Here is a 60948-nt window from a genome sequence, read left to right as displayed (position 1 = left end):
TTGCTATCTACAGAGACCAGACCAATGTCTCGATAATTACCAGACTCTTATCACCTTTCTTATACAGTTGTTTAATAAAGGTTTTTCTAAAGTCGTTGGCTATTTCCCTTTTTTGAAAATCGGATTCATGATATTCAGTAACTTTTTCTAACCTTAGAGCCACACTATCAGCACCAGGGGTCTTATTATTTTTTCATTCTTTTAGTACTGTCGCTAGTTCTTCCTCACAAAATAAATCTACCTTCACATCCAATTTATCACGAACTTTTTCATTTTCATCTATATCTTTTCCAGCAGATGTATCTCGGTTTAACACATTCTCAAAATGATCCACCCATCTCTCTTTAACTCCTTCCTTATCGCTAATTGTGGCCCCGTTCCTATCTGTAACTGGGACAAGTCTGGATTGACTAGTATCCCTTAATTTACTAACCTACCAGTACAATATTTTACTATTATACCGTCTAGCTACATCTTCCAGATCCTTGACAATTTTATCCATGGTCTTTTTATGAAGCAAATGCTTTATATATTAAGAGTTATATATTTAATGTTTACTTGACCTTTTCATAGCCCCCCCTCCTACAGCCCATGGAGGCATTGTGGAGATATGTGAATTGTTGTGTCATTATTTTACTGCTATATAAACATATAAACTATATAAACACCATCAGGAACTTCACAAATCGTTTTTCTAAAACTATTCCAACGATCTTCCACATTGTCAAATTTTGTCTGACACTGCTTTTAGATTTGACACCAACGGTATTGAAATCAGTTTTGACAACAATGACTCATAAAAGCTTCTTGTCTCGTTTGATGAAGTTTTCATATCATTCGCAGTGAGGACACATCCTAAATTAATTCTAGTCTAGATTACAGTTTAGTATATTAAAACTAGTTAGATCTACTTAATAGCTGCAATCCAGGCAATATGATGCTAAGACAAGTGAAACAGTGCCAATGATGACCAATTTCAAACTCCATAGCTGAACTATCACCCATGACAGTACATAGGGGAGGCCAGAAGGATTTCCGTTCTTTTATTGAAATTTTTCACCTTGGTGTAGCTATAATAATAATAATAATAATAATTTATTCCAGAAAAAGCCCGTGGGCGATAGTAAAATTACATAACAACAAACAAACAACAAATTCACTACATTAAATTAATACTATTTAAAGAAAACGCTCCCGATGTGCCGCTGAAATCTTTACAAATCCTGCTCTCCTTTTAATACTCAGGAAATTTGTCTCTTTCATTCTATCTAGGATCCATATCTCATTCAATTTTTCTTTACCATACATCTCTCGCTTCCAGTCATTCAATTCGACACATTCACACAAAAAATGTAATAAACTTTCATCCTGAGATCCACACATAGGACAAGCAGTAGATTCTACCTTCTCCCCTTTTCTCCCTTGATACTTTCTTTTTTTTTCAATCAAAAAATCATTTCCCCTCCAATCCAAATAAGCCTTCAAATCCTCTCTACTTAACCCAACCTTCTAAAATACCTCCTCCCCCCAAATACCCTTTATCTGTCTATACAATCTTAACGACCCTGAACGATCCAGACTTGCCCACCATATCTGTATTTCTTAGTTCTTCAACCTCTCTTGTACCTCCCTTATTACTATTTCCTCCATACCCATAATCCCCTTTCCTTCATTCCACCATTCCCCTAATCCACACTTATCTAAGATATCCTTAATCTCCGCCGGCCACCCTGTTTTACTATTCTGTCTCAACGCCTTTAAGTATGCTGCCTTCGCTACCGTAAATCTCTGCATACCCAGTATCCTAACCCAATATTTCACCATGGTCACTAGCCTCATAGATCGCAGCGATACTAGCCCTAAATCCCCCTGGATTACCAAATTACTAAACGAATCCCATAGTCCTAACATCCTCTTATAATATCTCATCATAACCACCTCAAGTTTTGGACGTTTCCGATAGCCCCAGATCTCTGCTCCATAATGCATCGCCGGTACTATCTTACTTGTCCAAATCCTCTTATGTACTCTAATATCTCTCACCCGTCTAAGACTACTCCTCGCTATTTCACCGCTAATATACCTCCCCCTTGCATTCGCTAGATCCAGATGCCCACTGAGTTTCCCATTACTAGTAAACTTTACCCCAAGATAAACAAATTCATTATTCACTGGTATAGTTTCACCTTTAAAGAAAAAATTCACATCTTCACTTTCCATGGCTTTACGACCAAATACCATCACCACTGACTTCGATGTGTTCAGGATTAACTTTTTCTCTTCCAAATAAACCTCCGTAATCTCTAATAATTGTTGCAGTTTCTCCTTTGTTTCAGCCAGTAATACTATGTCGTCAGCAAATAGTAGTAAGCACAGTTTAAGCAAATCTATCGATAACATTGGTACATTATTCTTAACGAAAAATTCATTGGCATCATTTAAATAAAGGCTAAACAATTTCGTTGACAGCACGCATCCCTGCTTTAGTCCCAATAAAGATTGCACCGGAGTTGAGCACTTTCCCGCCACTTTCACTAATAACTTCACGTACTTATGCATTTCGCACAGCAACAATACGAAATAGTGAGGCAGTCCTAAAGATAACAGGTTTAACATTAACAGGTTCCTATCCACATTATCATAAATGGCATTGTGGAGATATGTGAATTTTTGTGTCATTATTTTACTGCTATATCGAAAATGTATCTATCTATCTATTTAAAAGTTCATATTTTAATGCTTTCTCCACTTTCTTTACATTCCTTTTGTTTTATATGAACTATCATTCAGATATTCCTTGTACAAGCCCCTTCTCCTCTCTATTAAACATAAAGCTTTCCACTAACATCCCTCTCTGCAGTCCTAATTTTTGTTTCTAAAATACCATCAGCAACTTCTCAAATTGTTTTTCTAAACCTATTCCAACAATCTCCCACATTGTCAAATTTTAAACTCTCGAGATTAGTAGTCAACCATTCCTGGAAAGTTTCTCTCAAATTTTCATCCTGGAGTCTACCAACGTCATGACTTCCTGTGAGGTAGTTACCCTTCCGACTTCCAAATTCAGCTTTAAATTAACCCTAAACACTACTAGATTATGAACTTTACTGCAACCTTCCAGACTACTGTAGCAAATGACAAACGCAATTCAGCTTTCTCCAACTATCGACGAAGTGGCAATCGTTATGGTCAGTGATTAGTTTTTACCTCGAGATATTATTCTTCATAAGCGAAACGCTCAGTTGGTAAGAATTTTTGAAACTCATCGATGCTATGATGCCCTACAATGTCCTATCATTTTTTGGGATGGGGCCGATGGCTATCACTTTAATAGTAAATTGATAGAACTTAAAATATTTGGGTCAGTGCGATGCTGGATATATTCAGTGGAATGGCAAAAACGAGGATTGCCACACGCACATATACTAATCTGGCTTCTAATGAAATTACTTCTAATGAAATTGACGATGTGATTTCCGCTGAATTACCTGATGAAAATGTCGATAAGGACTTATATGGTATTGTGGTGAAAATATGATACATGGACCTTGCCATGCACAGAATGAAAAATCACTGTGCATGGCCAAAGGAAGGTGCACAAAGCAATATACTCGACTTTTAGTACCCAGCCCAATTACTGGCAATTATGGTTACCCACAATATAGAAGAAGATCTACTGAAGATGGTGGTAAAACAGCAATAATAAAGAAGCGTAACGGTACCACCATCGAAGTAGATAACCAGTGGGTTGTTCCATATTCCCCTTTTTATCAAAACATTTAATGCACACATAAACGTGGAATACTGTAACTCCGTGAAGGCAATCAAATACCTATGTAATTTCTTCAACAAAGGCAGTGACATAGCAGTTTTTGGCTTGCAGTCCGATATCAGTGATATCGATGAAATCGTACAATATCAGGCTGGAAGATACATAAGCAGTAATGAAGCTGTTTGGCGAGTTCTTTCATTTCCGATACATGAACGAAGTCCAGCTGTTGTTCACTTAGTGGTACATTTACAGAATGGTCAACGTGTTTATTTTTCGGAATCCAACGTGCAACAAAGAGCCCTGAATCCACCGGATACAACGTCAACTGCTTTCTTTTCGTTATGCCAAAATTATTCTTTTGCAAAAAAAACTGCTGTATACTGAAGTGCCTTCGTATTACACGTGGAATGCTAAAAATAAATCATTTGAACGTCGAAAACAGGGCAAGTCAGTCGAAGGCCGACCTACTATCTTCAAAGATACAACGATAGGAAGACTACATAATTCACCCAATCAACATGAATGCTTCTTTCTCCACCTGCTTTTGGTGAATGTACCCGGTCCGAAGTCCTTTGAGTATTTGAGAACTGTAAACGATACTATACATGACACTTACCGTAGTGCATGACAAGCTCTGAATTTATTGGAGAATGACCAATACTGGGATAATTGCATCAATGACGCGTGCGAAACTTCAACTCCAAGTCAAATTCGTGTATTGTTTGGAATCATACTAAAAACTTGCTCTCCTTCAGCTCCAAAGAGTTACGGGAGAAATATGAATCGAAAATTGCCGAGGATATATTCCATCGAAAACAGTTAGAGACTTCAGATATGACTTTTAATTTTACGTCAGAAATTTATAACTACACTTTAGTTATTATGGAAGATTTGTGCTTATGAATGGCAAACAAACCTTTTTCAATAATAGGGAATGCCTTCACCTAATCGTGCCGCTGCTGTTTCGACATGTGTAGAATTGGATCGTGAACAAAGTTACAACACGAGTGATCGATTGTCGCATGTACAAAATAATATTTCTAAGTTAACGTCTGAGCTAAAAGACATTTATGATACGATAATGCATTGTGTCGACTACAACGTTGGAGAAATCTTCTTTTTGGATGCACCAGGTGGTACTGGTAAAATGTTTGTGATAAAACTGATTCTGGCATCAATTCGATCAAAAAATGATACAGCGTTGGCAATTGTGTCTTCCGGAATAGCCGTAACGTTGCTACCTGGTGGAAGAACTGCTCATTCCGCTTTGAAATTGCCTCTGAATTTTGGGAATGCCCTCACCTAATGGTAACGCTGTTGTTTCGACATGTATAGAATTGGATTGTGAAGAAAGTTACAGCACTAGTGATCTATTGTTGTATGTAAAAAATAATATTTCTAAGTTAAAGTCTGAGCAAAAAGACATTTATGATACGATAATGCATTGTGCCGATAACAACGTTGGAGAAATCTTCTTTTTGGATGCACCAGGTGGTACTGGTAAAATGTTTGTGATAAAACTGATTCTGGCATCAATTGGATCAAAAATGACATAGCGTTCTAAAATTGCGTCGTCCAGAATAGCCGCAACGTTGCTGCCTAGTGAAAGAACTGCTCATTCTGCTTTGAAATTGCCTCTGAATTTACATTCTACAGAAACTCCCACGTGCAATATTTCCAAATCATCTGGGATGGGTAAAGTATTGCAGCAATGCAAACTTATTATTTGGAACAAGTGAACAATGGCAGACAAAAAATCGCTCGAGGCTATGGAGTAATCATTGCGAGATTTGCGAGGAAATTCGAAACCCATTGGCAGCACATTAATATTGCTTGCGGGAGATTTCAGGCAAACATTACCTATAAATACCTAGATCAACCCCTGCAGACGAAATGAATGCTTGCCTGAAAAATTCTAATTTATGGGCACACGTAAAGACATTAAAATTAACTATAAATTTGTGTGTCCTATTGCAAAACGATGACTCTGGTGAAATATTTTCTGATCAATTGCTGGCAATTGGAAACGGAAAGCTCCCAGTAAACTCACTTTCAGGACGTATGCAACTGCCTGCTGAATTATGTAATTTAGTGACTTCCGAAAATGAATTGGTGGAAAAAGTATTTCCACATATTCTGACCAATTATAAAAATCATACATGGCTAAGTGAACGAACGATTCTGGCAGCCAAGAATAAAGACGTCTACGAAATCAACAATATTATTTTGACCAAGATTCGCGACCAGGCAGTCATTTACAAGTCAGTCGACACAGTTCTGAAACCAAATGAAGCTGTTAATTATACATCTGAATTTTTAAATTCCCTGGATCTCCCAGGGTTTTCACCAGACGTGCTACAACTAAAAATAAGGTTACCAATAATACTGCTACGAAATATTAACCTACCAAAGCTTTGCAATGGCATGCGACTTGCCGTAAAAAAACAATGGAAAACTTAATAGAGGCAACAATCTTGACAGGGCGTTTTGAGGGGGAGGCTGTTCCAATTCCTCGCATTCCAATGATTCCAACGGATCTGCCTTTTCAATTTAAAAGGTTACAATTCCCAATTCGATTAGCATTTGCAATCACCATCAACAAAGCTCAAGGGCAATCATTAGAAAATGCGGTATAGATCTTAATACAGAATGTTTTTCCCATGGAAAATTGTATGTTGCATGTTCGAGGGTCGGTAAACCTGACAATCTATTTATATGCGCAGACCATGGGACAGCAAAGAATGTTGTATATTCGCAAGTTTTATGTTGTTAATTTATATTGTATATGTATATCTATCTATCTATCTATCTATATAAAAATAAGTTGTATATATGCATGTTTGTTTGTTTGTAAAAAGAGTATTTGCATATGACGTTATTATAATTATATAAGGCTTTGTATATGCGCAGACAATGGGACAGTGAAGAATGTTGTATATTCGCAGGTTTTACGTAGTTAAAAACATATATATATATATATATATATATATATATATATATACTAGCTGTTGGGGTGGCGCTTCGCGCCACCCCAACACCTAGTTGGTGGGGGCGCTTCGCGCCTACCCCAAGCCCCCCCGCGCGCGTAAGTCGTTACGCGCCATAATAGTTACGCGCCATTGTAGTTGTGTCCCTATGTCCCACCTGTGAATATAGATAGATATATATATATATATATATATATATATATATATATATATATATATATATATATATATATATATATATATATATATATGGTTTTAACTACGTAAAACTTGCGAATATACAACATTCTTTGCTGTCCCATTGTCTTTGCATATAAATAGATTGTCAGGTTTACCAACTCTTGAACATGCAACATATAATGGTCCATGGGAAAACAATCTGTATTCAGATCTATACCTCATGATTCTAATGATTGCCCTTGAGCTTTGTTGATGGTGATTGGTAATCGACCATTCCCTGTCCTGGTGTCCCGGTCGTCATTTACATCCCCCTGTTTCCCCCGGTGTCCCCGTTGTAGTTGTGTCCCTGTGTCCCGGTCGTCATTTATATTCCCTGTGTCCCGGTCGTCATTTGTATCCCGGTCTGTATATACATTCGTTTTTTAGTTTTGTTTTTCTCCTTTGTTTTTTTCCTTTTTTTTTCTTTTTTAGCTTATTTAGATTTTTAGATTTATTTTAGCTTATTTTTCAGTTTTTTCCTTTTTTTAGTTTTTTTTAGTTTTTAGTTTTTTTAGTTTTTTACTTTTTTTAGTTTTTTTAGTTTTTTAGTTTTTTAGCTTTTTTATTTTTTTTATTAGTTTTTAGTTTTTTTTGTAGTTTTTGCCTTTTTTTTTTAGTTTTTTTAGTTTTTTAGCTTTTTTATTAGTTTTTAGTTTTTTTTGTAGTTTTTGCCTTTTTTTAGTTTTTTCAGTTTTGACGTCACCTGATCCAGTTTTTTCAGGTGACGTCACCTGATCCACAGATCCACAGACAACTTATTTTTATATATATAGATAGTTTTTTTTTTTTACTTATGTCCTGGTCGTCATTTATACTCCCTGTGTCCCGGTGCTTTGTTGATTGCTAATCGAACATTCCTTTTGTCCTGGTCGCTTTCTCTTTGAGTTTCGTCATTTATTTTTTTCTTTTTTAGTTCTTTTAGTTTTTACCTTTTTTAGTTTTTTTTAGTTTTTTAGATGAAAATTTTTTTTAGTTTTTTTCTTTTTTTCTTTTTAGTTTTTTATTGGTTTTTACCTTTATTTTAGCTTATTTTTCAGTTTTTTCCTTTTTTTAGTTTTTTTTTATTTTTTATTTTTTTTAGTTTTTTACCTTTTTTTAGTTTTTTTAGTTTTTTTAGTTTTTTAGCTTTTTTACTTTTTTTATTAGTTTTTAGTTTTTTTTGTAGTTTTTGCCTTTTTTTAGTTTTTTCAGTTTTTTTTTAATTTTTTATTGGTTTTTACCTTTATTTTAGCTTATTTTTCAGTTTTTTCCTTTTTTTTAGTTTTTTTTAGTTTTTAGTTTTTTTAGTTTTTTACCTTTTTTTAGTTTTTTTAGTTTTTTAGCTTTTTTATTTTTTTTATTAGTTTTTAGTTTTTTTTGTAGTTTTTGCCTTTTTTTAGTTTTTTTAGTTTTTTAGCTTTTTTATTAGTTTTTAGTTTTTTTTGTAGTTTTTGCCTTTTTTTAGTTTTTTCAGTTTTGACGTCACCTGATCCAGTATATATATATATATATATTATATATATATATATATATATATATATATATATATATATATATATATATATATATATATATATATATATATATATATATATATATATATATATATATATATATATATATATATATATATATATATATATATATATATATATATATTTATATATATATTTATCTATATATATAAAAATAAGTTGTCTGTATGTGTGTCTGTCTGTCAGGTGACGTCATATTTCTGTGTCGACTGACGTCATGAAGTTAGTTGTCGTAATTTTTGCTATGACGGTGACGTCATTAAAGATATTTAATCATGAAGTTAGTTGTCGTCATTTTTGCTATGACGGTGACGTCATTAAAGATATTTAAGACATATATGTTCACGTAGAAATCTATTAATGTTTAAGTTTAAAATGACTGATGAACTTACAATGACAAAAACGAGGTTTGCCACACGCACATATACTAATCTGGCTACATAAAAAAAATTACTTCGAACGAAATTGATGATGTGATTTCCGCTGATATACCTGATAAAAATTTCGATAAGGGGTTACATGATATTATTGTAGAGAATATGATACATGGACCTTGCGGTGCACTGAACGAAAATTCACCATGCATGGCCAAAGGAAGGTGCACAAAGCAATATCCTCGACTTTTAGTATCAAACACAATTACTGGCAATGATGGTTACCCACAATATAGAAGAAGATCTACTGAAGATGGCGGTAAAACATCAATAATAAAGAAGCGTAACGGTACCACCATCGAAGTAGATAACCAGTGGGTTGTTCCATATTCCCCATTATTATCAAAAACATTTAATGCACACATAAACGTTGAATACTGTAACTCCGTAAAGGCAATCAAATACTTATGTAAATATGTCAACAAAGGCAGTGACATGGCAGTTTTTGGCTGGCAGTCCGAAATCAAAGATTTCGACGAAATCGTACAATATCAGGCTGGAAGATACATAAGCAGTAATGAAGCTGTTTGGCGAATTCTTTCATTTCCGATACATGAACGTAGTCCAGCTGTTGTTCACTTAGCGGTACATTTACAGAATGGTCAACGTGTTTATTTTACGGAAACCAACGTGCAACAAAGAGCCCTGAATCCACCGGATACAACATTAACAGCTTTTTTTCGCTTTGCAAAAATGATTCTTTTGCAAAAAAACTGCTGTATACTGAAGTGCCTTCGTATTACACGTGGAATACTAAAAATAAAGTATTTGAACGTTGTAAACAGGGTAAGTCAGTCGACGGCCAACCTACCATCTTCAAAGATTCACCCCAATCAACATGAATGCTTCTTTCTACGCCTGCTTTTGGTGAATGTACCCGGTCCGACATCCTTTGAGTATTTGAGAACTGTAAACGGTACTATACATGACACTTACCGTAGTGCATGCCAAGCTCTGAATTTATTGGAGAATGACCAACACTGGGATAACTGAATCAATGACGCGTGCGAAACGTCAACCCCAAGTCAAATTCGTGCATTGTTTGGCATCATTTTAACAACTTGCTCTCCATCAGCTCCTACAGAGTTATGGGAAAAATATAAGTCAAAAATATCCGAAGACATGCTCCATCAAAAACAGTTAGAGACGTCAGATATGACTTTTGATTTTACATCAGAAATTTATAACTACACTTTAGTTATTATAGAAGATTTGTGCGTACGTATGGCAAAAAAACATCTTCAGGATTTGGGAATGCCTTCACCTAACCGTATCGCTGCTGTTTCGACATGTGTAGAATTGGATCGTGAACAAAGTTACAGTACGAGTGATCTATTGTCGTATATACAGAATAACATTTACAAGTTAACGTCGGAACAAAAAGACATTTATGATACGATAATGCATTGTGTCGATAACAACGTTGGAGAAGTTTTCTTTTTGGATGCGCCAGGAGGTACTGATAAGACGTTTGTGATAAAACTGATTCTGGCATCAATTCGATCAAAAAATGATATGGCGTTGGCAATTGCGTCGTCCGGAATAGCCGCAACATTGCTGCATGGTGGAAGAACTGCTCATTCCGCTTTGAAATTGCCTCTGAATTTGCATTCTACAGAAACTCCCACGTGCAATATTTCCAAATCATCTGGGATGGGTAAAGTATTGCAGCAATGCAAACTTATTATTTGGGATGAGTGCACAATGACACACAAGAAATCGCTCGAGGCTCTGGATCAATGCTTGAAAGATTTGAGAGGGAAGTCGAAACCCTTTGGCAGCACATTAATATTGCTTGCGGGAGATTTCAGGCAAACATTACCTATAATACCTAGATCAACTCCTGCAGACGAAATGAATGCTTGCCTGAAAAATTCTAATTTATGGGCACACGTAAAAATATTAAAATTAACTACAAATATGCTTGTCCCATTGCAAAACGATGACTCTGGTCATACATTTTCAGATCAATTGCTGGCAATTGGAAACGGAGAGCTCCCAGTAGACTCAATTTCAGGACGTATACAACTACCTGCTGATTTCTGTAATTTAGTGACGTCCAAAAATGAATTGATTGAAAAAGTATTTCTGAATATTCTAAGAAATTATAAAAATAATAAATGGCTAAGTGAAAGAGCGATTCTCGCACTCAAAAATATAGACGTCCACGAAATCAACAATATTGTTTTGACCAAGATTCGAGACCAGGCAGTCCTTTACAAGTCAGTCGACACAGTTTTGGAACCAAATGAAGCGGTTAATTATCCATCTGAATTTTTAAATTCCATAGATCTTTCAGGGTTTCCACCACACGTGCTACAACTAAAAATAGGCGTACCAATGATACTTTTAAGAAATATCAACCCACCAAAGCTTTGCAATGGCACGCGACTTGCGGTAAAAAAAAACCAATGGAAAACCTAATAGAGGCCACAATCTTGACAGGGCCTTTTGAGGGTGAGGCTGTTGTTATTCCTCGCATTCCCATGACTCCAACGGATCTGCCTTTTCAATTTAAAAGATTGCAATTCCCAATTCGTTTAGCATTTGCAATCACCATTAACAAAGCTCAAGGTCAATCATTAGAAAAATGTAGTATAGATCTTAATACTGATTGTTTTTCCTATGGAAAGTTGTACGTTGCATGTTCGAGGGTCGGTAAACCTGACAATCTATTTATATGCAGCGACAATTGGACAGCGAAGAATGTTGTATATTCGCAAGTTTTACGCAGTTAATTTGTATTGTATCTATCTATCTATCTATCTATATAAAAACGAGTTGTGTGTATGCATGTTTGTTTGTTTGTAAGAAGAGCGTTTGCATATGACGTCATTATTAGTACATACGGCTTTGTATATGCACAGACAATGGGAAAGCCAAGAATGTTGTATATTCGCAATTTTTACGTAGTTTGAAACACATATATAAATCTATCTATATTCACAGGTGGGACACTAGTATATATATAAATAAGTTGTGTGTGTGTGTGTGTGTGTGTGTCGAGTGACTTCATGTTTGTGTGTCGACTGACGTCATGTTTTCGACTGATGAAATTACAGGCTGGGACATCGGGACACAAATGACGACCGGGACACCGGGACATAGGGAATATAAATGACGACCGGGACACTCATAGAGAAAGTGACCGGGACACAAGGAATGTTCGATTAGCAATCACCATCAACAAAGCATCAGGACACAAATAACGACCGGGACACAGGTAGTATAAATGACGACCAGGACATAAGTAAAAAAAAAAAAAACTAAAAAAAAGGTAAAAACTACAAAATATAAAAAGAAAAGTTAAAACATTTGTATTATAAATTGACTTTCAAAGTTTGACAAGAAATCCTTTCTCACTTTCTGTGTAAAATTTGCCATAGATATTTCCCCTGAATCTGCTTATCATGGTTATTATTCCCACGGAAAGTCTTCATACCACCCAAAGACACCCTTCCCACAAAAATCCTTCTCATAATAAAATGTTGTATATTCTGCGATAAGAAATGCTATATGTGAATGATGAGGAAACTGCGTAACTTGAAGTTCCCTCTCCCGGGACTATAAGGGATCGAATCATCTCCAAAGATAAAGTTATTCGATTTTTCTACTATTTGAATCCAACTAATATCGCCAAATTTTGATCTGTTATTATATGGGTAAAAAGAGGCGTGTAACAGGAGCTAGCCGTGCTACAATCTTTTTGGTTACTCTCAAATATAACACAATTTGTGATTCCCGATCATGCCAGCGCTCTTTTGATCTTCTAGGCTGGGTTTGGTGCGATTATGCCTGGGGAAAAAAATACATAAGCCAGTGTCTCTTCTAGCAAAAAGTATAAAATACTATATTTTACATTGAAATAGAAGTTTGAAACTTCTACAGCTGGTCTCTCTAATATGCTAAATATTAAAGTGCTTGACATTTCAAAGGTGTTTCCTCCTTTGTCAAAAATTAGGTGAATTTCCTCACACCCGTAGCTTTTGACGAATAAATTTCGTTTTTAAATTTATATTGCTATTGGGCTGAGTCACTCTTTCTTGATAATGGATTACATAAATTTTGGAGATGAATATTCAACTGAACCACAAATGTTTCCTGAAACTTAAATGCTCTATATAAGCTTTAGATAATTTTCAACTGATTGTATATCTCAAAATACCCTCGATAACAATTTGGACCTATTTGTTTGAAATTTTAATCCAATTTTTTTTTTTTTGTGGGAGTAAAAAGCTCAAAAAATAACAAATTTGATGTGACGTTTTGTTATTTAAAAATGACTAAATCTTAAGTTTTTGCTGGAATGAGCTCTATCTTGACATCCTAAAACAAATATTACCATTATGATCACTCGAAGAAACAGCTAAAAAACGGTTGCATATCTTTAAGCATCTTTGTTGGGAAGAATAAACAATTTATATCGTAAGTGTGCATTATATGCAAGGCCTTTTCTAACAAACCGATCGCTTATCAACAAAATACGATTTGAAATACTAAAATATTTTTCTAGTCCCTTGTTTTCCAAAGTTATCTGATCAAAATTTGGAGAGAGCCTATATAATTACTGTGGGGAGTAAAAATAACCCCCACAAGCCACGGGGAGACGCAGGTAAGCTATGAAATTTGTTCAGTCTGTACGCATGGTATTTGTTATAGGAAAGTATACAGACACTTTTTGAGAGGGGGGAATTTTGTGCCTAGGGTGGGATTCTTTGGTGGAATTTTTAATGGAGAGGGAAATTTCTGGGGGAGGGGTTTTTCCATGGAAAATTCTACATGGGGCGATCTGAAAGAATTACTGTTCGAAATTGTTTTTAATTGTCATACTCTCTTTCCCAAGTCTGATTTTTACTGAAGATGGTTCAGGAAAAATTATCCTGAGGCTATTTTCAGTTTGGATTTCCAGAAAAAACATTTTACGGAAAGAGAAGATTTCCGAAGCGATTGAAGAAATAATTGGAAATTAGTCTTTTTCAAATGACAGCATGCTAAGGAGAATTTTTCAAGCTGAATCGACCGCAAGAAAATTTACGGGGGCGAGTTTTTTACTGTCTGGAGGGGGTTTTACGGAAATTGGTTTACGTGGTAGAAATTTCTACGTATGAGTTTCCTGCGAGAAGGGAATATTTAAGAACCATGAACCAAATCTACGGGCGTTATTTAAAAAATGATCAGAATAAAAAAAAAAAGATTTTTTAACTGAAAATAAACATCACTGAAACTCAAATGAACAGAATTTACTTTGTATATGAAGGGAATACCCCCTTCCTAAATACTGTTATTTACGCTGAAGTTTGACTGTTTGTCCCAATTTTTTAAGAACAGCTACATAAACATTGGTCGTTTGAATAGAAAAGGAAGCATTTCGTAAAGTCCTTAAAGCTTTAGCTTAAAGAGCAAGGCATTGAGGAGGGAAGCGTCTCATTCATAAGCAATTTCTGTTTGTTTTGAATTTTGACTTTGCTTTTTACTTTCCAAAAAAAAAATTCTTCAGTTAATATCCGTTACAATTATTGTTTTGTTGGAGTAAAAAGTGCAAAAAATTACCAATTTGTTATTTAAAATGTAAAAATTACTAAATCTTAAGATTTTGATGGAATGAATTCCATCTTGACATTCTAAAACAAATATGTTTTACCGTTATGATCACTCAAGGAAACGCGTAAAAAATGGTTGCATATCCCTAAGTATCTTTGCAGGGAAGAATATACAATCTGCATCTTAACTACGTATTATATTTAAGGCCTTTCAGACACCTTTAAGCTATGAAATTTGTAAAATTTACGTATATCATTTGTTTTTTGAAGCATAGACAATTTTGGAGCGGGAGATTTTGTGATTGGGGTAAGTTTTTGTGGTAGAGTTTTTCATGGAGAGTGAAATTTCTGGGGGAAAATTTTGTAGGAATTTCTAACTGGGGCGATTTGAAAGAATTAAAAAATACGATTTTTTAACTATACGTAAAGATCATTAAAACAAATGAACAGAATTTATTTTGTATATGAAGGGGCTGCCCCCCCCCAAATACGTTGCTATGTACGCTAGTTTGACTGTTTGTCACAATTTCTTAAGAACAGCTACTGAAACACGGGTCGCTTAATTAGAAAAGGAAGTTTTTTTAAAGCACTTAAAAGCTTTAGCGTAAAGAGCAAGGTATTGAGGAGGGGAATAACCCCTTCATAAACAATAATTTCTGTTCATTTCAAGTTTTAATGATGCTCCTTAATTTCAGAAAAGAAAACCTTCATTTAATATCCATTACATTAATGCTTAGCTTAGTGTTTTTACACTTTAAGTGCCGTTTTTCATGCGTGATCAACATCCACAGGTTTGAATTCTTTCAAGAAAAAATATCTCAAGTGCCATGTGGAGAGCAGAAGGGTATATAATCTCAGAAAATAAAACCCTTCTTGCCTCTCATTTTAGTCAAGATATCCATGTAATAATAAAGGTAATAAGAATTTTTTGCAAAGTAACTGTTTTAGATTTTTTTTTATAAGAAATCTTCTTTTGGAATTTTGACAAGTCACTACAGACAGAGCATCATATTAGATATGATCTAAATCAAATTTGAAACTCATAAATTTAGTCTTCATCTAACAAATCAAATGACTAAATTGTAATTGAAAACATATCTTTTATTTTATGAAACCAGCTTTTAAGCCTCCTAGAGGGTTTCTAAATTATTTCTGGCCTCTATTATTATAATTACATAGATCATTTCATAAATTAGGTGTCATATACTTGGTTGTATGTTTTGCTTCGTTTAATATTTCCATATTTTATCTTTTTTTATCAAAAACTGCAGAATAGGGTTGGTTTTCAAGTGAGCATTAATTTTTTAGCCGAAGTATGACCCTCGAGGTTTTACGATTTCATAAATAAACACCTAATTCATAAATTAGGTGTCATATACTTGGTTGTAAGTTTTGCTTCGTTTATTATTTCCATATTTTATCTTTTTCTTATCAAAAACTGCAGAATAGGGTTGGCTTTCAAGTGAGCATTAATTTTTTAGCCGAAGTATGACCCTCGAGGTTTTACGATTATTTCTTAAATGTCCGTTAAGTATAGATATTATAGGGCTATAAATCTTTAATTTTCTTTAAGGCTACAAAATGTTTGCAGCTGCAACGAATCCAAGGACCAAAGATAACTAGGAAGTATTCTCTGTACCAGATCAGAAAATTTAAGTTGAGAGTGGAAGAAGAAAAGACCGTGTATTTTATAAAATAGTCTCTTGTTTCTAATAAAGTTTATCGATTCAATGCTTCTTTTAATTTTTTTCAATGCCAACGAGTACAAGATAGGTATGAAAGAAAGGCTAGGCGAAGTAGAGTTGACCGAATAGAGTGAATGGATATGAGGATAAGACAATAAATCCCGATAGGATATAATCGCCCCTTTTCAAGAAATATGGCCATTTAAATCCGTTTCAATAAGAGTCCCACTAGATATAAAACAAGCAAAAATCAAAAATTTCCTATTTGAACGAAAACCATCTACAAAATTTAACTAAATTTTCTGCACAATCTCTTCCAAAAACATAATTTGTACATAAATGAACAAATATATTTTTAAATAAAATATCTACATTTATTTTTGTAGATCCTACACCTCAGAAGAAGGCATTTATAAATCCTAAATTAAAAAAGACATCCTTTTTCTAGACATTAATTTATCTCTCAACTGCCATCTTTTGATCAAAGTACTTATTGTACCAAAAAATTCCAGTAGACCCACAATTATTAAGTGAAAATACATTTGCCATTGGGGTTTCATATTAGCTTATGGAACAAAAACCAGTCTTTTGACGTAGCGCCTAAGCGTGCCACTTTTCGAAAGGGTCCTTTTTGGTTTAGAACCGGCATGTCATCACCTTCCTATTAGCCTATGAAGCAAAACAAGTTTTGTGACGTCAGGTCTTAAATGTGCCCGGATTCCATATTTGTATCTTTTTTAATCAAATTGGCATGGCCGCGAGAAACCTGTTTTGAAGCATGCCATGAACGGCTAGGCCTGTTGTCGAGAGAACCATAATCACTTATCACTTGATAATACATATTTGTGTCATTATTTTTGAAGTTTTTTGCTTAACGATGTAATTAATTAATTAAAGATTAATTAATTAAAAATGTAACAATGTATTGCTTAACAAGTATATCAAGTTTGTGAAAGCATGTAAAGTGTGTGTGATGATTTTTGTTTACATTCACCCCCAGAAAAACAGCCGGAGATATTCATTTGATTTTATCCCTTGTTATATATCCCTTGCTGATTTTATTATTTAAGTAGGTTTTAGTTTTTACCTTTTTTTTTACTCCCTTTAGTTTTCCCAGTATATAGTCAGTCCTGCCAAACCTTAAAGTAGGAGTGATGTTGACTTTTTGTTATGATTTACTTTGGTTTTCAGTAATAAATATATTTCTTTATAATTTAGATTTTACAAAATGGAATTAGGGGAAAGGGCAAAATAAAAATGGTTCAGACTTGTGTTATAAGTTAAACAATAACTTTTTGCTATGCCCTTGGTCAAATTAGAGGTATTGAGCAGCTTGAGGAGCGACAGAGTGACTAGGCAATTTGACGAGCGTGGCAATAACGGTAAAAACCAATATTTTGGGCAAAACTAGGGGAAGGGGTGACGTTTTCAGTTAGTGAAAAAAAACAGGGCCAATTGGGCTCAGCCATATTCAGCGCTAAGTGTATATTATGAGAGTAAAACCCTTGATAATAAAACAACCAATATCGAAACACAGGAAATGAAAAGTTGAAACAATGGCGAAAAAATGAAGATCTTGCACGAAAATCAAAAAGATTGACTGAATAGAACAAACAAACAAGCTTGATCAGTGCTATTAATACACTAAAGAAAGAAACAAATACCTTGATAACAAACATTAAAGTATTAAACAACGAAAATAGGAAAATAAAAAACCCAACAATGACAACAGATATTCAAGAGTCACCCTCTTATATGGAAAGCGAAAAGGTGACGGAATTAAAAAAAAACTTGTTATGAGTGATTACAATTGTGGAAGTGGACTGCATGAATCGAGATGTCTTTCAAGTCTTCTGGACGCTGGATGGGGCGCCTATGTCTAGTCTTTATAGCAGATAAATAAGTGACTGCTTAGACAGTTTATTAGCAAATGCTATTAATTATTAATAAGAGTAAAAATTATGGTCTTTTATTTGAATTAGCACCAGAAACCCAAGTAACCTAGAATAGAAAAGTGAGTTAGAATCTTATATCCTTCCTCTTTTCCAAACTAGATAACTGGTACAAAACTTCCATAAAATTTGACCATATACATTAAACTAACTAAACAAAGGTTCTTCCATATGAGTTCCAATTTTTATATTAAACTAACTAAATAAAGGTTCTTTCATATGGCACTACACTTATAACTTCACCACTTATGCACAACTTATTTGTAACTTAATGCACATAGTTCACGGAATTTCTCACATGTGAAATCTCTGTATTGGCTTCACAGACTGGCCACTACGGGTTACTTATGGGGAGATCTGGGGTTCTTCTTAGGTTGAGCGTATGGTTCTTGGTGCTGGAAGGAGTGTGCGGAGCGCTAAGTTACACTCAAGATAAATGGGCTGGGGAAGGATCTCTATCAGTGTTACAGGTGGGAAAGGGGTTATTAATGATGGACGTATAGGTGCCGGTGAAGTTTCGGCTTAGGGGCTGTCCTCCTCATGGTCAGCGAGGTCTGGTGATTGAGGATGTTGGTTAAACGTTTTTATGTGTCGCCTGTTGCGTTGGTAAGTTCCAACTTCGGTTGTTTAAATTATGTACGATCTTTTGTTTTCATCTATCCGGCTTGCCAAAGTTTCTGGCTTGCCAAAGTTTCCCACAAATTTGAGCTCAAACTGGTTGACTGATTTGCAAAAGTTTTAGTTACTTTGACTGTCTGTCTTGGTATTTGCTTTGGCGTGACTGTTGTTTTATAAGATTCCGTCGAAATTGTTTATGGCAAACGGTTTTTGGTATGGGAAGCTGTTTAGTGCAGGAAACGACTACCTCAGGTTTCTGCTCATCAAGAGTTGTGATTGGTATGCTAGATCGTCAACCGGGGCGTTACTGTACTCCAGCAGCGCTAAGTTGAAATCATGTCCCGCAGTATCTGTTTTGATAAGAATATCTTTGACTGTTTGCACTTTTTTTTTGCTAGTCCATTTGACTAGCTAGGGGACGATGTGGTTTAAGACGTTTCCCAATTATCAATGAACTTCCGGAATAGTGTGGATGTGAACTGGGGGGTTTTGTCGATTATTACGGTACGAGGGGTTCCGTAGCGGGCGAAATTTTTTACTTAAGACAGGATATTATGTGATGTGCATTGGTATTTCCCCCCAATTTATCGACTTAAAAAAAGCGACTGTTCCTACTTAAATTGTCACTGTTTTGGTAAGTCACGGAGTAGCTGATTTAGTGATTATAGATTGTGGATATGCCTTGCAAGATAGTTCATCATTCCTAATAGTATCTGATCTAATAATAGTTCGTCTTTTGTAGAAGGGGCTTCTTATGTCACGCAGCGCTCAGACCTTTTCTGGGTCTGGGTTTATTCCGTTTTCTGATATGACGTGCCTGAAATACGGTATGCTATTGTACTTGAATACGCATTTTTAAAGGTTTAGTTTGACTCCTTTTTCACGGGCTCTTATGAGAGCACTGCGAACATTCGCGTCATGTTCCTTAATGGTTTTTCCTTAGATGATAATGTCGTCAATAATAATAGAGATGCCTTGGATGCCTTCAAACACATTCTTTTGAACTTATAACGGCCGTATGATGTGTTGAAGGTCGCCAGCTGAGATGATTCTTCGTTTAGGACCAAAGACCAATAACCATGACAAGCGTCTAGTTTTTTGAAGAACTCTGCCTCAGCAAGTCTAAGTATTGCTTCATCGAATGTTGGTATGAGGTGGTGTGGCCTTTTGATAGCCCTGTTTAGGTCATGTGGGTTGATGCACACTGGGAGGCTTTTTCCGGGCTTTTCAATTACAACCATGACGTTTACCCAATCTGTGGGCTGGAGTACCTTTTCGATTACTCCAAGCTCTTCCATCCTATTGATATTTAAAAAAAAAATGGGGATGGGTCTTGTTTTTTTTTTGAAAATGGGGATGGGTCTAGCTGGTACAGCTTTGAAATCAGCTCCTCTTTTAAGCTTGATGTGGCATTCTCCTTTGAGTTGTACGATACCGAGGAATATATCTTAGAATTCTTCTGTGAATAGGTCTGGTTTCAGGACTTTTGAATTTTCTACTTTCAGGATCAGTTTTATTAGTTTAAACTTGCGACTTGATTCAGAGCCTAGGATTGGTATGGGGTGTCCCGGTATGTAATTTCATCAGTTGACAAACATGACGTCAGTCGAAAAACAACTTCATGACGCATACAGCTCAATTTTTAAAATGACGTCTGTCGACACACATGACGTCAGTTGACAAACAAAAATGACGTCGCTCGGCACACACACACACACACACACAAACAGCTTATTTTTGTATATATTGATAGATATACATGCCGGTACTTCGGTTGAGACCTCCACTTGAGTGTTATCAGTGAACAAACTGTGACCAATCAGTGAACAAAGAATAAAATGAGTTAGCAGCCAGTTGAACTTTATCCTTTTCAATCGTAGACATCGTGACGGATGGAAACTTGGAAAAATATCTTATATAATCTTGGTATTATAAAGCTATCTGTAACTTTTCAGGATCAAAAGACCGTAGATGTGTACCAATTTACACAAATTTGTAGCCTCCTTTAGCAACCGATTCTCACTTACAAGTCCCTCTCCCGTGATATACATCAAGTTTACCGGAAACAAATAATGGGTACACCAACTAGCAAAAGTTGCAAACCTCTCGTCGCTGAAGATCATTGTAGCGTTACAGCTGATTATTGCTTACAACTCCCCTACATGTCTTACAATCGGGAACCAAGTTGTTCTTAACATCAATTACACCAGAAACAGACAATAGGCACACCAATCAGCGAAATTTGCAAACCCCTCATTGTCAAAGATGATTATAAGCTAATAGTCGACTGTTGCTTGAAAGTCCCCTACATATCTCACAATTGGTATCGGCCTATTTTTGGTTTAAGTGTGTACCTTACCACTGAAGTTGTCAACCCCTTGAAACTTTCAAACTGATGTATCTCATGAAAGAATTTTTGTACCAAAAAATGGATGACATATACTTTGATCAGCTCATCAAGGCCTATCGATTGCCGTTGAAAAAAAAAATCTGTCTGTCTTAGTTCTAAAGTTGAATTTTTTGCCGGAGGCCAACTTTCTAACCTTACCTTAGACCTTAGATCCTCTTGAGCCATCGGTGCCACATAGGGCGTCGACGAAGTCTCTCCATTCATCACGAAGCTGTGCGGCTGCAGTGATATCTTCCCGTTGCGGAGTGAGGGAAATTTTTGCCTTTTTCAGGTCCCGATCATACTGCCTCCGCAGTGTGTGTTTTGGTCGGCCTCGTCTTTGTCTTCCTTCAGGCTGCCATTGATACACTCTTGAGGGCAGTCTGTCTTCGGGTATGCATAGAAAATGACCCAAATATAACCATGTTCGTTTCTTCAAAACTTCGGTCACTATGGGCTGGTTTGTTTTCAGCCGGATTTCCCTATTGCTAATTTTCTGATGCCAACTGATTTTGAGGATCCTTCGAAGGCAAATGTTTTCGAATCCAAGGATACGTTTCTCAAGTTGTTGGTTGAGTATCCAACATTCACTGGCGTACATCAATATAGACAACACATTGCTGTTGAACAGGCGAAATTTTAAACGAAGTGAGTATTTGTTGCTTCTCCAAATTGGTGTTAGTCTGTTGAAGGCGCCTGATACTTGTCCAATCCTTCTCTTGATTACAAATGTTCCATCGCCAGTATTTTTTATCCAGCTTCCTAAGCATTTAAATTCTTGGACCTGTTCAACAGATTTATCGGAGCATTGAAGAGTTAGGGGGAGCCAGATGTGGACATACTTTTGATTTATCGACGTTTATCGACAATCCGACCTCTCGGGCTTTTTCTGAAATTTCATCAAATAGCAGATGTAATCGATCTTTGGCGTCTTCAAGTAGTACTATATCATCTGCAAAGTCACGATCTGCGAGTTGTTTGTTGTTGACGTTTACTCCGTAGCCCTTAGACTGTCTGAGTACGTAGTCCATAACTATTGTAAATAAAAGTGGTGATAATACACATCCTTGCTTGACACTAGTCATGATTTTGAAGTATCTTGTAACTCCGTTTTCTGTTCGAACACAGCATTCTCTTTCTTTGTACAGGGCGATAATTAGTTTTACTATCTTGGGGGGTATTCCATAGTATTTGAGGATTTTCCATAAGGTTTCTCGGTCAACCAAGTCAAAGATCTTTTCTAGGTCAATGAAAAGAAGATATAGCTTTTTTTCCATTCCTTTGAGTCGTCAACCAGCATTCTCAGCGTGAAAATTAAGCCTGCACATGATCTTCCAGGTCGGTAGCCGTGTTGTTCATCATGAAGATATTGGTCCAGTTTCTGCTGTAGGCATTGTAGTATAATAATTTACAAAAGTTTAATAGGTATCAACATTATGTTAATACCTCTCCAGTTGCCACAAACAAGCGCATCGCCTTTTTTGAAGAGCCTAATAATGGTTCCTTTGGTCCAATCACTGGGCACTTTCTGGTCACTCCATATCTGAGTTAGTAGCTCAACCCAAACTGTCATGTATTTGCGGACTGAAGTTTTCAGCATCTCAGATGTAATACCATCTACTCCAAGCATTCTTCCGTTCCTTAGCTTTCTGAAAGTGGCTATGATTTCTTCTGGAGACGGTGGTTCTTCATTTACATTAAGAATCATAAATGGAGTGTCAGGAATTATATCTTGGTCATTTATTCTCGGTCTATTTAGTAGGTTCTCGAGGTGGGCTGCCCACCTCTCGTCAATCATCAAAGGGTCTGTCAAAAGGGCTCCATTCTCATCTCTTACTAGGTTAGTCCTGTTAGGTTTGACTCCAATCATCTCATTGGTTAATCTATAGACTGTTTTCAAATCTCCCTTCTTTGCTGCTTCTTCCGCCAAAGCTGCTTTCTGTTCAATAAATTGCCTCTTGTCGGTCTGGACACTCTTCTTTACTTGTTTGTCTATTTCTCTATATGAGACTTGCAGAACAATTAATTCAGACGCGTCCAAGGCCGACAGAATGGAGAGTTTGGCTGATTTTCTTGAATCAATTAGTTTCCAGGTTCGTTCGAAAATCCATCTTTCTTTTTTTTTCTTCTTATAGCCTAATTTCTCTTCTGCAACTTCTCTGTACGTAGTTTTAAGTTTCTCCCATATGCGTCCGACATCTGCCCTTTGTTATAATTCCGATTGCCGGGCTTCAAATCTATTTGAAAGTTATAATTGGAACATTCGTGCTGTTTCCTTGTCGTTCAGTTTTTCAACATTGAAGGGTTTGTGTGTTGTCGGTTTATTGTTTTTCTGTGTCGCTTTTAACTTTAGATGGATCTTAGCAACCATGAGGTTATGGTCTGATTGTATATCAGCGCCTCTGTAGCCTCTCACGTCGATTAGACTCTTCCACCATTTGCTTGAAAAGATGAGGTGATCAATTTGATTGCACATGCGGCCATCTGGTGAAGTCCAGGTATATTTGTGAATGGTCTTGTGTTGAAACAAAGTACCTCCTATGACAAGGTCGTTGTTCAGGGCGAAGTCGACAAGTAGCGCTCCGTTTTCGTTCATATCACCTATTTCATGTTGTCCCATGACTTCAGGAGAGTAATTGCGACAAGATCCTACTTTCGCATTGACATCACCTACGACACATATGATATTGTGTCTAGGAATTTCTGCAACAATACTTTGTAGTGTTTCATAAAAGTTGTCTTTCTCTATTTCATCCGCTTCGTTAGTTGGTGCATAGCAGGCAACGATTGAGAGTTTTCCATGAGCTGACCAAAATCATGCGTAAATAATTCTTTCGTTTACAGGTGTCCATTTTAGCATAGCTCGCCTAGCTGCGGGTGACATCAGAACACCCACACCTGCTTGGCGTCTGTTTTCATGTCTGCTGTATGCGAGGACGTGACCATCTTGTAGGGGTTCCATCCCGCTACCGAGCCATCTAGTTTCACTAATGCCTGTTATGTCTATATTTTACTGTATCACTTCTTTCAGTATCTGTTCCGTTTATTGAGATCTGACTCATTGTTCTCACATTCCAAAATCCGAGCTTCAGTTGTTGCTTTGTAGTCAAAAATTGGGTCCAGGGGCATGCTGAGGTTGTTAGGGAAGTAGTAGTCATATCCGAGGCTAAAGTCGACGATTCAGTTGCTGGTTTCTTTTTTAAAGGGACAGGTAGCAAGCCTTTTGCCCAACCCTCTTCCTTTCGCAACCGGACTTGGGACCGGCTTTGGTGGAACTTTCTAACACTACCACTTAAAAAGGAGCAAAGGATAAGCTCTAATTTCATTAGCAATGAGAGAACTTCTAAAGTTTAAGAGGCATATCTGATACCATTTCTCTATTGTAATCCCAAGTAGAACAAAAGGAATGGTAAAGTCAACTGAAATCACAAACAGAAATGGGTAGAAACAATAGATGGCAGCACTTTCGGATCAGTGGGATAATAGCACTTTTTGTTTCTGTAAATTTTTCTATTTATCACTCAAAGAAGATATATTGGCTGTGGGGCCGGGAAACTGCCGCATATATTTAACACTTATAGATTTTAGTCCATCTTCAATTTGAAATTGGTGCCTGCCTGCTTGCCTGCTAGGACGGACCTTTCCACTCGAAAGCAGAAACGTGATTTGATGAAACGAAAGCTTGGCCGCACAACTTCAGATACTCCTTTCTGACATAGGCTATACAAATCGACTTCACTTCGCACACCATAGGCTCTGGCTCGAGGACAAGCAAAAACCTTCCTATTTGGCCCCAGGCAAGAGTTCCACGGAGCTTTCCAAATATAATGTCATATTTATCAATCCGGCCTGAGGTCCACACTTTCCGTAAAAACTGCAAAGGTTAGACCCTTACCAGTTTCCAGGAATAAGCTGAGATCGACGGCATAGGAAAAAAAACAAAAAAAACGGGACAAAACCAAAGTGTTGCTCTCGCAACAAAATTAAATAAGCAATCATGGCAAATAAACATACAGCAGGCACCATACAAATGAATAAATGAATTAATAAAACGAGTAAAACTTGAATTAAATATGCAAATCAAGCTTAAAACGAACAAAATTACAACAAACAAGAGTTTAGCTGCTGCTCCCGTCCCACACTGTAAAAGTCTAAAACCTACTGCATCATTGGCACTTTACTGAAAACTATTAGAGTCTTGGAAAGAAATAATAAAATTACATTGAATTTTTGTGAATAATCATATTAATTGCTAAAAACTCACCAGTTCAAGATTGGACTTCATAGTAATTTTCACATTTTTTTTTCAATATTTAATTGTGTGCAAAAGAAAATATTTGTAACATAATTTGTTTTCAGTAAGCGCAAATGAAACAAATTACTTACACTTTTACAATTAGAGAATGGGACTGTAGCCAAACTCTTAGTTCTAGTGATTTTTGTTCGTTTTAAGCTTGATTTATATGTTCAATTTAAGATTTATTTATATTAGTATGTGTTGTATGTTTGGTTCATATGATTTTTCATTTTATTTCTGTTCGTTTTGGGTTTCATTAATTCTATATTAGTTCAAAAAAGTTCCAATTTCCGGCCCTTTTGAGTTTGAATTATATTGAGTTTGAAAATATTTTGAAAAAATAGAAAATTTTAATCGGATACTTTTGGGGAAACAAGTGTATCAAGGGGGAGGGGTGTCTGGTTACATTATGATTACTGTTGACTCCTAAAAAGGGCAGAGGAAATTTAAATTTCTAATCAAATGAGCCACCTCCAAAGTTTATACGACCACGCCTCCCATTAACACTTCATATGTTAACGATGGGTAACTAGCATAATTTATAGCCCTTTCCCCGAGGGCTGGAGGCGGCGGGAGTTTCAAACCCGAAACCATAATTATTTGATATTTGGACTATTTTGAACGGAATCGCTATATAAAAATTTTGATCTGATATAATATGAGAAAAGAGAGGAGAGAGGGGGTTGGGGTGCTAGTGGCCAATTGATCACTTTTGACTCTTAAAATAGATCTGAACTTTCAATTTTCAATCAAATAAGCTTAATCCAAAATTTATATGACCCCCACTTCCTGTCACAGAACGTATTGTATTTTTTCCCAACAACACGAATAGTTGCGCAATACCAGCTCACGCATCATTCTTGAAATTTTTGGAGACATACCAAGGAATTCTCGAAAACCAGTTTGCACATTCTTGAAATGATGAAAAAAGGTGTTAGCAACTCCAATATTACATCGGGATAGGGTTCTGCTTGTATGGATTAGAGGATACTACTTTCAGCTTAATTCCCATAGGCATTTCTAGGATACTGCAGAAACAGTTTTGACTTTAAACGCACAGAGTGTCTTTCGATTTAGCTCAACATTCTTTCGTACGTTTTGAAAGTCTTAAATTAACTCATTTAGCGATTCCTGAGATATTAAAGATACTCTTACGACCATCCGAATGCACAAAGAGTCTTTTGATTTACATTGATATCACCCTAAACATGCCCTGAAAATTTCAACTAAACACGTTTAGACAGTTTCTGCCTATCTGCAGGACATTGCAGATAAGCCCCTTTCGTAATCTGGATGCACATACTTCATATTTTAATTTAATTCCACATTCCCCCCAACAAGCCTTGAAATTTTCTAATTAGCTCAATTAGCAGTTTCTTATATATAACAGCTACGCTCCATGACAACCTTGGATCCAGGCATTGTGAGGACGAACTCCTCAAAATTCCATGGAAGTTTCATACAATCTTAGGCCTAGTAATAATAGCAATACTAATAGCATGCACATAGCGCCTTTTGGCTATTTCATCATCCCCTCAACATTCCTCAAAAGAAAAAAAAAGAAAAAAGTAAAGTCCAGTGGGTCTGCATGCCTATGTGTTATGTACAATTACTTTGCATATAATGTAGTAGGAATTGTTTTGTAATTTTACACTGCCCAAATACTTTACTCTTCCCCCCACCCATAATGTGCAAATATATACCCCGAATTATATATTTTCCGTCTCTTCTGTCTGTTTTTTTTTTGTCTTGTATCACGCTAGGCTGAAAGAAACCAACAATATTCTCTCAAGTTTTCACCTTCACAGACTTACAACTAATGGTACTAGTATCACATAAGTAGTAGTGGTAGTAGGAGAAGTAGTAATTGTGAATTATTAGTAGTAGTAACAGAAACAGCAGCAGTATTAATAACAGCTGTAGAATGGACATGTTGCCTTTTAACACCCCCCTAATGATACCTCTGAAGTTTCATCTTGATACGGTAACCCGTTCCAGAAATATTGCTGATGTGCCCCTTTGACCCCTTCTTGCGACCCTTTACATCTTAATTCTCTTAGCCTTACAAGTAGTCACAATGGAAGTTATAGTTGTAGTACTTTAGCAGCAGAAGCGGTGGTAGTAATGCTAGAAGTAGCATGCAAATATTATATAGTTCGTTACCATGAATTGCTTGATATAGACCCAAATGCCTTCACCAAGCTTTCAACTATAATGACAAATGAAACTTACGAGAAGTATTGTTCCGTGTATTTATCAGCTAAATTAAGTAGTTCAACGCATCCATGAACATCAGCAAATGCTCTAATTCCAAGGCAGTTAGAAGGATGAAGCTGGGGAGCAAGGAATTCACAACACTCGTCTTTTACACCGTTCAACTGCAGTAAATTGGCAGCTGGCAGTAGTGTCAGAAAAAGTAAATAAAAAATTGTTTTGTTAATAATCATTATCAAACAGTTCGTGGTAACGAACTGTAGTAAGGAGCGACCCGGCTCAATAGTAACCAAAACTAAAAAAAATTGAATTTTGATATCAATAGCTACATCAAAAGAATTGCATTTTAATGTTGATTTCAAATATATAGGTTTCATCAAGTTTAGTTCTACACATAAAAAGTTACGATCCTGAGAAAATTTTGTTCAGCATAGCCATTTTGTTCAGCATAGTCGAAAACCATAATAACTATGTCTTTGGGGATGTCTTACTCCCCCACAATTCCCTGGGGGAGGGGCTGCAAGTTACAAACTTTGACCAGTGTTTACATATAGTAATGGTTATTGGGAAGTGTACAGACGTTCAGGGGGATTTTATTTTGTTTGGGGGTGGGGCTGAGGAGAGGGGGCTATGTTGGAGGATATTTCCTTGGAGAAATCTGTCATGGGGGATGAAAATTTCAATGAAAAGGGCGCAGGATTCTTTTGCATTACTATAAGAAAACAATGAAAAAAAAACATGAAAACTTTTTTTCAAATGAAAGGAAGAAGTAGAGGAATCTGTCATGGGGGAAGAAAAATTCAAAGAAAAGGGCGCAGGGTTCTCTAGCATTACTATAAGAAAACAATGAAAAATAAACATGAAAACGTTTTTTCAAATGAAGGGAAGAAGTAGCATTGAAACTTAAAACGAACAGAGATTATTACGCATATGAGGGGTTCTAAAAATACTTTAGCATAAAGAGCGAGGTATTTAGGAGGAGATAAATACCTTGCTCTCTTTGCTAAAGTATTTTTAGTAATTTCAACTATTCATTCTACGGCCTTTCTGATTCAGGGGTCATTCTTAAAGAATTGGGAGAAAAGTTAAGATTTAGTGTAAATAGCGAGGTATTAACGAGGGTACAAACCCCCTCGTATACATAATAAAAATATAATGTTATGAAAGTTTGTTACGTAAGTTAATTCTTAAGTTACGTATATTTTTTACTAATAAAAACATTCGTTAAAAATTAAAAGTTCTAGTAGCCTTTTTAAGTAACCGAAAAATTGGAGGGCAACTAGGCCTCCTTCTCCACCCCTTATTTCTCAAAATCGTCTGATCAAAACTAAGAGAAAGCCATTTAGCCAAAAAAGAATTAATATACAAATTTCATTTTAATAATTTATGTGCGGAGAGCCAAAACCAAACATGCATTAATTAAAAAACGTTCAGAAATTAAATAAAAAAAAAACTGATTTTTTTTAGCTGAAAGTAAGGAGCGACATTAAAACTTAAAACGAACAGAAATTACTCCGTATATGAAATGAGTTGTCCCCTCTGCAATCCCTCGCTCTTTACGCTAAAGTTTGACTCTTTGCCACAATTCTACTTTTTAAAACAATTAAAAGCTTTAGCGTAAAGAGCGAGGGATTGCAGAGGGGACAACCCATTTCATATACGGAGTAATTTCTGTTCGTTTTAAGTTTTAATGTCGCTCCTTACTTTCAGCTAAAAAAAAATCAGTTATTTACTCTTGAAATATGTCCACAGCGTTGTCTTTGCAAGCAATTAAAAAAAAAAGAAGTTTTTTTAACTGAAAGTAAGGAGCGATATTAAAACTTAAAACGAACAGAAATTACTCCGTATATGAAAGGGACTGTTCCCTCCTCAACACCCCGCTCTTTACGCTAAAGTTTGACTCTTTCTCTCAACTCTACTTTTTAAAACAGTAAACCTTTAGCATAAAGACCGGGGCGTTGAGGGGGGAAGACACCCTTTCATATAAGAAGTAATTTCTATTCATTTTAAGTTTTAATATCGCTCCTTACTTTCAGTTAAAAAAACTTTTTTTTATCTAATTTTTGAACGTTTTTGAATTAATGCATGTTTAGATTTTAGCTCTCTGCACATGAATAATTAAAACGTAATTTGCACATAAAATAATTTTTTTTGCCTAAATGGCTTCCTCATAATTTTGATGGGACGATTTTGGGAAAAGAAAGCAGGGAATAGGCCTAGTTATCCTCCAATTCTTTGGTTATTTGAAAAAAGCAACTACAACTTTTAACTTTTTACGAACGTTTTTATTAGTAAAAACATACATAACTTACGAATTAATTTACATAACGAATTTCTATATTCGTATGTTTTTATTACGTTTATGAGGGGGTTCATTCCCTCGTCAATACCTCGCTCTTCACACTAAAGTTTAAATTTCGTCCCAATTCCTTAAGAATGACCGCTAAATCACAAAGGGCGTAGAATAAAGAGCTGAAATTGATAAAATTACTTTAGCGTAAAGAGCGAGGTACTAGGAGGGGTTGACCTCCTGAAATTGCCCAGAAATTACCAGAAATCCCAGAAATTACTCCGTATATGAAATGGGTTGTCCCCTCCGCAATCCCTCGCTCTTTACGCTAAAGCTTTTAATTGTTTTAAAAAGTAGAATTGTGGCAAAGAGTCAAACTTCAGCGTAAAGAGCGAGGGATTGCGGAGGGGACAACCCATTTCATATACGGAATAATTTCTGTTCGTTTTAAGTTTTAATGTCGCTCCTTACTTTCAGCTAAAAAAATTAGTTTTTTTTTATTTAATTTCTGAACGTTTTTGAATTAATGCATGTTTGGTTTTGGCTCTCCGCACATAAATTATTAAAATGAAACTTGTATATTAATTCTTTTTTTGGCTAAATGGCTTTCTCTTAGTTTTGATCAGACGATTTTTAGAAATAAGTGGTGGAGAAGGAGGCCTAGTTACCCTCCAATTTTTCGGTTACTTAAAAAGGCAACTAGAACTTTTAATTTTTAATGAACGTTTTTATTAGTAAAAAATACACGTAACTTAAGAATTAACTTACGTAACAAACTTTCATAACCTTATATTTTTATTATATGTACGAGGGGATTTGTACCCTCGTTAATACCTCACTCTTTACATTAAATCGTAAGTTTTGTCCCAATTCTTTAAGAGAGACCCCTGAATCAGAAAGGCCATAGAATAAATAGTTGAAATTACTAAAAATACTTTAGCATAAAGAGCAAGGTATTTATCTCCTCCTAAATACCTCGCTCTTTATGCTAAAGTATTTTTAGAACCCCTCATATGCGTTATTATCTCTGTTCGTTTTAAGTTTCAATGCTACTTCTTCCTTTCATTTGAAAAAACGTTTTCATGTTTATTTTTCATTGTTTTCTTATAGTAATGCTAGAGAACCCTGCGCCCTTTTCATTGAATTTTTCTTCCCCCATGACAGATTCCTCCAAGGAAAGATCCTCCAACATATCCCCCTCTCCTCAGCCCCACCCCCAAAAAAAATAAAATCCCCCTGAAAACGTCTGCACACTTCCCAATAACCATTATTATATGTAAACACTGGTCAAAGTTTTTAACTTGCAGCCCCTCCCCCAGGGATTGTGGGGGAGTAAGTCATCCCCAAAGACATAGTTATTATGGTTTTCGACTATGCTGAACAAAATGGCTGTCTCAAAATTTTGATCCGTTGACTTTTGGGAAAAAATGAGCGTGGGAGGGGGCCTAGATGTCCTCCAATTTTTTTGATCACTTAAAAAGGGCACTAGAACTTTTCATTTCCGTTAGAATGAGACATTCTAGGACCACTTGGTCGATACGATGACCCCTGGGAAAAAAAACAAAAAAAACAAATAAACACGCACCCGTGATTTGTCTTCTGGCAAAAAATACAAAACTCCACATTTTTGTAGATAGGAGATTGAAACTTCTATAGTAGGGTTCTCTGATACGCTGAATCTGATGGTGTCATTTTTGTTAAGATCCTATGACTTTTAGGGGGTGTTTCTCCCTATTTTCTTAAATAAGGCAAATTTTCTCAGGCTCTTAACTTTTGATGGGTAAGACTAAACTTGATGAAACTTATATATTTAAAATCAGCATTAAAATGCGATTCTTTTGATGTAGCTATTGATATTAAAATTCAGTTTTTTAGAGTTTTGGTTACTATTGAGCCGGGTCGCTCCTTACTACAGTTTGTTACCACGAACTGTTTGATAATAATTTCTGTTCATTTTAATTTTTAATGGTGCTTCTTACTTTCAGTTGAAAAAACTTTTTCATATTCTATTTTTCATTGTTCTTTAAAAAAAGCTACAAAATCCTGCGCCTCCTTCATGTAAATTTTTTCTCCCTTGACAAATTCCTCCATAGAAAGTTCCCCCGTGTAACCCTTTCCCCTCAACCCCTCTCCCAACCAAAAAAAATCCAACTGAAAGCGTATATACACTTCCCAATAACCATTACTATATGGAAACACTGGTCAAAGTTTGTAACTTTCTGCCCCTCCCACGGGGACTGTGGGGGAATAGGTCGTACCCAAAGAAGTGTTATTAAGTTTTTCGACTATATTGAATAAAATAGCTATCTAAGAATTTTGATCCGGGGACTTTGGGAAAAAGATGACTGTGGGAGGGGGCCTAGGTGCCCTCCAACTTTTTCGGTCACTTAAAAAGGATATTGATACTTTTAATTTCCGTTAGAATTAGCCCTCTCGCGATATTCTAGGACAACTGGGTCATTACGATTACCCCTGTGAAAAAAAAAAGAAGAAAAAAACAACAACAAAAACAAACAAGAAAACAAACAAATAAACACGCACCCGTGATCTGTCTTACGGCAAATAATGCAAAATTCCATATTTTTGTTGATAGGGGCTTGAAACTTCTACATTCGGGTTCTCTGATACGCTGAATCTGATGGTTCTATTTTCGTTAAAGTTTTAAGACTTTTAAGGGATGTTTCCCCCTATTTTCTAAAATAAGATAAATTTTCTCAGGTTCTTAACTTTTGATTGGTAAGTCTAAACTTAATAAAACTTATATATTTAAAATCACCATGAACATGCCATTCTTTTGATGTAACTATTGTTAAAAAAAATTCCTTTTTTAGAGTTTCTGTTTTTATTTAACCGGGTCACTCCCTAGGCAAGTGTTAAAATGTCTTTTACGACTTTTAAGCACAAAAGACGGTATTTCTTCTCCTAATACAAAAAAACAACATGGTTCAGAAGGAAAGAAAATGGATTTCGGAATGATTTCTAATGAAGAATTTTTCAATATCCTTGCCTCTGCCTTCACCCACATCCACCCAAAGTAAAACCTATCCTTTCCCCCCCCCCCCACATTTTCACCCAAAGAAAACATAAAATGGTATCTTTAACTCTGAGAAGAGTAAAATGGCCGTTGTCAAACTGCAAGAATTTTCATCATTCTTTGTAGATCAGTCATTTAGATCGTTCTTTGTACACAATTCTAAAGCTAATGTGCATGTGAGCTCAAAGGCTAACGATTAGATAATAATTTTCCAATATCCCAGTTAGGAGGATGAGCTGAAGAGCAGGGTCTTTAACTCATTTTATAATTTGTTTAGTTACTGTCATTAATTTTTATATTATTTGCAGTATGTTTTGTGGTTTTGGTGAATTTCCCGTGCCCCTCTAACGCCTAAAGAAAAATCTTTTTTTTATTTTGATTCCTTAGAAGAAAGTTTTTTAATAATTTGATATCAATTATTCACAAAAAAATTCATATTTTATTTTATATTTTACAGATTTTATTGTGTATATTTTACAGAAAAAGTGACTCGAAAATAACGATACTAGATGTATGAGAGCCTGGGAGAATTTTTCCCTGGGTAGCGAGCAGTACCAGGACATATCATCGATTTATCTAATAGTTCATGGTAACGAACTGTAGTAAGGAGTGACCCGGTTTAATAGTAACCGAAACTCTAAAAAAGGATTTTTGTTAACAATAGCTACATAAAAAGAATGGCATGTTCATGGTGCTTTTAAATATATAAGTTTCATTAAGTTTAGACTTACCAATCAAAAGTTAAGAACCTGAGAAAGTTTACCTTATTTTAGAAAATAGTGGGAAACACCCCTTAAATATCAAAAATCTTTAACAAAATCACACCATCAGATTCAGCGTATCAGATAACCCGAATGTAGAAGTTTCAAGCCCCTATCTACAAAAATATGCAATTTTGCATTTTTTGCCGTAAGACAGATCACGGGTGCTTGTTTATTTGTTTGTTTTTGTTGTTGTTTTTTCTTTTCTTTTTTTTCACAGGGGTAATCGTAATGACGCAGTTGTCCTAGAATATCGTGAGAGGGCTAATTCTAACGGAAATTAAAAGTACCAATATCCTTTTTAAGTGACCGAAAAAATTGGAGGGCACCTAGGCCCCCTCCTACAGTCATCTTTTTCCCAAAGTCACCAGATCAAAATTCCTAGATAGTTATTTTATTCAACATAGTCGAAAAACTTAATAACTATATCTTTGGGTACGACTTATTCCCCCACAGTCCCCGTGGGAGGGGCTGAAAGTTACAAACTTTGACCAGTGTTTCCATATAGTAATGGTTATTGGGAAGTGTACATACGCTTTCAGGGAGATTTTTTTTGGTTGGAGGAGGGGTTGAGGGGACAGGGATACACGGGGGGAACATTCTATGAAGGAATTTGTCAAGGGAGAAAAAATTTCCATGAAGAACGCGCAGGATTTATTAGTTTTGTATAAAAGAACAATGAAAAATAGAATATGAAAAAGTTTTTTCAACTGAAAGTAAGGAGCAGTATTAAAAATTAAAATAAACAGAAATTATTATACATATCAGGAGTTCACCTGCTCCTAATGCCTCGCTCTTTACGCTATGGTAATTTTATCAATTTCAACTCTTTATTCTACGCCCTTTGTGATTTAGCGGTCATTCTTAAGGAATTGGGACGAAATTTAAACTTTAGTGTAAAGAGCGAGGTATTGACGAGGGGATGAGCCCCCTCGTATACATAATAAAAACATACGAATATAGAAATTCGTTACGTAAGTTAGTTCGCAAGTTACGTATATTTTTACTAATAAAAACGTTCGTAAAAAGTTAAAAGTTCTAGCTGCTTTTTTTGAATAACCAAAAAATTGGAGGATAACTAGGCCTATTCCCCGCTCCTTTTTCCCAAAATCGTCCGATCAAAATTATGAGGAAGCCATTTAGCCAAAAAAAATTATTTTATATGCAAATTAGGTTTTTTTTAATTGCTTGCAAAGACATTGCTGTCGACATTTTTCAAGATAATGATTATTAACAAAACAATTTTTTATTTACTTTTTCTGACACTACTGCCAGCTGCCAATTTACTGCAGTTAAACGATGTAAAAGACGCGTGTTGTGAATTTCTTGCTCCCCAGCTTCATCCTTCTAACTGCCTTGGAATTAGAGCATTTGCTGATGTTCATGGATGCGTTGAACTACTTAATTTAGCTGATAAATACACGGAACAATATTTCTCGTAAGTCTCATTTGTCATTATAGTTGAAAGCTTGGTGAAGGCATTTGGTTCTATATCAAACAATTCATGGTAACGAACTATATAATATTTGCATGCTACTTCTACCATTACTACCACCGCTTCTGCTGCTAAAGTACTACAACTATAACTTCCATTGTGACTACTTGTAAGGCTAAGAGAATTAAAATGTAAAGGGTCGCAAGAAGGGGTCAAAGGGGCACATCAGCAATATTTCTGGAACGGGTTACCGTATCAAGATGAAACTTCAGAGGTATCATTAGGGGGGTGTTCAACTAACCAAAAGGCAACATGTCCATTCTACAACTGTTATTAATACTGCTGTTGTTTCTGGTACTACTACTAATAATACACCATTACTACTTCTCCTACTACCACTACTACTTATGCAATACTAGTACCATTAGTTTAAGTCTGTGAAGGTGAAAATTTGAGAGAATATTGTTAGTTTCTTTCAGCATACCGTGACACAAGACAAAGAAAACAGACAGAAGAGACGGAAAATATATAATTCAGGCTATATATTTGCACATTAGGGGGGGGGGAGTAAAGTATTTGGGAAGTGTGAAATTAAAAAACAATTCCTACTACATTATATGCAGAATATTTGTACATAACACATAGGCATGCAGATCCGCTGGACTTTACTTTTTTCTTTTTTTTTTCTTTCGGGGAATGTTGAGGGGATGATGAAATAGCCAAAAGGCGCTATGTGCATGCTATTAGTATTGCTAATATTACTATGCCTAAGATTGTATGAAACTTCCATGGAATTTTGAGGAGTTCGTCCTCACAATGCCTGGATCCTAGGTTGTCACGGAGCGTAGCTGTGATATCTAATGAAATGCTAATTGAATTAATTAGAAACTTTCAAGGCATGTTTTGGGTAATGTGGAATTAGATTAAAATATGAAGTATGTGCATCCAGATTGTGGAGGGGCTTTTCTGCAATATCCTGCAGATAGTTAGAAACTGTCTAAAGGTGTTTAGTTGAAATTTTCAGGGCATGTTTAGGGTGATATCAATGTAAATCAAAAGACACTTTGTGCATTCGGATGGTCGTAAAAGTATATTTAATATCTCAGGAATCACTAAATGAGTTAATTTAAGACTTTCAAAACGTACAAAAGAATGTTGAGCTAAATCGAAAGACACTATGTACGTTTAAAGTCAAAACTGTTTCTGCGGTATCCTAGAAATGCCTATCGGAATTAAGTTTAAAGTAGTATCCTCTAATCCATACGATTAGAGCCCTATCCCGATGTAATATTGGAGTTGCTAACACCTTTTTTCATCATTTCTAGAAAATGCAAACTGGTTTTCGAGAATTCCTTGGTATGTCTCCAAAAATTTCAAGAATGATGCGTAATCTGGTATTGCGTAACTATTCGTGCTGTAGGGGAAAAATACAATACGTTCTGTGACAGGAAGTGTGGGTCACATAAATTTTGGAGGAAGTTTATTTGATTGAAAATTTAAAGTTCTAGATCTATTTTAAGAATCAAAAGTGATCAATTGGCCACTAGCACCCCAACCTCCTCTATGCTCTCTTTTCTCCAAATATATCAGATCGAAATTTTATATAGCAATTCTGTTAAAAATAGTTCAAATATCCAATGATTATGGTTCCGGGTTTGAAAATCCCGCCGCCTCCAGCCCTCGGGGAAAGGGCTATAAATTATGCTAGTTACCCATCGTTAACATATAAAGTGTTAATGGAAGGCGTGATCGTATAAACTTTGGAGGTGACTCATTCGATTAGAAATTTAAATTTCCTCTGCCCTTTTTAAGAGTCAACAGTAATCATATTGTAACTAGACACCCCTCCCCCCTTGACACACTTGTTTCCCCAAATGTATCCGATTAAAATTTTCGATTTTTTCAAAATATTTCAAAATTAAAACAAATTATAACTTATATTTTGAAAAGGGACAAGAGATGCAAATTTTAAAAGTTGCCCATTGTTAACATACCATGTTTTTTTGGAAAGGGGTGGTTGTATTAACTTCGAGGGGAAGCGGTCTTTAAAGTGGAAATTGAAACTTCTAGTTCATTTTTAGATTCAAAGGGCAACAAGTCTCCACCTCCCTTATCCCTTTTCCTCGAAGGTATCCATTTAAATTTTTAGATAGCCATTTGGTTCAAAAAGTCTAAAGACCGAATAATTATGCTTCCATAGTTCAACCCGCCCCAGCCCTCTGGGAAAGAGCTCTAAGTTATGCAAGTTACGATCAGCGGAATTAAAAACCTATAAAGGTTTTATAAAAACTCAAAAGGGCCAGAAATTGGAAATTTTTTGAGATAATATAGAATAAATGAAACCCAAAACGAACAGAAATAAAATAAAAAATCATATGAACCAAACATACAACACATACTAATATTAATAAATCTTAAATTGAACATGCAAATCAAGCTTAAAACGAACAAAAATCACTACAACTAAGAGTTTGGCTACAGTCCCATTCTCTAATTGTAAAAGTATAAAGTAATTTGTATCATTTGCGCTTTACTGAAAACATATTATGTTACAAATATTTTCTTTTGCACATAATTAAACATTGAAAAAAAAAGTGAAAATTACTATGAAGTCAAATCTTGAACTGGTGAGTTTTTAGCAATTAATATGATTATTCACGAAAATTCAATGTCATTTTATTAGTTCTTTCCAAGACTCTAATAGTTTTCAGTAAAGTGTCAATGACGCAGTAGGTTTTAGACTTTTACAGTGTGGGACGGGAGCAGCAGCTAAACTCTTGTTTGTTGTGATTTTGTTCGTTTTAAGCTTGTTTTGCATATTTAATTCAAGTTTTACTCGTTTTATTAATTCATTTATTCATTTGTATGGTGTCTGTTGTATGTTTATTTGCCATGATTGTTTATTTAATTTCTATTCAGTTTGGGTTTTATTTATTCTTTAGTAGAAATTTCTGGTTGTTTTGAGTTTAAATTGCTATCAGTTTTTATTCCAACTGATCTTAAGTTTAATATTGTCTTTACTTCTTTGTAAAACTTTTATTTATTTATTTTTATTAATTTTTAAAAAAAGACAGCCAAGACGAACAAAAATTACAATAAATAATGGAGTTAAAGTTAAAACAATCTGAAACTACAGCAAACAGGAGTAGGGCTAACCCTCCCTATGCCGTCTAGAGATCAGAATGTCACTTGTGCTTGAATGAAAACAATATACATTTTAAGCACTTTCTCTTATAAGTTAATAAATATACAATTTTAAAACCTTCATGAATAAGTATCAATATATATTTAACTCTCAATCTACATTTCATTAATTTAATATTCAGTAATTTTAGTAAATATGGTTTTCTTTCTTTTTTGTTTGTTGATATTATGAATAAAAATCACATTTCCAAATAAGTATTGTCAAACAGTTCGTGGTAACGAACTGTAGTAAGGAGCGATCCGGCTCAATAGTAACGAAATCCCGACCAGATCTGTTGACATTGGGGGAGTTGGAGGGGGAAACTGAAAATCTTGAAAAACGCTTATAAATGTCATAGATACTTGATGACCTGATTGTCACCGGGACAAAAGGAATATAAATAACGACCGGGACACTCAAAGAGAAATTATAGACCGAGACACCGGGACACAAATGACGACTGGGACGTCGGAACACAGGGAATATAAATGACGACCGCGATACAGGGACACAACTACAGCCGGGACGCCGGAAGGGCACAGGGGGGATATATAAATGACAACGGGAACACAGGGAATATTCGATTAGCAATCAACATCAACAAAGCTCAATGGCAATCATTAGAAAAATGGGGTATAGATCTGAATACGGATTGCTTTCCCATGGACAATTAAATGTTGCATGTTTAAGAGTCGGTAAACCTGACAATCTATTTATATGCACAAACAATTAGACAGTAAATAATGTTGTATATTTGCAAGTTTTGCGAAGTTAAAACATTTGTATAACACTGGGATAACTGTATCACTGACGCTTGCGAAACGTCAACTCCAAGTCAAATTCGTGCATTGTTTGGACTCATACTAACTTCGTGTTATCCTTCAGCTCCTACAGAGTTATGAGAGAAATATAAATCAAATGGCCGAGGATATACTCCATCGAAAACATTTAGAGACATTAGATATCTTCATTGATTTTACATCAGAAATTTATAACTACATTTTAGTTATAATTGAAGGTTTGTGCGTATGTATGGCAAACAAACCTCTTCAGCATTTGGGAATGCCTTCTTCATCTGTTCGTTACGCTGCTATTTTGACATGTGTAGAATTGGATCTGGAACAAAGTTACAGCACTAGTGATCTATTGTCGTAAGAAGAAAATAGTATTTCTAAGTTAACGTCTGAGCAAAAAGACATTTATGATACGATAATGCATTGTGTTGATAAAAACGTTGGAGAAATCTTCTTTTTGGATCCACCAGGTGGTATTGGTAAAATTTTTGAGATAAAACTGATTCTGGCATCAATTCGATCAAAAATGATATAGCGTTGGCAATTGCGTCGTCCGGAATAGCAACAACGTTGCTGCCTGGTAGAAGAACAGCTCATTTCGCTTTGAAATTGCCTCTGAATTTGCATTCTACAGGAACTCCCACGTGCAATATTTCCAAACCATCTGGGATGGGTAAAGCATTGCAGCAATGGAAATTTATTATTTCGGATGACTGTATAATGGAACACAAAAATCGCTCGAGGCTCTGGAGCAATCATTTCGAAATTTGTGAGAAAATTCAAAACCCTTTGGCAGCACATTATTATTGCTTGCGGGAGATTTCTGGCAAACATTACCTATAATACCTAGATCAACCCCTGCGGACGAAATGAATGCTAAAAATTCTAATTTATGGGCAAATGTAAAGACATGTAAATTAAATATAAATATGGGTGTCCGATTGCAAAACGATAACCCTGGTGAAACCTTTTCAGATAAATTGCTGGCAATTGGAAACGGAAAGCTCCCAGTAGACTCAATTTCAGGACGTATACAACTGTCTGCTGAATTCTGTAATTTAGTGACGTCTAAAAATGGATTGGTTGAAAAGGTATTTCCAAGTATTATAAGCAATTATAAAAATCATAAATGGCTCAGAGAACGAGCGATATTGGCATCCAAGAATAACGACGTCCACAAAATCAATAATATTATTTTGACCAAGACTCGACACCAGGAAGTAATTTACAAGTCAGTTGAATCTGTTTTGGAACCAAATGAAGCGGTTAATTATCCATCTGAATTTTTAAATTTCCTGGTTCTCCCAGGGTTTCCACCACACGTCTACAACTAAAGATAGGCCTACCAATAATTCTGTTACGAAATATTAACCCACCAAAGCTTTGCAATGGCACGCGACTTGCCTTAAAAAAAAACAATGGAAAATGTAATAGAGGCAACAATCTTGACAGGGCCTTTTGAGGGCGAGGCTGTTCTTATTCCTCGCTTTCCCATGATTCCAACGGATCTGTCTTTTCAATTTAAAAGATTGCTATTCCCAATTTGATTAGCATTTGCAATCACCATCAACAAAGCTCACGGGCAATCATTAGAAAAATACGGTATAGATGATAATACAGATTGTTTTTCCAATGGCCAATTGTACGTTGCATGTTCGAGGGTCGGTAAACATGACAATCTATTTATATGCACAGACAATGGGACAGCGAAGAATGTTGTATATTCGCAAGTTTTACGTAGTTAATTTATAGTGTATATGTATATCTATTTATCTAAATATCCACTAGCTTTAAATATCCAACTAGTTGGTGGAGGCGCTTCCTGCCCCCCCAAGCCCCCCCGCGCGTGTAAGTCGTTATGCGCCATATTAGTTACGTGCCATTATAGTTGTGTCCCTGTGTCCCACCTGTGAACATATATATATATATATATATATATATATATATATATATATATATATATATATATATATATATATATATATATATATATATATATATATATATATATATATATATACTGTTGGGGTGGCGCTTCGCGCTACCCTAACACTTAGTTGGTGGGGCGCTTCGGCCCCCCAAGCCCCCCCGCGCGCTTATGTCGTTACGCGCCATATTAGTTACGCGCCATTGTATCTTGATTCCTCGGCACGCTTTCTTTTCTTACTTTCTCTATCAGCTGCAAGCCTGTTTTCTTGCTGTTCTTGTGATTCCTCGGCACGCTTTCTTTTCTTACTTTCTCTATCAGCAGCAAGTTTTTTGGCATAGACTCCTTGAGCAGCTTCCTCGGCTGTTGCCATTGTAGGTTCTTCAGTCATTTTACAATTAAACATTTTTCCGTGAACGCATGTCTTAAATACCATTAATGACGTCACCGTCTTAGCAAAAATGACGACAACTAATTTAATGACGTCAGTCGACACAAAAACATGACGTCACCTGACAGACAGACACACAGACAACTTATTTCTATATATATAGATATATATATATATATATATAAGCCCCCCCGCGAGCGTAAGTTGTTACGCGCCATATTAGTTACGTGCCATTGTAGTTGTGTCACTGTGTCCCACTACAGGTTTACCGACTCTTGAACATGCAACATATAATTGTCCATGGGAACAACAATGCGTATTCAGATCTATACCTCATTATTATAATGATTGCACTTGAGTTTTGTTGATGGTGATTGCTAATCAATCACCATGTGTCTCCATCGTCATTTATATCATTTTTCTTTTTAGTTTTTTTTGTAGTTTTTACCCTTTTTTTAGTTTTTTATTTTTATTCTTATTTTTTTAGTTTTCTTTTTCTCCTTTATTTTTCATTTTTTTCCTTTTTTGTTTTTTTTTCTTTTTTAGTTTTTTTTAGTTTTTTACCTTTTTTTTAGTTTTTTTTTGTTTTTGGTTTGTTTTGTAGTTTTTACCTTTTTTTTAGTTATTTTCATTAGTTTTTAGTTTTTTTTCTTTTTTAAGTTTTAGTTTTTTACCTTATTTTTACTTTTTTTAGCTTTTTTATTTTTTTTTTGTTTTTTTTTTGTAGTTTTTGTAAGGTTTGAACCTGGAACCTCTCGAACCTAGAACCTGGAACATACCGCGTTACCAACTCAGCTACATCAGCTTGTATACTTTCGTTTTTGAATTGGTATATGATGAAATAATTCAGACGTCATATGCGGACAGACAGACAGACAGACAGACAGACATAACCCACGAACAACTTATTTTTATATAGATAGATATAGCATAATAATTGTCCATGGGAAAACAATCCGTATTCAGATCTATACCGCATTTTTCTAACGATTGCTCTTGAGCTTTGTTGATGGTGATTGGTAATCGAACATTCCCTGTGTCGATACCATTGTATGATTTTTTGAATTCGAAGAAAATTTTGTATAATGGACAGTTTGGTTTCAGAAGTAAACATTCCACTAGTCATGCAGTACACCATCTTTTAAGTTTTGTTGATAATGCGTTTGAAAATAATTAAATAAAAAAAACTAGTTTTTTAACTGAAAGTAAGGAGCGACATTAAAACTTAAAACGAACAGAAATTACTCCGTATATGAAATGGGTTGTCCCCTCCGCAGTCCCTCGCTCTTTACGCTAAAGTTTGACTCTTTGCCACAATTCTACTTTTTAAAACAATTAAAAACTTTAGCGTAAAGAGCGTGGGACTGCGGAGGGGACAACCCATTTCATATACGGAGTAATTTCTGTTCGTTTTAAGTTTTAATGTCGCTCCTTACTTTCAGTTAAAAAAACTAGTTTTTTTTATTTAATTTCTGAACGTTTTTGAATTAATGCATGTTTGATTTTGGCTCTCCGCACATAAATTATTGAAATGAAATTAGTATATTAATTTTTTTTTGGCTAAATGGCATTCTCTTAGTTTTGATCAGACGATTTTGAGAAATAAGGGGTGAGGAAGGAGGCCTAGATGCCCTCCAATTTTTCGGTTACTTAAAAAGGCTACTAGAACTTTTAATATTCAACGAACGTTTTTATTAGTATAAAATATACGTAACTTAAGAATTAACTTACGTAACAAACTTTTATATTCTTATATTTTTATTATGTGTACGAGGGGGTTTGTACCCTCGTTAATACCTCGCTCTTTACACTAAATCGTAAGTTTTGTCCCAATTCTTTAAGAATGACCCCTGAATCAAAAAGGCCGTTGAATAAATAGTTGAAATCACTAAAAATATTTAAGCATCAAGAGCGAGGTATCTATCTCCTCCTAAATACCTCGCTCTTTATGCTAAAGTATTTTTAGAACCCCTCATATGCGTAATAATCTCTGTTCGTTTTAAATTTCAATGCTATTCCTTACTTTCATTTGAAAAAAGGTTTTCATGTTTATTTTTTCATTGTTTTTTTTTTATAGTAATGCTAGAAAATCCTGCGCCCTTTTCATTGAATTTTTCTTCCCCCGTGACATATTCCTCAAAGAAAAGATCCTCACACAAAGCCCTCTCCCATCAACCCCACCCCCCAAACCAAAAAATCCCCATGAAAACGTCTGTACACTTCCCAATAACCATTACTATATGTAAACACTGGTCAAAGCTTGTAACTTGCAGCCCCTCCCTCAGGGATTGTGGGGGAGTAAGTCATTCCCAAAGACATAGTTATTATGGTTTTCGACTAGGTTGAACAAAATGGCTATCTTAAAATTTTTTTCTGTTGACTTTTGGAAAAAAATGAGCATGGGAGGGGGCCTATTTGCCCTCCAATTTTTTGGTCACTTAAAAAGGGCACTAGAACTTTTCATTTCTGTTAGAATGAGCCCTCTCGCGACATCCTAGGACCACTTGGTCGATGAGATGACCCCTGGGAAAAAAACAAAAAAAAAACAAACAAATAAATAAACACGCACCCGTGATTTGTCTTCTGGCAAAAAATACAAAATTCCAAATTTTTTAGATAGGAGCTTGAAATTTTTGTTATAGAGTTCTCTGATATACCAAATGCGATAGTGTGATTTTCGTTAAGATTCTGTGACTTTTAATGGATGTTTCCCCCTTTTTTCCAAAATAGGGCAAATTTTCTCAGGCTCGTAACTTTTGATGACAAAGACTAAATTAATTGAAACTTAATATTTGGAATCAGCGTAAAAATTCGAATCTTTTGATGTATCTTTTAGCATCAAAATTCCGTTTTTTAGAGTTTCGTTTACTATTGAGCCGGGTCGCCCCTTACTACAGTTCCTTACCACGAAGTGTTTGAAAAGAAAATAATTCGGTATTTCGGGGCTTCTGACATTATTACTCCTTTGCGGAAGTTAGGCTCAAAATTGAAAAAGGATTATATTTTTTCTCTGGGCCCCTTCCATCTCTTAGTTCGTTTATTTTCCCGTTAGTTTTCACCTGTTTTCGCTTTATAGTTGTGTTATCTCTTAGCAGTTCTTTCGTTAGTTGAGTTATGGTTGTGGTATACATGTTTTATCGCTCGTATAGTTGTGTTATTTTCAAATTATACTCCATAATAGAGAGGCTCCGAACACCCAGCATTGTATATTAAGCTCTTAATTTGACATTTTTTTCTAACGTGACCAGATTCGTCCTGCGCCCTTTTTTTTGAATTTTTTTCTCCCATGGCATATTTCTCCAAGGAAAGATCCTCCCACATAGCCCCCTCCCTCAACCCTACCCCCAAAACCAAAAAAATCCCCCTGAAAACGTCTGTACACTTTCCAATAACCATTATTATATGTAAACACTGGTTGAAGCTTGTAACTTGCAACCCCTCCCCCAGGGGCTGTGGGGGAGCAAGTCATCCCCAAAAACAAAGTTATTATGATTTTCGACTATGCTAAACAAAATGGCTATCTCAAAATTTTGATCCGTTGACTTTGGGAAAAAAATGAGCGTGGGAGGGGGCCTAGATGCCCTCCAATTTTTTTGGTCACTTAAAAAGGGCACTACAACTTTTCATTTCCGTTAGAATTAGCCCTCTTGCGACATTCTAGGACCACTTGGTCGATACGATGACCCCTGGGGAAAAAAAACAAAAAAAAAACAAAAAAAAACAAACAAATAAACACGCACCCGTGATTTGTCTTCGGGCAAAAAATGCAAAATTCCACATTTTTGTAGATAGGAGCTTGAAACTTCTACAGTAGGGTTCTCTGATACGCTGAATCTGATGGTGTCATTTTCGTTAAGATCCTACGATCTTTTAGGGGGTGTTTCCCCCTATTTTCCTAAATAAGGCAAATTTTCTCAGGCTCGTAACTTTTGATGGCTAAGACTAAACTTGATGAAACTTATATATTTAAAATCAGCATTAAAATGCAATTCTTTTGATGTAGCTATTGATATCAAAATTCAATTTTTTAGAGTTTTGGTTACTATTGAGCCGGATCGCTCCTTACTACAGTTCGTTACCACGAACTGTTTGATATGGTTCCTTTAATTGTTTTTGTAGATTTCCGTAAGGCTTTTGACACTGTTGATTTTAATACTCTTCTTAGTAAACTAAGTGGGCTTGGGTTAGGTAGTACTTGTGTAAAGTGGTTTTCATCATATTTGCATGGCCAAACTATCAAAGTTGCTTTATCAGGTATATCAAGCAGAGAGTTCGGTGTTAAGTGTGGAGTTCGTGCTCCCCCAAGCCCCTCCCCCCACGCTCGTAAGTCGTGAAGCGCCAAATTAGTTACGCTTCATTGTAGTGTCCCTGTGCACCACCTGTGAATATATAAAACGAATGTAACCAGTCGGTTGTTCCATATTCAAGTTTATTATCGAAAACATTTAATGCTTACATAAACATTGAATACTGTAACTCCGTAAAGGCAATCAAATACATATGTAAATACGTCAACAATGGCAGCGACATGGCAGTTTTTGGTTTGAAGTCCAAAATCAGTGATATCGATGAAATCGTAGAATATCAGGCTGGAAGATACAGAAGCAGTAATGAGGCTATTTGGCAAATTCTTTCATTTCCGATAAATTAACGAATTCCAGCTGTTGTTCACTTAGTTGTCCATTTTCAGAATGGTCAACGTATTTAATTTTTGGAATGTAACGTGCAACAAAGAGCCCTGAATCAACCGGATACATCGTTAATTGCTTTCTTTTCGTTATGTCAAAATAGTTCTTTTTGAAAAAAATTGCTGTATACTGAAGTACCTTCGTATTACACGTGGAATGCTAAATAGAAATCTTTTGAACGTCGGAAACAGGGTAAGTCAGTCGACGGCCAACCTAAGCTGCTAAGGGAAGTGGACTTTCTTTATAATTAGTTCTCATATTAACATCAGCTCCAGAATAAATAGCATAATGAAGCGGTGTCCTGACATCCTTGTCCTTAAAGTTAACATGGAACTCCATATTTGAGAAGACTTGCAACAGTATGTGAGCATTCAGCTAAAGCAGTTTTAAGGATGGAGAAAGGAAACACCTGTTCCAATCTGTAAAGACAACCTAGGTGGCGGGCAAGTTTCAATCTCAAATAATCAGAATGCTTACGGAAAGATAAAAACTCATCGAGAATAACCCCAAGGTAACGAAATAAATGTTTGCAGAAGCTGCCAGTGCATTTGGAGGAGCGTTGTTTTTTTATGGTTTTCAAAAAGCAACAAAATTTATTAACAGAAACATGGAACATAAAAAAATAGTTCAAAGAACCCAAAAATTTTTCAGAAATATTTCAAATCATCTTCATAGAAGGTGTTCGTTAGAAATACTGGTCAGAGAAATAACCGAGGCCAGCAATAATCGTATAAAAGAAGATGATTTGATAAAAATTTCAACAATTCCAATAGAACATTCTTAAAATATAATTTGACCTAGCAAGTCCTTCAAAGCAACACTAAATCAAATCTAATTTAAAAATTTTTCAGGTATTTTTCTGCTACAATTAAAAAATGTTCATTTTTGCTCAGACAATAGAAATATTTGTGCAGTATGCAGTTAAATAAAATTATTTTATTTTGAATCTTCAGGAATTATTCTATTTTTTCATTTGTGTCCAAGTAGAAAATTGAGTGATGTAATGCACCAGTCATTGAATCTTCAGGAATTATTCTATTTTTTCATTTGTGTCCAAGTAGAAAATTGAGTGATGTAATGCACAAGTCATTGAGTGATGTAATGCACAAGTCATTGACAATTATTATGTTGGATTTTAAAGAGTTGGTAAGCCTGACAATCTATTTATATGGACAGACAATGGGACAGCAAAGAATGTTGTATCTTTGCATGTTTTACGTAGTTAAATATATATATATATATATATATATATATATATATATATATCTTATATATATAAAAATAAGTTGTCTGTTATGTCTGTTACACTTTGTCTGTTACGCCAGATCATATCTTCTATATATATAAAAGAAAACAAACTAAAATGTAAAAAGTGGAAATTGCATAAATATTTCGAAATATTTTGACAATAGATTAAAGCAATTCGAAAAAAGAAAAATGGTAAAAATTAAAAAAAAACTAAAAAGAAAAAAAAATTAAAAATTAAAAAAAGAAAAAACCTAAAAAGAAAAAACGTAAAAAAATAAAAAAGATAAAAAACTAAAAATAAAAAAAAATAAAAAAAGCCAAAAAACTAAAAAAAACTGGGAATTGCACGAATATTTCAATATATTTTGACAATGTTCATTTTTGCTCAGACAATAGAAATATTTGTGCAGTATGCAGTTAAATAAAATTATTTTATTTTGAATCTTCAGGAATTATTCTATTTTTTCATTTGTGTCCAAGTAGAAAATTGAGTGATGTAATGCATCAGTCATTGAATCTTCAGGAATTATTCTATTTTTTCATTTGTGTCCAAGTAGAAAATTGAGTGATGTAATGCACAAGTCATTGAGTGATGTAATGCACAAGTCATTGACAATTATTATGTTGGATTTTAAAGAGTTGGTAAGCCTGACAATCTATTTATATGGACAGACAATGGGACAGCAAAGAATGTTGTATATTTGCATGTTTTACGTAGTTAAATATATATATATATATATCTTATATATATAAAAATAAGTTGTCTGTTATGTCTGTTACACTTTGTCTGTTACGCCAGATCATATCTTCTATATATATAAAAGAAAACAAACTAAAATGTAAAAAGTGGAAATTGCATAAATATTTCGAAATATTTTGACAATAGATTAAAGCAATTCGAAAAAAGAAAAATGGTAAAAATTAAAAAAAAACTAAAAAGAAAAAAAAATTAAAAATTAAAAAAAGAAAAAACCTAAAAAGAAAAAACGTAAAAAAATAAAAAAGATAAAAAACTAAAAATAAAAAAAAATAAAAAAAGCCAAAAAACTAAAAAAAACTGGGAATTGCACGAATATTTCAATATATTTTGACAATAGATTAAAGTAATTCGAAAACCTTAAAACAGATACACCAAATTTTAAGGTTTAATATAAATTGTTGGAGCTTTAGCATGCTTGGCACGTAAAGATTTTTCCAAGTGTCAATGTTAGAATGAACATTGACAAATGGAAGAAAACAAATCAATGAAAAGAAGAAACTAAAACAAAGAAAAAACTAAAAAAGAAAAAAACTAAAGAAGAAACGGTATCTATATATATAAAATAAGTTGTATATATGCATGTTTGTTTGTTTTTGGGCTTGCGTTTGACGTCATTATAAGTATAAAAGGCTTTGTATATGACGTCCTTATTAGATGACACTACACACCGGGACACCAGGTCACAAATGATGACCGGGACACAGGAAATATAAATGACGACTGGGACACTCGAAGAGAAATTACAGACCGGGACATCGGGACACAAATGACGACCGGGACACCGGGACAGAGGGAATATAAATGACGACCGGGACACTCAAAGAGAGATTACAGACTGGGATACCGGGACACAAATGACGACCGGGACACAGGGAATATAAATGACGACCAGGACACAGGGACACAACTACAACGGGGACGCTGGGAGCACAGGGAGGATATATAAATGACGACGGGGACAGGTAGGTAGGTAGGTAGGTAAGTTTTATTATATCCACAATACAAACATAAATAAAAAAAAATGACAACACTAATAAATTATTGCAGCAAAAAGAAAGTCATAAGGACTTGTGCTGCTATTTCATATTATGATTTACATCTTATAAATAAATATCTAAACATAACATCTCATGATTAACCACCTAGCCTATCTAATATATAAAAAATAACAACACCTACACATGAACAAAATGCAACAAAATAATTATATTAAATATCATTTACCTATATTCAGCCCCCACCCCACATCAATAAACTGCAAAAAAAAGACATCAAAAACCTCCTGCCCTTCAAAACCTATTACTTAAATAAATTATTTTCAATTTATTTTTAAACCCATATAAAGTGACAGACTCCCTGATGCCAGCCGGCAAACTATTCCAAACAGAAGGCCCCAGATTACAAACCACATATGATGATCGAAATGGTTTTCTTTGTTCGTGGCTTAAAAGTTATGAATTTCTTGTATAATAATTATGGTACTCCTGATTCATGGAAAAATAATCATGAAATTACTCAGGGCATTTATGTTTCATGCTCTGGAACACAAAAATTGATGCCTGGTAGTCACGAATCTGACCAACATTTAAAACATTACACCGGAAAAAGCTAGCAGTAGTTTTGGATTCAACCTGCTCTTTTATGTCCGCAATCAATCGAATGCTTTTATTTTGCAAAATCTGGATCCTTTTGTAATTAGAGAAGAAATTGCTAGCCCAATTTTTAACTACGTAAAACATGCAAATATACAACATTCTTTGCTGTCCCATTGTCTGTCCATATAAATAGATTGTCAGGCTTACCAACTCTTTAAAATCCAGCATAATAATTGTCCATGGGAAAACAATCCGTATTCAGATCTATACCGCATTTTTCTAACGATTGCTCTTGAGCTTTGTTGGTGGTGATTGCTAATCGAACATTCCCTGTTACCCCGTCGTCATTTATATATCCCCCTGTGCCCCCGGCGTCCCCGTTGTAGTTGTGTCCCCGTGTCCTGGTCGTCATTTATATTCCCTGTGTCCCGGTCGTCATTTGTGTCCCGGTATCCCTGTCTGTAAGCTCTCTTTGAGTGTCTCGGTCGTCATTTATATTCCCTCTGTCCCGGTGTCCCGGTCGTCATTTGTGTCCCGGTGTCCCGGTCTGTAATTTCTCTTTGAGTGTCCCGGTCTTCATTTATATTCCCTGGTTCCCAGTCGTCATTTGTGTCCCGGTGTCCCGGTCTGTAGTGTCATCTTATAATCGCGTCATATACAAAGCCTTATATACTTATAATGAAGTCAAATGCAAACCCACAAACAAACAAACATGCATATATACAACTTATTTTTATATATATAGATACAGTTTCTTCTTTAGTTTTTTTTCTTTTTTAGTATTTTTTTTTTTAGTTTCTTCTTTTTATTGATTGGTTTTCTTCAATTTGTCAATGTTCATTCTAACATTGACACTTGAAAAAATCTTTACGTGCCAAGCATGCTAAAGCTCCAACAATTTATATTAAACCTCAAAATTTGGAGTATCTGTTTTAAGGTTTTCAAATTACTTTAATCTATTGTCAAAATATATTGAAATATTTGTGACATATTTCTTTTTTAGTTTTTTCTTTATTTTAGTTTCTTCTTTTCATTGATTTGTTTTCCTCAATTTGTCAATGTTCATTCTAACATTGACACTTGGAAAAATCTTTACGTGCCAAGCATGCTAAAGTTCCAGCAATTTATATTAAACCTTAAAATTTGGTGTATCTGTTTTAAGGTTTTCGAATTACATTAATCTATTGTCAAAATATATTGAAATATTCGTGCAATTCCCACTTTTTAGTTTTTTCTTTTTTTTAGTTTTTTAGCTTCTTTTCTTTTTTTTCTTTTAGTTTTTTATCTTTTTTATTTTTTTACGTTTTTTCTTTTTAGGTTTTTTCTTTTTTTAATTTTTTTTAATTTTTTTTATTCTTTTCTTTTTAGTTTTTTTTTAGTTTCTTACCATTTTTCTTTCTTCGAATTACTTTAATCTATTGTCAAAATATTTCGAAATATTTATTCAATTTCCAGTTTTTACATTTTTTTCTTTTTAGGTTTTTTCTTTTTTTAATTTTTTTATTTTTTTTTAGTTTTTTCTTTTTAGTTTTTTTAGTTTTTTACCATTTTTCTTTTTTCGAATTATTTTAATCTAATGTCAAAATATTTCGAAATATTTATGCAATTTCCAGTTTTACATTTTTGTTTGTTTTCTTTTATATATATATATATAGAAAATATAATCTGGCGTAACAGACAAAGTCTAACAGACATAACAGACAGACAACTTATTTTTATATATATAGATAAAAGATATAGAAATAAGTTGTATATATGCATGTTTGTTTATTTGTAAAAAGAGGGTTTGCATATGACGTCATTATAAGTGTATAATGCTTAATGCTTTGTATATGCACTGACAATGGGACAGCAAAGAATGTTGTATATTTGCAAGTTTTACGCAGTTAAAAACATATATATTTATTTACTAGCTGATGGTGTGGCACTTCGCGCCACACCGATACCTAGTTGATTAGGGCGCTTCGTGCTCCCCCAAGCCCCTCCCCCCACGCTCGTAAGTCGTGAAGCGCCAAATTAGTTACGCTTCATTGTAGTGTCCCTGTGCACCACCTGTGAATATATAAAACGAATGTAACCAGTCGGTTGTTCCATATTCAAGTTTATTATCGAAAACATTTAATGCTTACATAAACATTGAATACTGTAACTCCGTAAAGGCAATCAAATACATATGTAAATACGTCAACAATGGCAGCGACATGGCAGTTTTTGGTTTGAAGTCCAAAATCAGTGATATCGATGAAATCGTAGAATATCAGGCTGGAAGATACAGAAGCAGTAATGAGGCTATTTGGCAAATTCTTTCATTTCCGATAAATTAACGAATTCCAGCTGTTGTTCACTTAGTTGTCCATTTTCAGAATGGTCAACGTATTTAATTTTTGGAATGTAACGTGCAACAAAGAGCCCTGAATCAACCGGATACATCGTTAATTGCTTTCTTTTTGTTATGTCAAAATAGTTCTTTTTGAAAAAAATTGCTGTATACTAAAGTACCTTCGTATTACACGTGGAATGCTAAAAAGAAATCTTTTGAACGTCGGAAACAGGGTAAGTCAGTCGACGGCCAACCTAAGCTGCTAAGGGAAGTGGACTTTCTTTATAATTAGTTCTCATATTAACATCAGCTCCAGAATAAATAGCATAATGAAGCGGTGTCCTGACATCCTTGTCCTTAAAGTTAACATGGAACTCCATATTTGAGAAGACTTGCAACAGTATGTGAGCATTCAGCTAAAGCAGTTTTAAGGATGGAGAAAGGAAACACCTGTTCCAATCTGTAAAGACAACCTAGGTGGCGGTTCAATCTCAAATAATCAGAATGCTTACGGAAAGATAAAAACTCATCGAGAATAACCCCAAGGTAACGAAATAAATGTTTGCAGAAGCTGCCAGTGCATTTGGAGGAGCGTTGTTTTCTTATGGTTTTCAAAAAGCAACAAAATTTATTAACAGAAACATGGAACATAAAAAAATAGTTCAAAGAACCCAAAAATTTTTCAGAAATATTTCAAATCATCTTCAGCCTTGCGACACGTGGGATTGAACCTCCGAACCTTCGGCCCAGAAAGTATGGCTGTATCCACTACACCATCACAAGGTATTGAGATTGATGATTCTTGTATAACTTGATTATATTACTTGAAGCAGTAAACAATTAATGGCTGGTGTACATATTTTAACTACGATGAAATTGAATACGCAACATGATGCTTTTTTTTGTCAAGTTTCGTAATTTAATAATTGTTCTGTCTGTGTATCCGTCAGGTGACGTCATGTTTCTGTGTCGACTGACGTCATGAAGTTAGTTGTCGTCATTTTTGCTATGACGGTGACGTCATTAAAGATATTTAAGACATATATGTTCACGTAGAAATCTATTAATGTTTAAGTTTAAAATGACTGATGAACTTACAATGGCAAAAGCTGATGAAGATGCTCAAAAGAGTCTTTTTCTTCTTTATTTTTCAGCGTCACTCTGAAGTACATATCGCCGAACCTTTGTCTTTTTTAACTTAAATCTGGTAGGCATTGATGACCTTATTCAAGTCAAAATCCCAAACTCAATCATCATCGCTATCATTTTCAGTTTTGATATGTTTTAACTCTCGCTGTCCAGGTGGATTTGTAGGTTCTTCAGTCATTTTACAATTAAACATTTTTTCGTGAACGAATGTCTTAAATACCTTTAATGACGTCATAGTCACAACAAAAATGACGACAACTAACTTCATGACGTCAGTCGACACACAAACATGACGTCACTCGACACACACACACAGACAACTTATTTATATATATATATATATATAGATTAGTTTGGCCTCAAGCCGTATACAGGATGCCAACATGCTCATCGTGCTCTAGCTTCGCTATTGCTTGAGGCGCATAAAATGGTTTTAAGGTTCATTTTTGTGCACTGGATGTTTCAAAAGCATTTGATTCAATATGCCAAAGCCAACTTGATATTGTTTAATCCAACTTGGTGTTAATGTGTCTATTATATCAACTCTTCGTTTTTGGTATGCTAATTCATTTTTTGGTAAGCTAAAAATTTTAGTTCGCTGTATTCTTTGGGCGCACAAGCCTTGCGACACGTGGGATTGAACCTCCAAACCTTAGAAATTTATAAATTTATAGAATAAATTTATTAACAGAAACATGGAACATAAAAAAATAGTTCAAAGAACCCAAAAATTTTTCAGAAATATTTCAAATCATCTTCAGCCTTGCGACACGTGGGATTGAACCTCCGAACCTTCGGCCCAGAAAGTATGGCTGTATCCACTACACCATCACAAGGTATTGAGATTGATGATTCTTGTATAACTTGATTATATTACTTGAAGCAGTAAACAATTAATGGCTGGTGTACATATTTTAACTACGATGAAATTGAATACGCAACATGATGCTTTTTTTTTGTCAAGTTTCGTAATTTAATAATTGTTCTGTCTGTGTATCCGTCAGGTGACGTCATGTTTCTGTGTCGACTGACGTCATGAAGTTAGTTGTCGTCATTTTTGCTATGACGGTGACGTCATTAAAGATATTTAAGACATATATGTTCACGTAGAAATCTATTAATGTTTAAGTTTAAAATGACTGATGAACTTACAATGGCAAAAGCTGATGAAGATGCTCAAAAGAGTCTTTTTCTTCTTTATTTTTCAGCGTCACTCTGAAGTACATATCGCCGAACCTTTGTCTTTTTTAACTTAAATCTGGTAGGCATTGATGACCTTATTCAAGTCAAAATCCCAAACTCAATCATCATCGCTATCATTTTCAGTTTTGATATGTTTTAACTCTCGCTGTCCAGGTGGATTTGTAGGTTCTTCAGTCATTTTACAATTAAACATTTTTTCGTGAACGAATGTCTTAAATACCTTTAATGACGTCATAGTCACAACAAAAATGACGACAACTAACTTCATGACGTCAGTCGACACACAAACATGACGTCACTCGACACACACACACAGACAACTTATTTATATATATATATATAGATTAGTTTGGCCTCAAGCCGTATACAGGATGCCAACATGCTCATCGTGCTCTAGCTTCGCTATTGCTTGAGGCGCATAAAATGGTTTTAAGGTTCATTTTTGTGCACTGGATGTTTCAAAAGCATTTGATTCAATATGCCAAAGCCAACTTGATATTCTTTAATCCAACTTGGTGTTAATGTGTCTATTATATCAACTCTTCGTTTTTGGTATGCTAATTCATTTTTTGGTAAGCTAAAAATTTTAGTTCGCTGTATTCTTTGGGCGCACAAGCCTTGCGACACGTGGGATTGAACCTCCAAACCTTAGAAATTTATAAATTTATAGAATAAATTTATTAACAGAAACATGGAACATAAAAAAATAGTTCAAAGAACCCAAAAATTTTTCAGAAATATTTCAAATCATCTTCAGCCTTGCGACACGTGGGATTGGACCTCCGAACCTTCGGCCCAGAAAGTATGGCTGTATCCACTACACCATCACAAGATATTGAGATTGATGATTCTTGTATAACTTGATTAATTTACTTGAAGCAGTAAACAATTAATGGTTGGTTTACATAATTTAACTACGATGAAATTGAATACGCAACATGATGCTTTTTTTGTCAAGTTTCGTAATTTAATAATTGTTCCTTCAGGAACAATTATTATTGTATATATATGGAGATATATAAATGACGACGGGGATACAGGGAATATTTGATTAGCAATCACCATCAACAAAGCTCAAGGGGCATCGTTAGAATAATGAGGTATTTTCGCGTTGCTCTGGTAGTTCCTTGGCACGCTTTCTGTTCTTTCTTTCTCTATCAGCCTCAAGCCTGTTTCCTTGCTGTTCTTTTGATTCCTCGGTACGCCTTCTATTCTGACTTTCTCTATCAGCAGCAAGTTTTTTGGCATAGACTCTTTGAGCATCTTCCTCGGCTGTTGCCATTGTAAGTTCATCAGTCATTTTAAAGTTAAACATTAATAGATTTCTACGTGAACGCATGTCTTAAATATCTTTAATGACGTCATCGTCATAACGAAAATGACGACAACTAACTTCATGACGTCAGTCAACACACAAACATGACGTCACCTGACAGACACATCCATAAATCTTATGTAAGTATTGTATAAAACAAATTCTAATAACTCAAAAATCATATCCAAGCTGTAACATCTCAAGTTAACTGTAGTATTAAAGCAATTTGTCCATATACTTTTTTATTATAAGTGTCTATTTTTAAGAACCTTTTACTAGATAAGAGGAAAGATTTCTTGATAAAAGTTTTTAAATTATCAAACACTACATAAAGTGATAAATTAGTATAAATTGTCGCAAAATCGAAAGACTCAATTTTTTTAGCTGAAACCATAGTTAAAGAATCTATCACCTGCAGTGAATTATTAACACTCGAATATGGATTAAAATTCGAAATTTTTTTAATACCACAACAATAGGTTTTAAGTTTATTTACAATTTCCATTAAAATTAAAGAGAGGTCAGTAGCATCAATGCGGGCTGGACAATTAGCTGCTCCAGCAATAAACCGTGGTTTAGGGGGATTCTTATGAAATTTTACAGTCCAATATAGGAAAGGGAACTTTTATATATATATATATATATATATATATATATATATATATATATATATATATATATATATATATATATATATACTAGCTGTTGGGGTGGCGCTTCGCGCCAGCCCAAAACCTAGTTGGTGGGGCGCTTCGCGCCCCCCCAAGCCCCCCCGCGCGCGTAAGTCGTTACGCGCCATATTAGTTACACGCCATATTAGTTACGCGCCATTGTAGTTGTGTCCCTGTGTCCCATTTGTGAATATAGATAGATTTATATACGTGTTTCAAACTACGTAAAAATTGCGAATATACAACATTCTTGGCTTTCCCATTGTCTGTCCATATACAAAGCCGTATGTACTAATAATGACGTCATATGCAAACGCTCTTTTTACAAACAAACAAACATGCATACACACAACTCGTTTTTATATAGATAGATAGATAGATAGATACAATACAAATTAACTACGTAAAACTTGTGAATATACAACAGTCAACAATACTTTTTCAATCAATTCATTTTTGGACGTCACTAAATTACAGAAATCAGCAGGTAGTTGTATACGTCCTGAAATTGAGTCTACTGGGAGCTTTCCGTTTCCCATTGCCAGCAATTGATCTGAAAATGTTTGACCAGAGTCATCGTTTTGCAATCGGACACGCATATTTGTAGTTAATTTTAATGTTTTTACGTGTGCCCATAAATTAGAATTTTTCAGGCAAGCATTCATTTCGTCTGCAGGAGTTGATCTAGGTATTATAGGTAATGTTTGCCTGAAATCTCCCGCAAGCAATATTAAGGTGCTGCCAAAGGGTTTCGACTTCCCTCGCAAATCTTTCAAGCATTGATCCAGAGCCTCGAGCGATTTTTTGTGTGCCATTGTGCACTCATCCCAAATAATAAGTTTGCATTGCTGCAATACTTTACCCATCCCAGATGATTTGGAAATATTGCACGTGGGAGTTTCTGTAGAATGCAAGTTCAGAGGCAATTTCAAAGCGGAATGAGCAGTTCTTCCACCAGGCAGCAATGTTGCGGCTATTCCGGACGACGCAATTGCCAACGCTATATCATTTTTAGATCGAATTGATGCCAGAATCAGTTTTATCACAAACGTTTTACCAGTACCTCCTGGCGCATCCAAAAAGAAAATTTCTCCAACGTTGTTATCGACACAATGCATTATCGTATCATAAATGTCTTTTTGTTCCGACGTTAACTTGGAAATGTTATTTTGTACATACGACAATAGATCACTCGTACTGTAACTTTGTTCACGATCCAATTCTACACATGTCGAAACAGCAGCGATACGGTTAGGTTAAGGCATTTCCAAACCCTGAAGAGGTTTGTTTGCCATACTTATGCACAAATCTTCTATAACAACTAAAGTGTAGTTATAAATTTCTGATGTAAAATCAAAAGTCATGTCTGACGTCTCTAACTGTTTTCGATGAAGTATATCTTCGGACATTTTTGACTTATATTTTTCCCATAAATCTGTAGGAGCTGATGGAGAGCAAGTTGTTAAAATGATGCCAAACAATGCACGAATTTGACTTGGGGTTGACGTTTCGCACGCGTCATTAATGCAGTTATCCCAGTGTTGGTCATTCTCCAATAAATTCAGAGCTTGGCATGCACTACGGTAAGTGTCATGTATAGTACCATTTACAGTCCTCAAATACTCAAAGGATGTCGGACCGGGTACATTCACCAAAAACAGGCGTAGAAAGAAGCATTCATGTTGATTGGGGTGAACGGTGTAGAGTCTTCCTATCGTGGTATCTTTGAAGATGGTAGGCTGGCCGTTGACTGACTTACCCTGTTTTCGACGTTCAAATACTTTATTTTTAGTATTCCACGTGTAATACGAAGGCACTTCAGTATACAGCAGTTTTTTTGCAAAAGAATCATTTTTGCAAAGCGAAAAAAAAGCTGTTAATGTTGTATCCGGTGGATTCAGGACTCTTTTTTGCACGTTGGTTTCCGTGAAATAAACACGTTGACCATTCTGTAAATGTACCGCTAAGTGAACAACAGCTGGACTACGTTCATGTATCGGAAATGAAAGAATTCGCCAAACAGCTTCATTACTGCTTATGTATCTTCCAGCCTGATATTCTACGATTTCATCGAAATCTTTGATTTCGGACTGCAAGCCAAAAACTGCCATGTCACTGCCTTTGTTGACGTATTTACATATGTATTTGATTGCCTTTACGGAATTACAGTATTCAACGTTTATGTGTGCATTAAATGTTTTTGATAATAAAGGGGAATATGGAACAACCCACTGGTTATCTACTTTGATGGTGGTACCGTTACGCTTCTTTATTATTGCTGTTTTACCGCCATCTTCAGTAGATCTTCTTCTATATTGTGGGTAACCATCATTGCCAGTAATTGTTTTGGGTACTAAAAGTCGAGGATATTGCTTTGTGCACCTTCCTTTGGCCATGCATGGTGAATTTTCGTTCAGTGCACCGCAAGGTCCATGTATCATATTTTTTACAATAATATCATGTAACCCCTTATCGACATTTTTATCAGGTATTTCAGCGGAAATCACATCATCAATTTCGTTTGAAGTAATTTTTTTATGTAGCCAGATTAGTATATGTGCGTGTGGCAAACCTTGTTTTTGCCATTCCACTGAGTACATCCAGCATCGTACTGACCCAAACACTTCATGTTTTACAAGGTAGTTTATCAGTGATTTCAACTTTTGCCGGAAGACACGTGCCGTAATGTCATGCCTATGAACCGCCGATTGTCCTTGAAGTAAAAGCTGCAGTATCTCGTCCCAAGATTGATTACATGTAAATGTAATAAATAAATCTGGACGACCATAGAGACGAACATACGCAATAGCATCTTGAGCATATTCATGCATATGACGGGGACTGCCAGCATATGACGAAGGTAAAATTGTTAATCTTCCAACGTTTGTGGTATTACCGTCATTTATAACTGCATCTCGCAAATGAATGTATTGTTCAGAGCGGAGCTTGGTCTGATTCAGGCGGATATATAGCAAACGTTCTGATTCAATTTTAGCATACATATCCACGACAAATTGGTGAAACAATTCACGGCATTTTAAAATATAATTTTCTTCATCCTGCCGAATCATTAGTCTATAGGAATAATAATGCATTGCACTGCATTTCTTATTCATTTCTTTGATAGTGGCTGGATTCATCAATTTAATATTAAAGTGATAGCCGTCGGCTCCATCCCAAAAAATGATAGGATATTGTAGGGCATCGTAGCATCGATGAGTTTCAGCAATTCTTAACAACTGAGCGTTTCGCTTATGTAGAATAATATCTCGAGGTAAAAACTGATCACCGACCATAACGATTGCCACTTCGTCGATAGTCGGAGCATTGTATCTACGCACATGTTGGCCAGGAGGCGTTTTGTCAGCGGAAATAACAATTTTATGAGTATCAGTAGGCATCAAATCGATGGCTGTTTTGAACAGACGCACTAACTTATTATTTTCGTGGAAAAGATGTTGCAATTGGGAAACGATTGTCCTTTCAACGTTGGGAGAAATTTCGCAACGTGCATTCAATTCAGAATTTCTATCACTGATGAAGTACAATTGTAAAAATTTATGATTCCCGCCTGAGAATGGTAGAAGGGACCCTGCTTTATGATAAATTTGCCCTTTTACCCTGAAAGTAGACATAAATTGATCTGGATTTTCGATTTGGGCTCCAAACGACGTCATTTGGAAACATGAGTTGTATTGTCTGATTTTTGACAAAAAACGCTTAGATTCTGACGTAGTTCCAGTAAGGAAAGTCTTCAATGGCTCTGGTGGTGCAGCCAATAGAGGAAGTTTAACTTTTCCTGAGGCGCAACACATTCCCATTGTTTCACCATTGAATTTCAAGGCCTTGCAATAGGGACAAATTTTAGACATTGTCCCGATTTGAACACATCTACTCAAACTATAATCATCGACTGGGTTGTACCTGAATGCCAGGCGATAATTTTCAGATTGTTCTGATTCCTCGGCACGCTTTCTTTTCTTACTTTCTCTATCAGCCTCAAGCCTGTTTCCCTGCTGTTCTTTTGATTCCTCGGCACGCCTTCTTTTTTTACTTTCTCTTTCAGAAGCAAGTCTGGTTTCGCGTTGCTCTGGTAGTTCCTCGACACGCCTTCGTTGACGTAAATTGCACATTCTTAATCTGGCCATTTCTCTTTGAACCGCAAGCCTGGTTTTGCTTTTTGGTAACATTCTATCTTTTTCAATGTTTTTCAATTTTTCAGTGTTCATTCTAACATTGATGTTAGAAAAAAATTTTACGTGCCAAGCATGCAAACACTCGACAATTTATAATAAAACTCAAAATTATAAATATCTGTTATAAGGTTTTCGAATTACTTTAATCTATTGTCAAAATATATAGAAATATTTATGCAATTCCCAGTTTCTACATTTTTAGTTTCAGTTTGCTTTTCAGTTTAGTTTCATTTTTATATATATTTAAGATATAATCTGGCGTAACGGACAGACAACTTATTTTTATATATATAGAAGATAGATTTTATATATATAGATACAGTTTCTTCTTTAGTTTTTTTTTCTTTTTTAGTTTTTTCTTTTTTT

At 35.2% G+C, this 60948-nt stretch overlaps 2 protein-coding genes across 2 annotated transcripts; one reads left to right on the top strand and one right to left on the bottom strand.

The window, feature by feature from the left end:
* Positions 1-22518: 22518 nt before the first annotated feature.
* Positions 22519-26829, bottom strand: LOC136040326 (uncharacterized). The gene is made up of 3 exons (XM_065724568.1): positions 26802-26829; positions 23646-23915; positions 22519-23120 (listed from the first exon to the last, which is right to left on the bottom strand). The coding sequence occupies exons 1-3, from the start codon at positions 26827-26829 to the stop codon at positions 22519-22521; spliced, it is 900 nt and encodes a 299-aa protein (XP_065580640.1).
* Positions 26830-40048: 13219 nt separating this feature from the next.
* On the top strand, positions 40049-40453 carry LOC136040325 (uncharacterized). Its single transcript, XM_065724567.1, has one exon. It carries the CDS (start codon positions 40049-40051, stop codon positions 40451-40453), a length of 405 nt encoding a protein of 134 aa, XP_065580639.1.
* The last annotated feature ends 20495 nt before the right edge of the window (positions 40454-60948 follow it).

The sequence above is a fragment of the Artemia franciscana genome, chromosome 20 (genome assembly GCF_032884065.1).
Source record: "Artemia franciscana chromosome 20, ASM3288406v1, whole genome shotgun sequence".
NCBI classification, from domain to species: domain Eukaryota; kingdom Metazoa; phylum Arthropoda; class Branchiopoda; order Anostraca; family Artemiidae; genus Artemia; species Artemia franciscana.
Note: the sequence above shows the minus strand (reverse complement) of the source record. Positions and strands in the feature narration are given on the sequence as shown.

Excerpts from the sequence above, each read along its gene's own strand:
- LOC136040325 (XM_065724567.1), top strand. The coding sequence starts at position 40,049 with ATGGGTGTCCGATTGCAAAACGATAACCCTGGTGAAACCTTTTCAGAT.
- LOC136040326 (XM_065724568.1), bottom strand. The coding sequence starts at position 26,829 with ATGCCTGGATCCAAGGTTGTCATGGAGC. Across the intron at positions 23,916-26,801 it reads ATCCAAGGTTGTCATGGAGC|CTCATGGAAAACTCTCAATC; the intron begins GTAGCTGTTATA and ends GATTTTGGTCAG. Across the intron at positions 23,121-23,645 it reads CAACGACCTTGTCATAGGAG|TCTCATATAGAGAAATAGAC; the intron begins GTACTTTGTTTC and ends TTGTTCTGCAAG.